The sequence below is a fragment of the Sapajus apella genome, unplaced genomic scaffold, assembly GCF_009761245.1.
Source record: "Sapajus apella isolate SASKATOON/1434 unplaced genomic scaffold, GSC_monkey_1.0 scaffold3, whole genome shotgun sequence".
Taxonomy (NCBI): Eukaryota; Metazoa; Chordata; class Mammalia; order Primates; family Cebidae; genus Sapajus; species Sapajus apella.
Window position 1 is genome coordinate 48104558 of NW_022436943.1, and position 72089 is coordinate 48176646.

The following is a 72089-nucleotide window of genomic DNA, read 5'->3' on the forward strand; positions in this document are numbered from 1 at the left end:
CATCTACACATACCCATTCGCACATGCACAAGCGTCTGTATGTCCTTATGTGATGATGGAACAAAACATACATGATACATTCTTAAAAATTCCATAGCCAACCCCTGCCAGAGGGGGAGTTGAATTTTTTAGGAGTAGAATCTGGTTCTGGGTACTTTCAAAGTTCCGTAGGTTGGCGGGGTACAGTGGCTCAGGCCTATAATCCCAGCACTTTGGGAGGCCGAGGCAGGCAGATGACGAGGTCAGGAGATTGAGACCATCCTGGCCAACATGGTGAAAGCCCGTCTCTATTAAAATGAAAAAAAAAAAAAAAAAAAAAATAGCCAGGCGTGGTGGCATGCGCCTGTAGTCTCAGTTTCTTGGTAGGCTGAGGCAAGCGAATCTCTTGAACTCAGGAGGTGGAGGTTGCAGTGACCCAAGATCTCGCCGCTGCACTCCAGCCTGGTGACAGACCAAGACTCCATCTCTAAAAAAGAAAGAAAAAATTCCCTACATCAGGATTCTTAATGTTGCCACACATTTGAATTATCCGGGAAGCTGTGAAACAGTCTGATGGCCAGGGGATAGCCCAGGACAATTAAATCAGACTCACTGGGAATGGGGCCCAGGTATGGGTATTTTAAAATTCCCAAGGGGATTCCAATGTGTAGCCAGGTTGAGGACCATGAAGGGTCCCTGGTGCAGCCAGAGTTGACAATCACTCCTGAGGAACAAGGGAACTCATGTGTATAGCCTAGTCTATGACAGGCATTTGACATCCATTTGCATCTTAGGAACAGCCAGCGAGATAGGAACTCCCGAGGAAATAGAGGCTGGCTCCAGAGATCAAATAGCCTGCCAAACGTCACAGAGTTAGAAGAAGGCAGTGCACACACCAACCCCACTATCCACTGGGCAGTTTGGCAGGAAGGCAAGGAGAGGAGGTTTTTTTTTGTTTGTTTTTTTTTTTTGAGATGGAGTCTTGCTCTGTCATCCAGGCCGAAATGTGGTGGCTCGATCTCAGCTCACTGCAACCTCTGCCTCCCAGGTTCAAGTGATTCTCCTGTCTCAGCCTTCTGAGTAGATGGGACTACAGGCACACCACACCCGGCTAATTTTTGTATTTTTAGTAGAGACAGGGTTTCATCATATTGACCAGGCTGGTCTCGAACTCCTGACCTCGTGATCCGCCCGCCTCTACCTCCCATAGTGCTGGGATTACAGGCATAAACCACCATGCCCAGCCTAGGGAAGTTGTTTTGGGAAGACTTCATTGCCTCTCAATCTCTCTTCTCTAAGACACAGGGGTTGAAATCCCTTTAGTAGAGATTCTTTTGTTTCGGTTCCTACCGGTAGGAGCTATTAAAAACAGTAACAACAAATACTCATGAAGGATTTGCATGTTAACAGGATCATGATGTCTGCCCAGTGAGTGCTTGATGTTTTGAAAGGAGGGGAAAGTCAGAAAGATGCTCAAATGTGGGACAAGAATTAATGTAAGGGGGTAGGTCTGATCTTTTGCCATTTTCCTGCTCAAAATCCCTCCCTTCACCAGCCTCATCCCAGGCCTTATTGAAAGTTTCAGGTGTGGCCGGGCACGATGGCTCACGCCTATGATCGTAGCACTTTGGGAGGCCGAGGTGGTCGGATCACTTGAGGTCAGGAGTTTGAGACCAGCCCGGCCAACATGGTGAAATCTCATCTTACTAAAAATACAAAAATTAGCCAGGTGAGGTGGTGGGCACCTGTAATCCCAGCTACTCGGGAGGCTGAGGCAGGAGAATCACTTGAACTCAGGAGGCAGAGGTTGCCATGGGCCGAGATTGCGCCACTGCACTCCAGCCTAGGCGATAGAGCGAGACTCAGTCTGAAAAAAAAAAAAAAAAAAAAAAAAAAAAAGAATGTATGACAGCTGATGCTTCAACTGCCCCAAGAGGAGTTTCAATAATCCAAGGCCCTGACCTGCATGTTCACCCCCAAGGGGGACCAGAAAAAGAGTCCCCAGTCCCAAGCACGTCAGGGACATGCCACTCAGAGCCACCTACAGAGTCGGGATGCCTGGTAACTGCTGCACTTCAAGGGCGAGTCGATGAGAAGCAATCTGCCCATCAGGACAGGTGGCTGACACAGCAGCCTGGTAGTCTTGGTATCGGATCCGGGTAGGAGTGAAAAGCATTCAGTGAAAATTTGTGACAGAGGCCTGCACCACACCTGCATTTAGGGGTTTCGGTTTGCCATATCTTGAGTGGATCCAGAATACCTATGATTAAAATTAGTGTGAAAAATTGTTACTGGTCTAAAATAATCCTGGATAACCCAGAAGGAGCAAATGAGAAATGGCTCCGAGGGGATCTACCCTTAATCAAGTCCTCACAGGATTTCCACAGAAAGCCCCCTGAAATGAGCTTGTAATTCAAAACTGTACAGAATTGATCAATACAGCTGAGCACAGTGGCTCCCTCCCACCTATAGTCTCATCACTTTGGGAGGCTGAGGCAGGCAGATCACAAGGTCAGGAGTTTGAGAGCAGCCTGGCCAACATGGTGAAACCCCGTCTCTACTAAAAATACAAAAATTAGCTGGGCATGGTGGCGTGCGCCTGTAATCCCAGCTACTCAGGAGGCTGAGGCAGGAGAATCCCTTGAACCTGGGAAGCAGAGGTTGCAGTAAGCCAAGATCGCACCACTGCAGTTCAGCCTGGGCAACAGAGAGAGACTCCGTCTCCAAAAAACAGAAAACCAAAGAATTGATCAATACAAGGCAACAGTGCAGTCATCACGCTCAAGAATCAGCAAACTCCCTACAGGGCTCAACCCACAAGAACTGAAGATAATCGGTCAGTCTGACAGAGGTAAGTAAATTTAAAATAATGCAAATATAAAAGGACACAAAAGCAGATACTATGAAAAGAGAAAAGCATTGTGGAAAAGGAATCAAATAGAAACACTAGAAATGAAAAAATTACAGTCACTGGAATTACCATGTATATTTGAACTATATATGGACGGGTTGGAGAACTAAATAGACATGGAGCTGAGAAGGGAATTTTTTATCAGAAAGTTCAGAAGGAAGCCCAGAAATGAAGAAATATCAATAGAAAATAGACAAAAGAGGTTAAGAGATGCGGACATGAGAATACAGCATATTGCTAGTTCCAGAGAATATGGGAAAGGGGAACAGGTACTCCAAGAGCTATTGCCTGAGAATTTTGTAGAGTTGAAATGCATCAATCCTCAGTTTTAGGGAGGACAGCAAGTTCTGAACAAGATAACCCAAATGAATGGATTTTTTCTTATTGAATTCTCATACCAAAAATTGTGATTTGCAGTATATACTCATTTCCTTCAAAGTGACAAAAAACCCTTATAATAAAAAAGACTAAAATTGTATTTGTTGTAACATCCTTGTTGCTGGGAGGTGTGGTAAAATCATTTATTCACAGGATCTGGTGTAACAGAAATGTACAAAACCAGGAGAGTCGGTGCAATGGTTCTTTGGAAGACTTCTAGCAGGATGGCTGTGCTGACCACGCCCTTCCTTTCAAATTTATCTTTCATGCTGCTTATCTGGAGTTTTGTGTCTGTAGGGTATAGGCAGGAAACAGATGGCCCACTCGAACTGGATATGAAGGAAGTTTAAGACTGTTTGCAAGGACTTGGGCAGGGGGTAGAGAAAACCGATGGTGCAGCTTCGGGGTCCAGCAATAGTGAGAAGCCATCACCACTGCCAGGAGAGGGCCAGAAGAGGGGTGAGGTGGCACCCAGAGAGCCACCTGCACAGAGAGGGCTGAGTGTGCGGCAGGAGCTGTGGTCCTCTGAAGGGCCCTGCAGCCAATCTGCACAGCAAGAACCGAACCCCAACAGACGTTTGTCCAGCAGAGTCCTGGTTTGCTCCCATCGTTCTTTCTCAAAAATACCACAGTTTGGACAATAAATGGGTTGATCACTAGTACAAAGGTGCCTGTTGGTACAGTCCATACAGAACAGCTTTCTGACAAAGCAAAGCACAGAAGGATGGAGAGTGAATTGGGGGTCAGGAAGCAATGGAAAATATTCAGCATGAACATCTATTGCTCAGTAGTAAATGTCTTTTTGTTTTTTTGAGACAAGATCTGGCTCTGTCATCCAGGCTGGAGTGCAGTAGCACAATCTGGGCTCACTGCAACCTCTGCTTCCCGGGCCCAAGACATTCTCCCACCTCAGCCTCCCAAGTAGCTGGGACTACAGGCGTACGCCACCAGGCCCAGCTTATTTTTGTATTTTTTGTAGACATGTGGTTTCAGCATTTGCCCAGGCTGGTCTTGAACCCCTGAGCTCAACTTAACTGAGCCCGCAGCAGTTACTCAATACCCAAGAGAACAGTGGTGGGAGGCGAGAGGAGGGTGGGAAGTGGGGGGTGGGGGATGGAGAGAGCAGGGAAGTGGGGGGGTGGGGGATGGAGAGAGCAGGGGGATTTTTCTTGAAACGGTTAGGCTCCCTCTTTAGATTTTCACTAAGGGAGGCTTGGTTTGTGGTAAAGGGGTGAATTTAGGCTGCTGAGCCAGGAGACATTTAATCTGTCTGCCTCAGCTGTCTGCCTCTCAAAGTGCTAGGATTACAGGCATGAGTGCTAGGATTAAAAAGACTGGCTATATCTTTTTAATTAAACCGGCTTTATTGAGACATAATTCACATACCATAAAATGCACCCTTTTAAAGTGCAAATTTCAGTGATTTGAAATATATTCACAGTTGCCCAACTATCACCACGGATCAGTTTCAGAACACTTTTATCACCCCTCAAACCAACCCCCTACCTATTAGCAGTCACTTGCCATGTCTCCACAAGCTCCCTTGTCCCTAGCCCTAGATAAGCATGAATCTACTCTGTCTCTATGGATTTGCCTATTCTGGACATTTCATGTAAATGAATCATATAATATATGGCCTTTTTATATCTGGTTTCACTTAGCATAAGGTTCTCAAGGTTTATCCATGCAGTAGCATGGGTCGATACTTTTTTTTTTTATGGCTGAATAATATTTCATTGTATGATTATATCACATTTTGTTTATTCATCAGTTGATGGATATTTGAGTTGTTTCTACTTCTTGGCTATTACGAATAAAGGTGCTATGAACACTTGCATGAGTTTCTTTGTGGTCATGTTTTCAGTTCTCTTGGATATATACCTATACTGGAATTGCTGGGTCATATGGAAAATCTATATGTAACCTTTTGAGGAACTTCCAGAGTGTTTTCCCGGAAATATATATTTTTTTATTTCTTATAATTCATAAGGTTTTTTCCAGCATGAAATGGTAGAGACATTGTCCATCTATTTGTAACAGTTGACACTATCCATCCACGTGAAAAGATCTGGCTGCTGTGAGGTCCCGAAACAGTCATTGTGGTGTGGTAAATCTCTCTATTCCCTAGCCATGTACTCATAGCAGATTGTTTATTGAGTCTTCAAATAGCGTGATTTTAAAGATTTTAAAATTCATTCTGGAATAAACCATTATTTGGATGTTTCCAGCATTAAGACACTCAGGCAAACAAAATCGTATTAATTAATTGTCAATTAATGGTCTATGTCAGTCTCTTGAAAGTTTGGCTAGTAGGAGTCTGTCACTGAGAGCTTAACTCTGGATTTAAGGGCAGGGCCAAGATTCCGTTCCTTTGTGTGTATTCTGGTTTGTTTGGCCAACAGAGTATATTAAACGGAGCTGGAATTAGGCAGACATTGGAGAAAGATGTTGAACACCAGCAGTTTGGCATCTATCATTTTTGCTCGGCCGACTTTATATATGTAAGTAAACAGGGTGGCTCAGGGCTTCCCCCCATGGCAATTCTACCACAATGCCTGCAGTTTCAAGAAGTTTTACTTGAGCAGAGAGCAGACTTTCTTCTCTAGACCTTGAGCTTTTCTTTGAAATAAACAACAGAAACATTGACATGGGAGCCTTATTTTTAACAGGGGCAGTGTGTCAGATGGAATGGGCAAGGGATTTGAAGTCATAGAGACTCAAATTCTGGTGTTCCAGTGTTTCAGCTGTGTGCCTGAGAAAACTACTTGACTGGCCCATGCCATTTCATAAAAGACAAAATGTAATGCTCATTTCAAAATCTTGAGAATTGGAGATAATATGATTACTGGGCTTAGTCTGTAGCAGTTACTGAATACCCAAGAGAACCATGGTGGGTGAGGGTAGGGGGCAGGGGGATTCTTAACAAGAAACTGTTAGGTTCCCTCTTTAGATTTTCAATAAGGAAGGCTTGGTTTGGGCAAACGGGTGAATTTAGGCTTCTGAGCCAGGAGACATTTAATCAATTGTTTCAAAGCAGTTCAGCCTTGTTTACTTTTAATAATGGTTGTGTTTGCTTTTAATAATAAGAACCACAACCAGCCCTTCTATTTTCTGAAGGTGGTGAGCAGACAGATGCTTGTGACCTGGAGTTCAGCAGTAATCTTTACAGCCACAAGTGGCCAGTAGCCACGGGCAACAAGTGAAAACAGGTTGTGTACAGGGAACCGTTTCACTTGCAGGGTGGGTAATGCTATTTACCTAGGATCCTATCCAGCAGCTTCAAAGGTGGTGGCAGCCCTTACCCAACTAATAAGCACAACATCCCCTGGCTCCCTGTCTTCAAGGCAGGAAGATGCTGTGATGCGCATCAGGAGATGGAGGGAAAAGAAATGACTTGCCTACCTGACAGGTGAGTCACAGCCTCTCTGGGATCTTTCCTCATTTGTAAAATAAGAGGGTTGGTGCCTTCTGGGTGATGTCTTCCATCTGAGTCTGACTGACCTGCAGTCCTGATTTTAAGCTCTGTGAGTTCTTTTTCTGTTTTAGGTATCTAGACATATACGTCTGTCTCTGTGTGTAGGTGTGTGTTTATGTGTTGCAGAAACAGTTGGGGAAAGAGATTAAGGAAGAGATGATGCTGTTGGCTCCAGGCAGTGACTCAAGAAGGCATTCTTGGTGAAAGAAGAAAGACCTTTCTCGGGTGATGCTTCATTTTCCCCCATGTGCCCTGACACCCCACACCCCCTTGATGTGTCTATAAATACAAACAGCAGGAGGTCTGCATTACTAGACAAAGCAGGCGGTCACAACCCATTCTTCTTCCCAATGGCCACTGGGGCAGTTCCTTTCCCCTAAAACTTGTTGTTTATATTTATTTTACCCTAAACCTATTTTAACATAAACCTATTGAAATAGGAGAGGGCTTACCATCTCATACCTCCACATACATGTATTTTCTAGAACAAATTTAAGACTAATTGTAAAACGAAAATAGGCTGGGCACGGTGGTTCATGCCTGTAATCCCGGCACTTTGGGAGGCCAAGGCAGGTGGATCACAAGGTTAGGAGTTTGAGACCAGCCTGACCAACATAGTGAAACCCCATCTCTACTAAAAATACAAAAATTAGCCGGGCATGGTGTCGTGCGTCTGTAGTCCCAGCTACACAGAAGGCTGAGGCAGGAGAATCACTTGAACCTTGGAGGCAGAGGTTGTGGTGAGCCGAGATCCTGCCACTGCACTCCTATCTGGGCAACAGAATGAGTCTCTGTCTCCACCCTCCGCCCCTCAAAAAAAGGAAAACAGATTTCCACAAAGTTGTTCTTTATAATCTAATTTTTTTTTCTGACAGGCAGCTTAATACTTCAAAGGGCAACCCATTCCTTTAATGGTTATAACTAATTGTTTGAGATTTTCTTCAGCCTGAGTTGAAATTTTTCTTCCTTCATCAAAGTGAAGGAAGGATCTTGTATACAAGGAAGGTCTTTGTATAAAGGACCTACCGATCGTGAAGGTACCGTCTCTCTCTAAACTTTATCTCACAAAGGAGAAATATCTATAGCCACACAATTCGTGTACTTTTTAGTCATTGGGTCTCTATGACTATTATCATTATAGATAATATAATAATAATTTGAAATTATATAATAATATTATATATATAATATATAATAATAATTTGAAAACTGGATTTTAAGAATTCAGATTTAGAAATAGCAGTTTTCTCAAGAGACTCATTCATGAATATGGAAAGATCCTTTATCAAGTAATCCCCCCGGGGGTCCTTTAAATAGCAATCTTCTTCATTTTGATTCAATTTGTAGAAATCCCATTTAGATGCATTACTGGACCACCACATTGTGTAAAGGAAGGTAAATCGTGTGTTGGGTAACCATTTGGCTCTCTCTTTCTTCCCAACTTGTGACTAATTGATTTTGCCATTAATTGGGATTCCCCCTAGAGACCATTTGATCTATTTGCAGGATGAGCAGGGACTTAGGGCAGCCCCTCCAGATGGGATGGCTTTCAATAAGCAGACAGTGCAAAGGGACATCAGAGTGATACAGAAACAATTAATTGAATAACTCACTTGAAAATCATGTGCTGCTTTAAAGACCGACAAGCTAAGTAAATACCTAAGTAAAGACTTTACTGATCAAGTAAGGCTCCCTGTTGTAGCCTGGCTGAGAATAACGCCAGGAAAAAAAAAATTTAAGAGCATCCCATGAGTGGATACTATAAAATACTGGAAGCGCGATTCTAGGCAATAACATACGATAATCCTGATAACACTCACATTTGCACTCTACATACTTTATGAAGCATTCTCACAGATACTGTTGCAGATCTCCCACTGACACAGGGGTGGGTTGGCTGTGAAAGGGCTCAACTGGACTTACATTCCAGGAGTAGAAACAGGCTTGGAGCTGTGGACCTCTCAAAGGCACGGAACTAGTAAGTGGCAGAAATAGTGCTAGAACCCAAAACTTCTGATTCTAAATTTCTTAACAACACACAGCACCATCTTCCCAGTGCATCACAGCTAAAACCACCTTATTGAACTCTTGTTTTACTCTGGAGAAGAATGCATACTGACTGAGGACTCTGCTCCATGCCTGGTAAAATATCTGACATTTGAGGACACAGAGGTCAAGCAAGATTGCTACCTGCCCAAAGCATCTAAGTCCCGGGATACATGCCTGCATTATTTTCTGATATTTCTAAAGCAGCGGATTCCTTTCTATGGGCTGCGAAGAGAGGGTCCTCCATGGAATGTGCTGAAGGGATTCATTCATGCATCCCTTGAACCACCAAGTCTTGCCTATGAAGGGACTGAATATACAAATGGGCAATGGGCAATGGCCAGACCATATATAAAAGTAGAACTTGAACCCCAAACTTGCAGCAGCCTGCCGAGGAAACCAACCCTCTTATCCACAATAACCAGCCCAGAAAGCCAGCTTACTATAAGTCAGACTTGCGGGAAGTCAGAATTGCTATCCCTAGTAACGAACTGGGAAGCTAAACAATAACTTCTGTAACAATTGACCCAAAATGGCAGGATTTGATTAATAGCAGACAGCCTTCCTGATTTTTGTCCCTGCTTCCAATTCAGGATCAACCAGAGAAAGCAAGAGATGAACCCTAATCAATCACGCAAGATGCCCCACTTCTCGTTAGCTGGCTCCAGCTTCTCCAGGACAACAGCACCCAATCAGGGCACACTGAAACCTTCCCTTTTTCCCACTTGATAGGTTTTTCCACTCCTCTTCCTGCTTTTGAGTCTCTTGCAGAATGAGGAGTTGGTGTTTGACTCCCTTGCTATAGCAAGCTTAGAATAAATAGCTTTTGCTTTTCTCATTTGGTTTGTCTTTGTTTATGTCCACAGTATAAATCTGAGAAATTGTATGTCTCATTCATACATATACCCTTCTCTTCAAATATTTGTAGCTACTGTTGTGATGTACAAAACACAAATTCAGTTAGAATGCACAATGCCTAGCCTGTGGAATCACTAATATTTTACTTTGTGGTACAATGCATTAACCCCTTGCATTAATAAAGAATAAAATGCATTTATAAGTACTAGTTTTTAAAAAGACTAAGTGTAAAAGCACATTGCAAACCCGCGTTTATATTATCATCCCAAATTGTAGACACAGTAACAAATATCATGGTGGCAAAGAAAGCAAGTTCCAGAGCGCAGTTGCTGAGATTTGAACCCTGCTCTACCACTTGCTTGATTGGACCATGTGCAAGTTGATTTGCTGTTCTGTGAGCTTCAGTTTTCTCTTTTGTCAAATGGAATCTAATAATCCTATATCAGAAACGTGATGTGAGGATTAAATTAACATAGGCAAAATATAAGGCACGTGGCAAGAACTTTGCTCATTGCGATATTACCTACTAACACTGCTGTGATTATACAATATGCAGAAAATGATCCGGAAAAGACACAAGAGCAGTTGTCGGTGACAGTTATCTCAATGGATGGCATAACAAGGGACTCCAACATTCTACATGAAACGTTTCTGTATTATTTGTAGTATTTTTACAAGTATGTGTTAGTTTTATACAGATAAATACAATTTTAAATGGTTAAAAATGTTCTCATATTTAAAAAGCACATTGGGAGCCATTGTGTTAAATTATGCAGTGCAGACACAGAGAACCAAAAGGCTATGTGTGGTGGGAATAGTGAGGTAGGATAAGAACTTTCCAGAAAAGGAGAGAAAGGAGAGATCCTGTGGAGCCAAGCTGGGAACCAGGCTGGAGAGGAGAGGCAATAGCTGTTCAGGAGCAGCTATGTCTGTAAACTAGACACGAGACTCTATTTTATCTAGAGTTTTCCTTCTCTTGCCTCAACAAGCCCTCTCCCACTACCCTCTAGCAGTCAGCTTTATCACCTGAGAGGATTTAGGGAAATGGAAGGAGAAGAGGTACTGACTTTGTCTACCTCATAAGAAGGGGACAAAGGGAAACTATTATCCTGACCTTTCTATCTCTCCAGGAAATGGGTATCTACCTCTTTGCATTGTTTACTAAGAAGTGCTATTCAAGTGATTCTTCCTAGAATAGTGAAAGATGTTTCTAGAAGGTTTGCTTTCTCCCTGACACAGAGAAGCAGCCAGGAATTCTTAAATATCAAGCTTTTAAAGAAAACTCCATTTCACCAGGCAATCTACCATGCACGTGAGAACAGCACTTGCTTCATATACTGGTTGTAAGATGTGATCCAGACCGTGTACTGAAGCTGTTCACACAGGGGCAGGCACAAGGTAGGCACAACATGAATATTTGTGTCTTAGTCTGTTTTCTGCTGCTGTAATAGAATACCTGTGATGAATTAACTTATAAACAATAGAAGTTTATTTGGCTCACAGTTCCAGAGGCTGGAAAGTGTAAGAGCGTGGTGCCTGCGTCTGGTGAGGGCCTTCATGTTGTGTCATCTCATGGCAGAAGGTGGAAGGCAAGAAAGGGCAACAGTGAGCAAGTAAGAGGAGACCAGACTCACTTTTATAACAAAGCTACTCTTGAGATAAAGAACCCACTCCTGTGATAACAACATTAATCCATTCTTGAGGTCAGAGCCCTCTGACCTAACCACCTTTTATTAGGCCCCACTTCCCAAAAACTGTTGCGTGGGATTAAGTTTCCAACACATGAATTTTGGGGAACGCATGCAAACAATAGCAATTTACAAATAATGGCCAAAATTTGTTGAGGATTTAACTGGTGAACCCAAGAGCTAAAATGGGGCTCCAGGCAGAGTCTTTGCCTTCAAGGGGTATATTAGTCTATTTTTACGCTACTAATAAAGACATACCCAAGACTGAGTAATTTATAAAGAAAAAGAGATTTAATGGACTGGAAAGCTGGTCTTGTGTTTTTTTTTTTGGTTTTTTTTTTTTGAGACGGAGTTTCACTCATGTTACCCAGGCTGGAGTGCAATGGCGCGATCTCGGCTCACTGCAACCTCCGCCTCCCGGGTTCAGGCAATTCTCCTGCCTCAGCCTCCTGAGTAGCTGGGATTACAGGCACGCACCACCACGTCCAGCTAATTTTTTGTATTTTTAGTAGAGAGGGGGTTTCACCATGTTGACCAGGATGGTCTCGATCTCTTGACCTCGTGATCCACCCGCCTCTGCCTCCTAAAGTGCTGGGATTACAGGCTTGAGCCACCGCGCCCGGCATCTGGTCTTGTTTTCTATTCAAATCTTCAACTCATTGGATGAGGCCCGCCCATATCATGAAGAGCAATCTCCTTTACTCCAAGTTCACCAACTTAAATGTTAATCCCATCCAGAAACACCCTCTAAGTTGACACATCAAGTTAATCATCACAATCCTGAATGGATTCCAGGGTCCTGCATTGGTTTCCTGTGTTGTTGTACCTGGACAAATTACCTAAGGGTCTGACCCACTTATGAACCCTGCCTTCTAAGCTTCATTGCTTAAACAAAGGCAACATAGAATAAAGAGAGGAGTAAAAGTGGCTGCAAAATGAAGAACATTAGTGCACACTGACTATCTAATGGTTTAGTCCATTACACTGCATCCAATAAGTGAACTATTAGGCAGCCACTACAATAATAATTATGAAGGCTGTGTGGAAACATAGGATTGTTTAAGTTTAATATGAGATGAAAGAAAGCAGAAAAAATTGCAAATATAGTTATAACTGTGTGACGTGTATTGTGTAGGCAGATTAGACAGGAATAAAACAAAATGGAAATAGTCACATTGAGATGACAAAATTACTTATTTATTTAACGACTACATGTTAGGTGTTGTCTGCTACATGCCAAGCACAGTTCTAAGCCTTCAGCTTTCTGTCTCTACGGATTTGCCTACTCCTGACATTGCATAGAAATAGAATAATAGAAGCCAGGAGCAGTGGCTCCCGCCACTTTGGGAGGCCAAGTGAAGACATGTGAAGAAACAACTGTGAGATTTTTTTTCTCTTTAAAAATTTGCCTAATACCCACTAGAATAGTCATAATTTTAAAAATGAACAATAATAAGTGCTAATGAGGATGTAGAGAAATTAGAACTCTCAGACATTACTGGTAGGCATAAAAATGGTACAGTCTCTTTGGAAAATAGCAGCTCCTCAAAGGGTTAAGCATGGAGTTACTATATAATTCAGCAATTCCAATCCCAGGTATATACCAAGAAAATTAAAAACATGCCGGGCGCGGTGGCTCAAGCCTGTAATCCCAGCATTTTGGGAGGCCGAGGCAGGTGGATCACGAGGTCAAGAGATCGAGACCATCCTGGTCAACATGGTGAAACCCCGTCTCTACTAAAAATACAAAAAATTAGCTGGACATGGTGGTGCGTGCCTGTAATCCCAGCTACTCAGGAGGCTGAGGCAGGAGAATTGCCTGAACCCAGGAGGCGGAGGTTGCGGTGAGCCGAGATCACGCCATTGCACTCTAACCTGGGTAACAAGAGTGAAACTGCGTCTCAAAAAAAAAAAAAAAAAAAGAAAATTAAAAACATATGTCCACACAAAAACTTGTTCATGAATGGTTATAGCAGTAGTATTCATAATGGCCAAGCATATTCATCAACTGATGAATGAATAAACAAAGTGTTATACCACGCAATGGAATATTATTCAACCATAAAAAGGAATAAAATACTAATTAATGATACAACATGGATAAACCTTGAAAACATTATGCTAAACGAAAGGAAAAGGCCACATATTCTATTATTCCCTCCCAGCCTCTCTTCCCTCCCTTCCTTCTCTCTTTCTCTTTCTTTCTTTTCTTTTGACAGGTTCTCACTCTGTCCCTAATGCTGGAATGCAGTGGTGTGGTCTCAGCACACTGCAGCCTTCACCTCCCAGGCTCAAGTGATCCTCCTACCTCTGCCTCCAAGTAGCTGGGATCACAGGTGTGCACCATCACACCCGGCCAATTTTTGTATTTTTTGTAGAGCTGGGGTTTTGCCACGTTGCCCAGGCTGGTCTTGAACGCCTAAGCTCAGGCAATCCACCTGCCTTAGATTTCCAAAGTGCTGGGAACTGCTGCACCCGGCCTCTATTATTCTATTTCTATGCAATGTCTAGAGCAGGCAAATAAATCCCTAGAGACAGAAAGTGGATTTGCAGTTGTCAGGAGCTGGGGGAGTGGGGAGGAGAGACTAGGGAGTGCCTGCTAAAGGGCATGGGGTTCTTCTTGGAGGTGATGAAAATATTCTGGAATTAGTGGTGATAATTGTACAACTCTGTGGCTAATTATGCACTGTGAAAGGGTGAATTTTATGGTAGTGAATCATATAACAATAAAGCTGTTATTAACAGTGGCCTAATGGTGTTGTTATGTTGCTTTTACAAATAAAATGTGTAATTAATGTTTTTTTAAAAAATAGTCTGCCTGTTTGTTAAGAAGTGTATGTCTGGTTCTTCAATAACAGTGACATGGCCTCAACTTACTTCAGCCAAATTCTAAGGAAACTATCCAGGCAGATTCCTGCTATGGGCCAGGAACAGTCAAGAGAAGGGAAACAACAGCTTTATTAGCTTGTTCTTGCGCTGTTAAAAACACCTGAGGCTGGGTAATTTATAAGGAAAAGAGGTTTAATTTGTTCACGGTTCTGCAGGCTGTACAGGAAGTAGGGCAGCATCTACTTCTGAGGAGGCCTCAGGGAGATTCCAATCATGGCAGAAGGGAAAGGGGAAGCCAGCATCTCACAGGCCCAGAGCAGGTAGAAGGCGGCAGGGAGGCCCCACACACTTTTAAACAACCACACCTCATGAGCACTCACTATCATGAGAACAGCCCCAAGGGGGAGACCCGCCCCCATGGTCCAATCACCTCCTACCAGGCCCCACCTCCAACATTGGGGATTTCAATTTAAAATGAATTCTGGGGAGAAACACAGATCCAACTATAGGACCAGCTATCACTCCCAAGCCAGGATTTCAGAACCCTGAACAGCTTCACACAGAGTTTGGGAAATGAATGATTAATATACTCTCACAGTAAACTGGGCCCAAGATTAAACAATAAAAATAATAATAATGAAGGCTGCTAGTTTTAGAATATTCAGTCATCACAGTAACCCTGTAAGACAGGTTCTATCATTAGCCTCATTTAATAGGGAGAGGAACTGAGGCCAGGAAAAGCCAAGTAATTTGCTCAAGATAGCAAAACTAGCAAGGGGTGGAGTTAGGTGTGCTCCAGTCCATTCCACTAGAGCTTGACTTTTTTTTTTTTTTTTTTTTTTGAGATAGAGTCTTGTTCTGTCACCCAGGCTGGAGTGCAGTGGCACAATCTCAGCTCTCTGCAACCTCCGCCTACCAGGTTCAAGTGATTCGCCTGCCTCAGCCTCAGGCACACGCCACCACGCTCAGCTAAATTTTTGTATTTTGGTAGAGACGGGGTTTCACCATGTTGGCCAGGACTGTCTTGATCTCCTGACCTCGTGATCCGCCCTCTTCGGCCTCCCAAAGTGCTGGGATTACAGACATGAGCCAACACACCGGGCCTAGAGCTTGACTTTTAATCCTGCTTACCATCTGCCTCTGTAAACCCTTGTTCTGCTTGGCCATGATACAGGTGATATAATGCTTGTGTTACTGCTTTTCTATTTTAGTCTGGGGGCCATAGTCCCATGCAGTTGTGTTTTGAGTAGGTCTCCAGCAGCCTGAGGAAAGAGGCTAGGTCATAACCCAGGAGGCTGGGTCCCAGTCCAGATTCTGCCACCAAATGCACATCTAGCTCTCGGATGAGCTCCTCTTGTGTTGCCATAATAGACAGCTCTGCTCATTCTCAGCGCATTTGTCATGACTTGCTCCAGACTGGCCTTCTCAGTCCCTTTGGCCTACACTGATAATGATAATAGCAGCCACCACAACTAGAACTCACAGAACGTTGCTCTGTTCTGAGTGTTTCATGTGCATTATCTCATGCAAGCCTCACTCTGACCCCACAAGGGGGCTGCTATGAGTATTTGCTTTTTACAGGTGGGGAAACTGAGGTATGGCAGGGCTAAGTAACTTGGCCAACATCATCATGCAGATGGTATGATGGAACCAGGAATCTACAGAGGCAATTTGAGGCCAGTTCCAGAATGTGGAGGCTCATGGCTATCACTCTACCTCCTGCAATGTCAACTGTATATGGGCAGAGGTTTGGCTGCCTGGTCGCCACTGAATCCCCTGCAATACCTGCCTCAAGGCCTGCTACATGGCACAGGCCTAACAGGTATTAAAGAAAGACTGACTGAGTGAATGAATGAACGAATGGCTTCTATCTAAGCTGCACAAGGCCTAACCTAACCTCCCATACACACTGGAAGTTAATACCGTTAGTCTCCCTGATTCATTTATTCCGTTTTCTCCCTAGGCCATGGTTATTGTCAACAACCCAAGAGAAAGGCTTCACTATACACAGTCATCCATATGCTCCCCCCTTTCAAGTTTTTGTTCATATATTCCTGATGCCTAGTTGTTTCTCTTGTGAGGTGTGGATGCCCTGTTGAATGAAAAGAAACATTTACACAGCGTACAGTGGTTCATACCTGTAATCCCCATACTTTGGGAGACTGAGGTGGGAAGATTGCTTGAGCCCTGGTGTTTGAGATCAGCCTGGGCAACATGATGAAAACCCCATCTCTAGAAAATATAGAAAAAAGTAGCTGGACATGGTGGTGCTTGCCTGGAGTCCCAGCTGCCTAGGAAGCTGAGGTGGGAGGATCACTTGAGCCCCTGAAGTCCAGGCTGCAGTGACTCATAATTGTGCCACCACATTCCAGCCTGATGACAAAACAAGCCCTTGTCTCAAAAAAAAAAAAAAAGAAAAAAAGAAAGAAACATTTACTTCACCAGACGCTAGGGAAAAAGAGGGATCATTTGCTCCTTGCCCACCCAGATCTATGCCACAATCTGCTCTTCTTTCCCTTTGGGTGGGTGGGTTGTTTTTATTGATTTACACTATCAGTGGCCCTGCCACAAATGCTTCCCAAGAGCCATCACCTGCGGGTCCCCTTCACTTACCCTCTCTCTGGAGCTTGCCCGCTTCTTCTCCTTGACACCCTTTACAGGAAGCGGTGCTGCGTTCACAGCTGTGTGGACTGCTGCTCTGCAGAACCCAGCTCCCACACTGGGTGCCGTGGGGTCCTATTGGTTGCTGGCAGCTTTTTTTGGGTTGTTCATTTCCACAGGATAGCACTAATAGCTTTTTCAGAGCTCTCCTGGGATGTGGACTATTTTGTATTTGTAAGGCACCTTTATGGAAATGGCCTCCAGGTTTTAAAGTGTCGTGTGATCACGTGTTCAATTGGAGATGACCGTGCCAAGGCCTCATTCATCGGAAAGTGAAAGTGTGTGGTCCGTAAGTGCGACCTTGAGGATGTCCTTGTGGCACTGGATGTCTCTGCAGGATTCGAGTGAGGCTGGTTGTATGAAATAACGTTAGGTAAAAAAATCGTTTTTTTTTTTTTTTGTTTTGTTTTTTTTTTTCTGATTCTAATGATTGTTTCACTAGCACTTTAAAGTCCGTGAGAGAATACAAAGGAAGTTCAATTGTGTGGGGACAGGCTAAGAAAAGAGGAAAGGAAGGAAGCCTTCTTGAAAGCTGGGAGGTTTTGCCCTTCCAAAGAGTGACATGGGATCCACCCAAATGCCAAGTTCTCATCCTCATCTTCAGGGTGGCAGGCAGAAAGAGGTTTCCAAAACCATCATTGGAACCCCTATTCTGTGCTGGCCACCCTTTCACTGTTTCTTTTTTTTTTCTTTTTCGGAAATACTGTGTTTCGCTGGTTTCAGCCTGGTTACCCAGGCTGGAATGCAATGGCCCGATCTTGGCTCACCGCAACCTCCGCCTCCTGGGTTCAGGCAATTCTCCTGCCTCAGCCTCCTGAGTAGCTGGGACTACAGGCACGCGCCACCATGCCCAGCTAATTTTTGTATTTTTAGTAGAGACAGGGTTTTACCATGTTGACCAGGATGGTCTCGATCTCTTGACCTCGTGATCCACCCGCCTCGGCCTCCCAAAGTGCTGGGATTACGGGCGTGAGCCACTGCGCTCGGCCTCTTTCACTGTTTCTTATAACACTGGTATGAGAAAGGGGTGATTGACTTATTTTGTAGTTTGAGAAACTGACCCTTAAGAAAACGACATGACTTGGCCAGTGCCACACTGCCCAGAGACAGAGTCATTACTTAAGCTCAGGGTTGTCTGATGCCAGAGCCAGGCTTTCCCCTCTCTGCCACCTGCATGCTGGCAGCAGAAGGCAGCCACATCAGTGACCACAGCAAGAAGGACCTGTTCCATGTCCTCAGTCTGGTAGGCACTGCTCTTTGTCACTTAGGGGATTCTCCCAGCTGCTCTTCCTTGGTGTCCAGTAGGTAAAACACCTTTCAAATGACAAAAAACAGAAAAATCTCTTATAGGAAACTGAATTCTCTATGACACACGAACTTGCAGAAGGATGCCTCCAAAGATAGAGTAGCTGTTGGCAGACACTATAAAAAGAAAGTCCCCTGTAGGGAGGAAGAAAGGGGCCGAAAGGAACTGGTCAGAGACGTGAATCACCCTGGGTGCTTCGCCACAAAAAGCCTGAAGAGACCCCTGTGTTTGTTTCCATGGCTCCCGCCCACCCCGGCAGAACTCCTTTCCTCTGTGGCACCCCATGGTGCTTTGAGCGGTCCTCTCACTGCTCAGATATTTGTTGAGTGTTTCTATGCGCTGGTATATAGTTAAGACTAGGTTTTCCTGCCAACAATAACACAAACATATGCAGTGGCTTAAACAAGACAGGGTTTCTTTTTCTCTCATGCAAAGTCTACAGGTTGGCCATGTAGGAAAAACATGGCGGCTCGTTGGTATTGTCAGGGGCTCTGGCTCCTACTTTCTGTTCTCCTTCCCTTGCCTGAAGCTTCTTTCTTCAAAGTCACCTCACGCCCTGAGATGTCTCCTGGAGCCCTTCATAGGTTGGAAGAAGAAGGAAAAACAGAAATCAGGGAAGGAACCTTTCCCAAATAAATCACCTGCTTTTAAACAGCCTTCCAAAGAATCCCAAATAATGCTTCTCCCTGCTCCTCATTGGCTAGAATTTATTCACATGCCTATATTTGGCTGGAGAGTATAACTGTATTTTGGAGGTTGCTGGGCAGCAATGTGCACATCTAAAATTTTATGGTGACATACTGATGGAAGAATGATTGTTTTAATAGACGAAGTTCAGCAAACAGTGGTCCACAAGCCAAATCTGGCCCACCACATGCTTCTGTAAATAAAGTTTTATTGGTACACAGCCAAGCTCATTCATTCTCATATTTCTTATGGATATTTTTGTGTTACAACAACAGGTAAGTATTTGTGATCATATGTGGCCTGCAAAGCCTAAAATATTTATTATCTAACATGTCACAGCAAAAGTTTGCTGACTCCTAAAATAGACAAACAGCAAATAGTGATTTGTGGCAAATACCCCACCACCCGGCACTGGGCTTGGCACAAAGGTTCATGGCTGTGGGTTCCATTCTTAGTTGACTGACAGTCCAGGGGATAAGGCAGCCAAGTCAAATTCTAACTGCAATATTGTGTGATGAGTGGAACTGTTCCATTCTGTGTGTTACAGGACCACAGAGGACCCCTCAAACAGACTGTAGAGAGGGAGGGTAGGCAAGCTTTCTATATGAGCTTAAAGGATGAGAAGTTAGAAAAGAGAAGAGCAGGCCTGGTACAGTGCCTCACGCCTGTGGGAGGCCAAGATGGGCAGATCATCTGAGGTCGGGAGTTCGAGACCAGCCTGACCAACATGGAGAAACCCTGTCTCTACTAAAATACAAAATTAGCCAGATGTGGTGGCACATGCCTGTAATCCCAGCTACTGGGGAGGCTGAGGCAGGAGAATTGCTTGAACCCAGGTGGCAGAGGGTGCAGTGAGCCAAGATTGTGTTCTGCCATTGCACTCCAGCCTGGGCAACAAGAGTCAAACTCTGTCTCAAAAAAAGAAAGAAAGAAAGAAAAGAAAACAGAAGAGCAGCTGGATGCCATGGCTCATGCCTGTAATCCCAGCACTTTGGGAGGCAGAGGCGGGAAGATCACAAGATCAGGAGTTTGAGACCAGGCTGGCCAACATAGTGAAACCCCCGTCTCTACTAAAAATACAAAAAATTAGCCGAGCATGGTGGTGCACACCTGTAACCCCAGCTACTCAGGAGGCTGAGGCAGGAGAATCACTTGAACCGGGGAGGCAGAGGTTGCAGTGAGCTGAGATCGTGCCACTGCACTCCAGCCTGGGCGAGAGAGCGAGGAGAAAGCATTTGCAGAGATGGGAGACGTGAGGTGGCGGTCATTACGCGTTCATCCCACTGTGCGTCACGGCAGTTCATGAGCCTGTCTCCTCCACAGACTGCACATCTTTGCCTCCCCCCAGCCTTGCACCAATGTATGCAGGGCCTCTGCCTTGCAGGGCTCTCCAAATACTTGTCAGCTGCTTACATTCACATTACCTACAATCCTGTTACAGTAATGCCTGAGGGTCCCAATCCACTGACCCGGAACAGAGTGGAGGGACACTGAGTTCCAATCCCAAGCTTAAGTGTCAACAGATAAAAGCAGGGCCTTTGGATTGAAAATTCCAACCACTTCTGCTTTGTACCTTCCACAAGCCTGGACAAGTTGCTTAACATTTGTGTGTGTGTTCGTGTGTGTGTGTGTGTGTGTCTGTGAGCTGGAGTTTCACTCTGTCACTTGGGCTGGAGTGCAGTGGTGGGATTTCGGTTCACTGCAACCTCTGCCTCCAGTGTTCAAGCAATTCTTCAGCCTCAGCCTCCCGAGTAGCTGGGACTAAAGGCATGCAACACCACGCCTGGCTAATTTTTTTTTTTTTTTTTTTAATTTTTAGTAAAGACGGGGTTTCACCACATTGGCCAGGATGGTCTCAAACTGCTGACCTTGTGATCCACCCGCCTTGGCCTCCCAAAGTGCTGGGATTATAGGCGTGAGCCCCCGAGCCCAGCCCAGACTGCTTAACTTTTCTAAGCTTCATTTTTCTTCATCTGTAAAAGTGAAGATAGCATAATGAGCATGTACAGGGTTTCTCAGTCTCCATGGTATCATCGTTGGGGGCTGGATAATTCTTTGCTGTGGAGGGCTGTCGTGTGTATTGCAGGATGTTTAGCAACATTCGAGGCCTCTACTCACTAGATGCCAGTAGCAGGCCCAGAGCTATGACCAGCAAAACTGTCTCCAGACATTGCCAAATGTCCTCAGGGGAGCAAGATCACCCCTGCTTGAGAGTCGATCAGCTAGTAGTAGAATTAAATGAGATAATGTGTTATAATTCATGTTTAGTAAGTGTGAAAACTATTTTTATTATCTTCATTAGTACTCAGAACATATTTGAAAGAACCAATGAACTCGTGGAAGAAGAATGAAAACTCACAGAAACGATTTCTGGTTTAGGCTGGCAAACACAGGAAAGGAATTCTTAGCTGTGATAAACAAATTTGCAGTTAAACCCACCTGTTGCAAATCCACATTGTTAGGAATGCTGGCTAAAGTACTTTCAAGTGAGCTGCATCTGTTATTTTGTTGCCTTTTTCTACCTTGCTTGATTTCCTTTGGGGAAAACACCTACCCCCACTTTGAGCCACGTGCTTTGCATGAAGCCGACCTCTAGCTTGGTTCCAGTGGTGAATCACTGGAGTGAGGTCGAAGTCACCGGGGAAGTCCATTCTCCGGGCCACAGTGGTTAGTCCGAGAGAGAGAACAGGCTTGAGCCAAGGCCTAATCAGAAAACTCGAGGGGGTTTTCTTGGTTAACATGAAAATGGAGCTACTCTTTCCCATTGGACTTCGACGTGAGAGGTCTTAAGATCTAGACTGCCCCTGGAATGTGAGGTCATGTCTGAGAAGAAGCCCACACGTGAAGGAGGACAGAATTGAGCAGAGACATGGAAAAAAACTGAATGCTGGTGATTTTGTCTGAATTCTTATCGTCAGCTGTGCCTGAAGCCCAGCTTGTTCCCTAACTGTTCATGTTCTTCAGCTGATACGTTTTCGTATCACCTAAGTTAGCTTGAGCTGGTTTTTCTGTCTCTTGAAACCAGAAGACCCCTGACTGATACTCAATCCTGATGACATCAAGAGTAAAACACTTAATGGCTATCTTCACACATTTCTAAAAATAGACTTTGGCTCAGTCCAGATGCTTTGGGTGACAAAGAATAGAAAACCCAACTCCAAATGGCTAAAGCAATAAATGAATTCATTAGGTCATTCTTGAAAGTGTCCAAAGCAGTGTAGTCTTCGGGCCTGGGTTCCAGATCTATTTCTCTGCAGCCCTTTTGGCCAAGCTGTTCTTGCTGTTTTGGCTTTGCCTTTAGCCTGGCTTCCCTGGTAGCACAATGTGGCAGTGGCTTCAGGCCTCGTGGATATGTGCCACCCAGGAAAGAGGGAGGAAGGAGAGCCTTCTCAACTGAAAAAGCAGAAGTCCCGGCCTTCACTTCTTTAGAACAGCCTAGATCGCATGCTCATCCTTACCCCAAGGCAAGCAGGAGGGGATCTTCCTGGTTTGCAGCCAGGAAGCGGGACCTGGGGTTGGATCTGTGCCATCAGAGCTGGGAGCTGCAATACGGTGGAGAAGGGCATGGGCACAGGAGGCAGCTCACTGCCCATTTAAAATAAGAAAATAAGAGTAAATGTCAACTAACATGTCACCTTAGTGACACCTTTCAGTTTCTTCCGTTGCATATCAGCCCTCCTTCTTCTGGGCTCCTTCGGGATTTGCTTGTTTATATAATAGAAATTATAGCACAGCTGCTAGAGTTATATTTTTGTTTAACATCTATTCTCCTTACTAGACAATTAGGCAGAGTCCAAGTACAAGGTCTTTTCTTTCCTTTAGTAGAGGCTTGTACTCAGTAGGGGCTCACTCTTTCTCTCCATTTGTTTTTTTAATCCTGTAAACTTTATTCCCCAACAAAGCAAGGACAGAGTTTCAAGCCCAGCTTACCGAAAGAGTCTAGAGTGTTTGAATTGTATTTTCATGACCAAAGTTTGACTCGCTTCTCCAAACTTCCTGGCTGGGTGACCCAGGACAAGTTGCTCACCTCGCTAAACCCCAGTTTCCTCAATTACAGAATGGGGATAACAGTACTCTCCGCCTTACAGAGTTGTTGAGAAAAGTAAGTGAAATAACGTTTATACAAGTGCTTAGCACAGGACTCACTCATGGGAAGCGCCTATCAATGTTAGCAATGGCTTTTCTTTTTGTCATTGGGTATGTGTTCGAGCATGTTGGACAAATCTGCCAAGGCTGCAATTTCTTTATTTGTGAATGGCGGAAAACAACCTCTACTTGATGAGGCTGTTGTGAAGAACAAAAAGGAAGTCTTGGCATGCAGTTGGTGTCAACTACACGTTAACTGCACGTCACTTCCCCTCATGCCCATCCCAGCACGGAATAAGAGGGAGTCATGCCTTTCATTCCTGTCCCTCCCACAGATGGAAGAGGAGTTTGAGAACCTAAAGGTTTGTTTTACAAATAAGGGTGAAGGATCCCTTATTCAAAATGCTTGGGACCAAAAGCGTTTCGGATTTTGGATTTTAGAATATTTGCATATACATAACGAGATATCTTGGGGATGGGACCCAAGTCTAAACATAAAATTCATTTCTATTTCATATACACCGTATACACAGAGCCTGAAGGTTTTTTTGTTGTTGTTTCTTTTTTTGAGACAGAGCTCTGTCACCCAGGCTGGAGTACAGTGGCGTAATCTTGGCTCACTGCCACTTCCATCTCGCAGGTTCAAGAGATTCTTCTGCCTCCACCTCCTGAGCTCCCTGTAGTTGGGATTACAGGTGTGCGCCACCATGCCTGGCTAATTTTTGTACTTTTAGTAGAAATGGGGGTTTCGCCGTGTTGGCCAGGCTGGTCTTGAACTCCTGACATCAGGTGAGCTGCCCGCCTTGGCTTTCCAAAGTGCTGGGATTACAGGCGTGAGCTACCATGCCTGGCCCCGAAGGTAGTTTTATACAATACTTTGATAATTCTGTGCATGAAACAAAGTTTGTGTACACAAAACCATCAGAAAGCAAATATGTCACTATCTCAGCCACCCACGTGGACAATCTGTGGTTGTTTAGCCTCACCATCGTTCGTGACTCTGAATTTATATGCTACCGAGAAGCAATCATTTTCTCATACTTACTCGAACATGAGGACCTGGCAATACAAAATGGACACACCATTAATCCAGTAAAAAATCATGTGTTTGGGGTAACCAAGCAGCACAGTGTATCACCAAAATACCTGGATCAGCTGCTAAATAAACAACAGCAGCAACAAACAGCAGCGGGCTTTTAGTCTCCACCTCCGATGCTGTGTTTTGACTAAAAGGTCACTGTACGCTTTTTATTTTATTTTATTTTTTGCAGTGAGAAAAAACATCAGAAGCACTTAAAGGACCAGAAAGTGGGTCCCCCAGGGAGAAGGAGGCATTCAGTTGGATGTTTTAAAAAATCTTTTCGGACAGGTGTGGTAGCTCATGCTTGTAATCCCAGCACTTTGGGAGGCCAAGGCAGGTGGATCACGAGGTCAGGAGTTTGAGACTAGCCTGGCCAACATAGTGCAACCTTGTCTCTACTAAAAATACAAAAATTGGCTGGGTGTGGTGGTGGGTGCCTGTAATCCCAGCTACTCAGGAGGCTGAGGCAGGAGAATCACTTGAACCGGGAGGCAGAGGTTGCAGTGAGCTGAGATCACACCACTGCACTCCAGCCTGGGCTACAGAGCTAGACTCCATCTAAAATAAAAAATAAAATAAAAATAAAAAGTTAAAAAATTTTTTCCTCCAGCGTCATCTGCGTCATCAACAACAGTATTGTCTTAGAAGTCTTCTTTGCATCGTGGGGAACCTGCCACTGGCGGGTGGAGCCTGCACGTGTAGCATTTATTATCCTTTGTGGGTAAGCTCAGAAAAGATACATCACAGCTAAAGGGAGCTGGGAGGGTTTCTTTTCCCTTGGGAATGCTGAATAAACTGTGACTAGACATGAGGTCAGGTATAAAAGTGTCCTCTGTGGCATCACGTCAAAAAGGAGACTCAAACAGTTTCAGATTTGGGAACACTTCAGATTTCGGATTTTGCATTAGGGATGTTCAAACTGTACTTAGAAATCAGGCGCAAAGAAACCCCTGCCTAGGCTTAGAGTGACATTGTGGTTGAGATCTGATAGTTGCAGACCGAGCCATCCAGTTCTGTGGTTCTTGTTCCGACCCCTGTCAAACACACTGGGCTTTCAGACAAGCCTGTAGACAGTAAGCGTGAAACTTCGGTTGGAACAGAGGAGTGATGTGTACGTGAGCAGCTGCAAAATGTTCTCACTTACGTCTGTGAAACACAATGCTGGCCACGGTAGGGGAACCCTTGTATTTTTGTTAAGTTATTGACTTTTTTCCCCGGTTTGGATGTTTCCAGTTACCTTAGTGGGCTTGTTTGCCCTGAGTCCCAGGCCATCGTTTAAAATGCCAATTGGCTCAGGTGGAAGCTACTAGACTAAAACAGCTTTACAGACTGAAAAACCTCTTGGATTTCAGACAGTGGATTATGCATGAGTGGCTGTGGCTGGGCGGCAGGAAGGGTGCAGCTCTCCCTATTCCATTCATTTCTGTATCGCATTACCTGATGTAGTGTCCGTGCTTAGCAGTTCGTTAGAAGTGAGTGAAGCAAGGAGGAATCACTACTAAATAGGCCATTGCACAGATCCAACCAATGATGTTTATAGCTTATTGATGACAGAATTTCCAGGCTGGCCAGAGGCTTCTTTTGACATTTACTGACTTGTACTGTCAGAAAGATCAAGAGGGGCCAGGTGTAGTGGCTCACACCTGTAATCCCAGCACTTTGGGAGGCTGAGGTAGGTGGATCACCTTAGATCAGGAGTTCCAGCCCAGCCTGGTCAACATGTTGAAACCCCATTCCTACTAAAAATACAAAAATTAGCTGGGCATGGTGGCAGGTGTCTGTAATCCCAGCTGCTTGGGTGGCGGAGGCAGGAGAATGGCTTGAACCAAAGAAGCATTTGTTGGCAGACAGCGCCACTGCACTGCAGCCTGGGTGACAGAGCAAGACTCCACCTCAAATTAAAAAAAAAAAAAAAAAAAAAAAACACAGACAAACAAACAAAAACAAAGAAAGACCAAGGGAGAATCTGTTAGAGGCAGTTGACCCTGATTTTCAGTGAGGATAATGAGTGGTGTGAGCCTTAGGCAAAGTGACCATATCTGTGAGTGTGTAATTGGTGAGTGTTCAGGGCCTGCCAGTTCAGTTTGGGTGTGGGAACACTAAGTTCCTGCTGCTAAGCCCCACTGGAAGGTCATTATGTTCAGGTTAGGGATCACGTTATTCTCTATTTTTCTGTCACCTCACGCGATGTATCAAGACTTCTGTGTGCATAACACAGGGGAACACAGGCTCAGAGAAGTTGGATCTGGAAGGGGCCCATGTTTATCCGTTGGGCCTAATGACTGTAGGCATCAGAATTATCCGAGATCCTGGCTCAAAACACAGATTCTTGATTCCAACCCTTGACCTACCCAATTGGCTTCTCTGAACCAAGTTATTGCTCAAGTTATTCTTACATACGCTAAAATTCTATATCCACTCCTTTCATCCAGCTTACTTATTTTATTTTATTTTTATTTATTTATTTTTTTGAGACAGAGTCTGGCTGTGTCACCCAGGCTGGTGTGCAGTGGTGCGATTTTGGCTCACTCCAACCTCCGCCTCCTGGGTTCAAGCGATCCTTCTGCCTGAACCTCTTAAATTGCTGGGATGTTAGGGGCGCACCATCGCGCCCAGCTAATTTTTGTATTTTTAGTAGAGATGGTGTTTCACCATGTTAACCAAGATGGTCTCAATCTCCTGACCTCGTGATCTGCCCACCTTGGCCTCCCAAAGTGCTGGGATCACAGGCGTGAGCCACCATGCCCAGCTAATTTACTTATTTTATAGAGAAAGAAAATGAAACGCAGAGAAGTAAAGTGACTTCCCCAACGTCACACAGCTAGTTTGCAAGAGGAGATGATTCTACTGTGCCGTCGGTAGTGCTGAATTCTCTTTTGCGTGTTGTTGTAAGGTGTTTTCATCTGTATTCCTGCATTCGGTTTTCTCAGCCACTTTCCACATGAGAAAATATAATTATTTGTTTCCATGTCATGAAGAAAAGCGGTTTTTACTTCTATTTCTATTTCTGTGTTAGCAGCCAGATACGACCTTCTTAAGAAAGTTACCACTGGCCCATATAGCACCTTTGTGCAAATTAGAAGAAGGCACATTTTCTTCCAGGAAAATAAAGGTCTGTTCCATGTGACCAGCATGGAGGCTGGATGTCAGCCCCGCCTCTCATTCTTGGTTGAATGGCCTGGGCAGTTTCCAACCTGTACAACTATGCATGACAACCTTGCTCTTAAGGATGAAGACTGTGCCTTGTACTTTGGTTTTTATTTCTCAGTGCCTACCCCAGAGCTAGATTTATAAATGTTCAAGAAAGGTGGTTGAAATAAATTGTTCAAGGTTACCTGATTTATCAGTAGCAGGACTGGAACCTCTGATTCGAAGGCGTGGCTCCCAAATGCCTTGCACAGGAGATAGCAAACTGAAGTTTGGAATGGTGTCTATACTCCATCTATTGGGAAATTAACCAGTATAATTTTTTTTAATTTTTATTTATTTTTTTTGACACAGGGTCTCACTCTGTCACCCAGGCTGGAGTACAGTGGCATGATCTTGACTCACTGCAATCTCTGCCTCCTGGTTTCAAGTCATTCTCCTGCCTCAGCCTCCGGAGTAGCTGGGATTACAGGCACCTGCCATCATGCCTGGCTAATTTTTGTCTTTTTAGTAAAGATGGGGTTTTGCCGTGTTGGCCAGGCTGATCTTGAACCCCTGACCTCAGGTGATCCACCCACCTTGGCCTCCCAAAGTGCTGGGATTACAGATGTGAGCCATCACGTCCGGCCAAGACCAGTATAATTTAGTTCTCCAGAAATAAATAACTCTGGAATGACCCCTGAAAACCAGTCTTCAAAGTCAAGGTTGGATTTGTGGAAATTCCCAACCCTGATGTCAGCACCAAGAAGTGTAGCTGAGAATAGCCTGATTCCCCCAACCCCCTTCAACAATTCAAATTTTATCCTCTGTGTTTGGCAGGAGTTAAGTAACAGTTTTCAGATGCAGAGCAAGAAGTTCACTCTCAATCCGTCTCCGCAACCCCTTGAAAGGTATAAATACCTGAACACCAGCAGTCCCACTTGGCCCGTCATCATGGTAGTGGCACTGTGGCCTAGTAATAAACATCCAACTCTTAGCCTTTTTATTACACTGCTCTGTCAAAAGAAGCATTTAGCTGATGTTATCAGAGAGAGGGGTCTGTTTCCCCTCAGAATGCCTCTGAGGAGAACCTTTTCATTGCCTCAGCCTCCTGAGTGGAACATTCTCAGCTTCAGCAGTAAATAATGGAGTTGTCAACTTTTATTGAGCTCTTTGCAGGGGCCAGGTCATGGGCTCGGGGCTCAAGGCTTTCCTGACTCTCTCATTTAATCCCTACAGTCACCCTGTGAAGTAGATGTTATTATCCTTGTTTTACAGATAAGGAAACTGAGTCAGAGCAGTTAAATAACTTCTCAAGGTTACACAACGAGTAAGTAGCTAAGCCAGGACTCAAACTCACACCGCAGGGCATCTGACTACTAACCTGTTGTATTAGTCCACTTTCATGCTACTAATGAAGGCATACCCAAGACTGGGTAACGTATAAAGGAAAGAGGTTTAATTGATTCACAGTTTCACATGGCTGGGGAGGCGTCACAATCATGGCGGAAGACGAAATGAACGTCTTACATGGCGGCAGGCAAGAGGGCATGTGTAGGGGAACTCCCCTTTATAAAACCATCAGCTCTCTTGCGACTTATTCACTATCATGTGAACAGCATGGGAAGACCCCCCCACCCCCCCACCTCCATGATTCTGTTACATCCTGCTGGGTCCCTCCCACCACACGTGGGGATTATATAATTCAAAGTAAGATTGGGGGGGGACACAGAGCCAAACCGTTTCATCTGTGTTGCCAGCTCTCACACCACACTCCCTTAGCCTTGTGTGATGAGCTCTGGGCTAGGTGCTGGGCACAAAGTGGGGACAGAGCCTTGTCTTTTTTGTGGGCATTTATACTTTGCTATAAATCTGAGTGCTTTTCTGTGTTCCCTGAATGCTTACTGTGTACTCAACACCATGCCCAATAGTTTTCATGGATTTATATGCATTTTATGACTGAATCCTTAAAGCAAACCTATGAAGAAGTACTATTGCCCCCCGTGTCCTTGTGAGAAGGTAAAGACACTCACTCAAAGAGAAGGTAGCATTCCAAGTCTAGGTTTGCATGACTCTGAAGCTTGTTCTCACCCAATGATCCACCCTCAGTGGAATATAACAGTGCAGATAGAAAAACAGATTCCTGGGCCAAATGCTGGACCTACTAAGTCACAATCTCTGGCAGTAGGGCCAGAAATCTGCTTTTCTGCCAAATATCCCAGGTGGGGGTATGTACCTTATGTTTAGAACTCACTTCTCTGTCTTGGTGCTGGCAATGTGGACATGTTCGCATTTTGAAAATTCATGGATTGTACATTTCTGATTTATGGACTTTCCTTTATCAATCTCACACCTTTAAAAGTTTGCTTAAAAAGTCCCCTCCCATGTAGGACACAGCTTCTTCACTATGAACACTGTGCTTTCTTTGCTAGTCTATCTCACACGTCATCACACTGTTAAATTTCCAACTGTAATTCGCATGGGACCCCACGGCACACCGGGCCTGAAAAACCAGGCTATGAGAATGTCCTGGAATCAACTCCTTCCTGCCTTAACGCAATCACACAAAGGTTACTGGCAGTTCTCATTTTCTTTTCTCCAGATAATTCCTCCAAAATAGATCACCCAAGTGCCTCACTCTGAAAACTTCCATCATGTTCTCTCAACCCTGAAACCCAAATCAGTACAAAACGGTCCCTTGGGGCCATCCCTCTTGACTAATCCTCAAAGTTTCCGCCACCAAGTTGTGGGGTGGTACCGAGAACTTCTCCTTTTGGGTTTCTTCGGTCCATGAATCACTCTTTGACTAATACTGTCAGCTGCTGTTTTCCCTCAACGCTTGTGAGGGTTTTTCCTCCTCTTTCACCTTCCTTGTTTTCTTTTGGAACCTCTGTAGAACCTCATGACAGAAATATCTCTTACTCTTCAACCTCTATTGATTCCTCCATTTATTTATTCTTTCACTTACTTATTTATGGACATTTATTAAGCATCCACATGTACCAGGAACTCTGCTAGGGACAATAATTTAGAAAATAAATAAGAATGTGGGCCCTTTCTTCACGAAGTGTTTCCAAGTCACTTTTGACAAATACTTCTGGAGCTGACTCTTTTCATAGTAATGATCTTGCTGTTGATAGTTTGGAGTCTGTTCTTCATGGCAGAACCTCTAATAGTTATTTTAGATGTATTGCTTAATATCCTCAACAACCTCATGACGTAGATACCACTATTTTCTCCAGATAATACAGATGAGGGAATGGAGGCCCAAAGAAGTGGAATCATTTTCTCAAGATCACACAGTTCATAAGGGCTGAATTCTAGAGCTAATCTGGAGTCTGACCCCAGAGACAGGCCTCTTTAATTACATGGTCTCTCTGAGCCCAACAAACTGTCCAATGAGAAGTGTCAGAAGTACAAGGAAAATAGACAAAGAGAGAGGAAGAAAGATGTTAAACAAGACACTGGTGAGAACATAATTTTACCCTGGTTGACTCCGGACGTAAGGGAATCTGAAAAGTACATTGGTTATAAAAGTGTGTTTCTAGCTGTCCTGGAGCCGTCCTGTCTAAAAGATAACAGGTTCCCAAACCATAGAACTATAAAATCTCAGAGTTGGGCAGGATGTTGATGTGGTACAATCCAAATCTCACTAGATGCTGAATCTCTTTACAATCTCATCATCAAATCTGAAACCCGTCAGCCCATGGCTTCCATTCATCTGTGTAAGCTCTGAGTTGTGGGAAAGTAATGGCAAAAACTGCAATTACTTTTGCACCAGCCTACTAGCTTCATAGTGGTAATCATTTTCCAATGTATACATGTTTCAAAACATCACATTCTACAACTTGAATATATACAATTTTTGCCATTTACATGTCAGTAAAGCTAGGAACAAATATTATGCTCTTTGGAAGTTCTCATGTTCTTTGATTCAGATGTCCCTACTTCAGTCAAATTCACGTTTATCAGTTAAATTACAAAATACTATGTTATGGATCTTCTAGGTCCCTCAGAAATACAAGTGGCAAGTGCTTCAATTCACACAGACCAACAGTGTCTCTTTCAGGGATCTCAGGCGCAAATGTCTTTGGGGTCAGTCAAGTTACATGAATGAGTGAAGTAGGCATGGAGTAAGAACCGTGGTGAACTGAACAGCATTCATGCCCTCTGGACAACGGCTGCCATGTGGCCGTGGGCTCCATTTTGCCAGATCTTCAATTTGTCAGGAGAAGCCAGAAATCTAATTTATTTTAAATGTAAACTTTTCTAATTTTTAAATGTTTAAAGCCAATTCCATTTTTTTTTTTTTTTTTTTTTTTTGAGATGGAGTCTTGTTCTGTTGCCCAGGCTGGAGTGCAGTGGCATGATCTCAGCTCACTGAAATCTCTGCCTCCCGCGTTCAAGCAATTTTCCTGTCTCAGCCTCCCAAGTAGCTGGGATTACAGGTACCCAACACCACGCCCAGCTAATTATTCAATTCCAAATTTTAAAATCTGGTGTAGGCCAAACACCATGCTGTGGGCCACACTGGATCCTCAGTTGGCCAGCGTGTGACCTCTGGTTCATGGTACTTGGCTGATGCAAAGCCTTGAGAAAGGACATTTGGAGAAAAACATGCAGAAGTGAGAAATGACGCTGAGGTGGCAAGCAAGAAGCAGAGTCAGGATTGACAATTAGGGGAAGTATCCTGGAAGGAGGAAAGCCAGAGGGAAGACGCGAGTTTCCGGGATCCTTGAGTTATATGGAATCATTACACAGAATTGCTCAGAGACACTCTGAATTATGTTCCAAGTTTGCAGAAGTCCCAGGGATAGAAGGAGACCACCATCCGGAAAGAATTTAGATTTCTCCTTTTTAACTTCTTTGATAAACATGACAATATTGCTCATTTGTGCCATATATAATGTAGTGTGTATATATAAATATATATGCACACACACAGTAGTGAATATATGTATATAAATTCAAGTTTGTAGCTATTCAATAAACTTTAGAGAAATATGAAATAAATTTCATGAAAAAATGGCTCTTATGTAGCAGTTATTTTCTTTGCGTACCCTATTGATAATTGTGTTTTCTTTTTTCGAGGCAGAGTCTCACTGTGTCACCCTGGCTGGGGTGCAGTGGCACAATCATAGCTCACCACAACCTCAAGCTCCTGGGCTCAAGCCACCCTCCCACCTGGGCCTCCCTGGAATTACAGGCATGAGCAAGCACATAGGGGCCCCTATTTGTAATTTTATTCTCAGCTGTAGTCTAATTGCGCATACAATGGTAAGTGCACCCTTAAGGTTGTTGTGGAAAGGCTGGGCCTGTTTTCAGTAGGCATGGGTTTTATACTCAGCTCTGTCACATTTAAGCTATGTGATCTTGAGAAGTTACTTACCCTTTGTGGGCCTCACTTAGTATTTCTCATTTGTAAAATGAGAGCATCTGGAAGATTCTGTCAGGAATGTGCAGAGAATATCTCTTTAAGCCCAAGGCTTCATTACTCTCAGGGCTACAGTTAAGAATGGGCTGTTGCCCAAGGGAGTCATGCAATAGTTAATGTTCTGGATTGGATAATGGCTTCAACATGTCCTGAGAAAAGAGAACAAAACATAAAAGTATTTTTTTCCTTAAAAACTTGCTTTTTTTTAAGATGGGATTTAGAGCCATGACCTGTCAAAACTTCTTCAGAAACATTCCTCAAATACTCTTCACCTCCATCCCCAAAGCTCAGCCTAAGCCTTCTCTCTGGCCTTCCTGCCTTTAGTCTCTCCTTTCTTGGCAGAACTGTCTTCCTAAATGAAATTCAACATCCCATTTCCCTAATGCAAAACCAGTATACGACCTGGGCCTGCGGGATCAGGTCAAACTCCTCAGCCTGGCGTTCATCCGGTGTGCCTCCACCTTACCCTCAGCTTCTGTCTTCCCTCAGCCTCCCAGTCCCTTTGGTGCCTGTGTTCCCATCAAAGTGAACTTCTCACCATTGTGCGGGCAAATCATACCCTTTCACAACACCATGCTTTTTTTTTTTTTTTTTTTTGAGACAGAGTCTTGCTCTGTCAACTAGGCCGGAGTGCAATGGTGCGATCTCAGCTCATTGCAACCTCTGCCTCCCGGGTTCAAGTGATTCTTCTGCCGCAGCCTCCTGAGTAGCTGGGACTACAGGCACATGCCACCACGCCTGGCTAATTTTTGTATTTTTAGTAGAAATGGGGTTTCACTATGTTAGCCAAGATGGTCTCGAACTCCTGACCTCGTGATCCGCCTGCCTCGGCCTCCCAAAGTACTGGGATTACAGGCATGAGCCACTGCACCCGGCCGACACCATGCATTGTTAAATCCTGCTCCCTCTGCATGGATTATTTACATCTTGGCAAACCTCTAATTCTCTTTCTAGGTGTTGGGGACTCTGTAGGATATATGTGGTGATATTATTCCTTTCCACATACAGCTGCACTGTACTGACACAGAGAAGGTACTCAATGAATGCTATTTTGATGAGTTAATGAATGAATAGAGGGATGAATCCTTGAATAAGTGAGTGAACCAGTGAGCAAATGAATGGTGAATGGATCAGTAAATGGAGAGTTGGAAGGATGAATGAAAGAGTGAATGGACAAATGAAGAAGTGAATGGAGGAATAAATAAAGAGACACATGAATGCAGGCAATTAATTCATAGTTTTTAAAAAGCCAGATTATGTGGCCAGAAAGGAAAACAGAAATGGCAGAAGAGAGACAAATGAAAGCCCCCTTTTATTTCTCTGCAGCTACCAGCAGAATGGCTAGTGCTGCTCTCTCTTCTTTCCAGCTCCAGCCTCGACCGTTCTTTTGCCCTGGGTTACCTTGTCCTTGGCATTTCCAAGAAGTTGACGCCTTGCCTGGAGCCTCAGTCTGTTCTCTCTTCCCCTGTGTTTTCAGCACAGGCCACCCACTCTTTGAACGGTTACAGAGCATGCACCCAAGAGACTCGCAAGCTGTGACCATTGGGGAGAGAGCAAGGAGGAGGATGCTGAGAAGGTGGGTTCTGGGGTCTCACCCTGATAAAAAAAAGAAAGACAAATGGTTTTCCTTTCCGTTATTATTTTGAAAGTCTTGCAACAGTTCCAAGGAAGCCAGGGAAGCTTTGGGACATCATCCTGCTGGGCCCCTGAAAGAGTTTTCTTCACTGACCGCCTAGCCTAGCTACAGGTGTTTTCACACCTCCCTGCTTCTGTAGCTTAACTTGTCCCCATTCCCCACTCGGCAGTCAGGATACCCGTGAGAGCTGCCATTTACTGAGTCCTCAGCATTTCCCATATATGATCTGATTTAATCTTTATAACACTTATGCAATAGGTATTCTTATCCTCATTATATAAATGTGGAAAGTGTGTCTCAGTGAGGTTAGGTAAGTACCCCAAGTCCATACAGGCATCCGTATATAGTGAAACTGGGATTCAAATACAGAGTTGTTTGACTCCAATGTCCATATTCGTCAGCAGTACATGGTATAGCTATTATGATTTCTCTAAGAGTGTGTCCAAGAATCCCCATGGGAGACAGACAGCGTTCCAAAGGCGTTATTGAGGGGAGTTTAATAAGGGATCTGTTCAAATGTGTGGGCGGTGTTCAGGGAAACTGAGGAAGGCTGGTAAAGCCCTGAGGGCTAGCAACAGCAGGGAGCTGCTTCTACCCTTAGGTCTGGACACCAGGGTAAGCAGTGCTTCCCTGAACTGGAGAGAAGGAGCCGCCTTACACAAATTGTGCCCTTGTCAGAGGACTCCAGACAATGGGCACTCAAGGCCTGGCAGCCTGGGAGTTGGGAATGAACACCCCAGCCTCTCTCTCAGCTCACCCTCCTCCCTGTCTGAAGCTGCCTATTGTCCAAATCGAAATCCACTCTTGGCTGGGCGCGGTGGCTCACGCCTGTAATCTCAGCACTTTGGGAGGCTGAGGCAGGCAGGTCACTTGAGGTCAGGAGATCGAGATCAGCCTGGCCAACGTGGTGAAACCCTATGTCTACTAAAAATACAAAAATTAGCCAGGCATGGTGGCACATACTTGTAATCCCAGCTTTTTGGGAGATTGAGGTGGAAGGATCATTTGAACCCAGAAGGTGGAGGTTGCAGTGAGCCAAGATCACACCATTGCACTCCAGCCTGGGCAACAGAGCGAGACTCTGTCTCAAAAAACAAAACAAAAAACAAACAAAAAAAAAACAAATACAGCCTTAATGGGTGGGCACAGGAGCCCAGTGAGACAATCCATAGAGGTCATCCTCCTAGGGTACAGAGCCCCAGGGAGTGGGCTGGAGAACAGCTCTGAAAGGAGAAACAGGTCATATCTAGCAAAATGGTAAGCTCAAATTTGATTTTCTTTGGGAACTCTTTTGGGGTCTTACCCAAGTCAGAATAAAACATTTTGAACTGCTAGAGTAATGTCCCTTATACCTCCATTCATTCCGAACTTCCTGTTTTCTCTTTCAGGGAGATGTTTGTACATGTGTGTGTGTATCATCTATCTCCCTACCAGAACACAGCACTTTGAAAGTGTGTTCAGTTTCACATCATCTTTAGGCTGCTTTTCTCTCCCCAGGTGTTAACATAGAGCTTGGCGCTTTGTGGGTCTTCAGAATGATTGGTTAAATTTGCTGAGTGCTAGCATCGCACAGGTGATTTTCTCTGGACAAGAGAGATTTGTTCAAGCGTTGTTTACTGTGCCAAGTTAATAGGTTTGCATTGCATGCTTCCTGCTTTTGTAAAATTTTAAAGCATGCAAGCCAGAGCTAATAGTTCTAATTACTTAACTAGACGCCTCAATTCTTTTTAGAATTCTATGGGGCCTCTATCTCTGAGTTTCCATACTGCTTGTTTACTTATTAATGTCAGTTTGGGCTACCTTTATACTTGTTAGGTACTTTGATTCTTCCCCAACAAGAGTAGAAACATGAAGGAATAGATTGTGCACAAGGTGATATGAGAGCTGGAGCATCAGAGGAGGTGTCAGACACTCTCCCACTGCCTGCTGTTTGGCAAGTGGCCAAACCTTTTGAACCTCAGTTTTCTCATCTGCAAATTAGGAATGACAAGTAAGAACATGCATATGAGCTAATACACACAAAAGTGATTATGTTTTTTTTTGTTTTTTGTTTTTGTTTGAGATGGAGTTTTATTCTTCTTGCCCAGGCTGGAGTGCAATGGCGCCATCTCGACTCACAGCAGCCTCCATCTCCCGGGTTCAGGCGATTCTCCTGTCTCAGCCTCCTGAGTAGCTGGGATTACAGGCATGCGCCACCACGCCCGGCTAATTTTGTATTTTTAGTAGTGACAAGGTTTCTCCATGTTGCTCAGGCTGGTCTTGAACTCCCAACCTCAGGTGATCCACTCACCTCGGCCTCCCAAAGTGCTGGGATTACAGGCCTGAGCCACTGCACCCAGCTGATTATGATTTTTAACAGTGGAGCAAGATAGCGGATCTTAGTGACTCTCAGACAATTCTTCTACTGTGATTTTTAGAGCTATCACAGTAAAAGGCTATAAAGAAAGGCGGAGGGCCTTGGGACAGAATATCAGAGAGCAAGTGAAGATTGCAATTGTCTCCTAGTGAATATCTTAATAATCCTGAGTATTGGGGGGTTATAAATAATCTAATGTGAAACAAATGAAATTAAAAGTATTAATGCAAAAAGTTGGCATAAAAAGTTTCAAAAACAGACACTAGGCTGTAATTTTGGAAGTAAAATTGCATCATGTTCTAGAACATGGTGGGCAAACATTTTTCTATGAAGAGCCAGATAGTGGATATTTTAGGCTTTATGGACTGGTCTCTGCCCTGTCATACACAAAAGTGGCCATACACAAACCACAAATGGATGGGTGTAGCTGTGTTCCCATAAAGCTTAATTGCAAAAACTGGTGGCAGTCTAGATTTTTTCTGTCACTGTAAGTTACCAACTCCCCTTTTAAATGAGCTAAGCTTTTCTACGCTAATACAGCTAGAGAAATTGCCCACTATCTCCTTTATTGTTATGTTAGATTATAAGAAAGGGGATTGATATTTATTGAGTGCTTACTAGATACCAGGAACTATATGAAGCATATTACACAGATAATCTCATTTAATCCCATGAACGAAGTGCTAGTGTTACGTGTATCTCCGCTGTACATTTGTAAGTGATTGAACTGGGATCCAAATATAGTCTTGTCTTACTCTAAAGCCCAAACTCAGTCCACTTCACATTACTTACAGGTATGTCAAGGCTTTTAGCATTATGTTTAGTCCTCCACTAATATTTGATGTAATTATCTATACCTTTGAAATTAGGCCTACTATTTTGATATTTGTTGGAGATGTTGATCACTATCTGTGGGGGTCTGTCCTGCAATCTCTGACTCCTCAATGGATGAATAGAATACACTCACACACTGAATATGGTGAATGAGTGAGTTAGGGAGGTTGTCAGCTGCTCTCAGAGGGCGATTGCAGCTACCTGAGCCCTTACTAGCTGTTTCTCCTCGCATTTATTAAGTAAAGATTTAATAACAGAGATTCCAAGTCAACAGGCTTATGGATAATAACATGGTTAAAAGAGTGGTTTTATGTATGATAAAAGCTTTGGTTTTGGGGCCCAGAGCAAACACCATTAACAGGTAATCCCCCTTCGACCTCCCCTTGAGAGGACCTTCCAGCACAAAGTTTACATGAGTAAACAAGTAGAGACAAAGGAATGTGGAGTAAACAGAGTTAACCAGGGAAGCTTCTATTATCCCTAATCTTCACCCTATGGCCTAATGCTGTAAGGTAAGAACTGGCTGCCTTCAGCCTGTTCCATTATTATAAGTTAATGAAAACCTTTTGGCCTTCCAAAAGGTTTGAGACTGTATTTTGTAACTTTCCCTAATATTTCCCTTAATATTTTGCTGACCACCCTGAGTGAATCTCAACATTTGTTTTCTGCTTTTCTTATCTGTTTTTAACTTTTATGTTAAAACATAAAAGTTATGTTTTATGTTTTAAAAACATAACTACCTTCCTTTCTTAATCTTTTTTCTTTATCACCTCTTAAGGAGCCATTTAGACACTTTTTTCCTAATTACACCCTCCTGAATTTTTAATACCACAAATACACTGTATATCTGTTTATATACTTTATGCATGTCTGTGTTTTACATGTTAGAAATAGGTAAGATTATTTAATTTCCAAGAACCAGTTTCCAACCCCTTTGGTGTAATATTGCCCTGTTTGAAAATGCATGGCTTAGTTGAATAATTCACAAAACTTCATTTCAACTTATACGTTGTCTTCTTAGCTGTACTTATTTGTATTTTTTTAAGGGGTTGCTCTAAAGATTAAAATATACATCTTTAACTTTTACCAGTGTATTTAGAGTTAATGTTGTACCACTTCATGTAAAATGTAACAACTTTATAATTATACAGGTCCATTTTACCCACCCACTTCCATTCTTTGTGCCAAGTTGTCATAGGTGTTACATCTATTTAAGTTATAAACCTCTAAGAGAATGCTGTAATTTTTGTTTGAACAGGCATGCTGATTTTAAATAAATAAAACTATTTTTCATATTTATCCACAAACTTACTTTTTCTAATACACTTTTTTTGTTTCCTAAAGCTATGTTTCCATTTTGTATAATTTCCCTTTGGCTCTAATAACCTTCTTTACTGTTTCTTTTCTTTTTCTTTTTTCTTTTTTTTGAGACAGAGTCTTGCTCTGTTGCCCAGGCTGGAGTGCAGTGGTGTGATCTCAGCTCACTGTGACCTCCGCCTCCCAGATTCCAGTGATTCTTGTGCCTCAGCCTCCTGAGTGGCTGAGACTACAGGCGCAGGCCACCAGGCCCTGCTAATTTTTATATTTTTAGTAAAGATGGGATTTCGCCAGGTTGGCCAGGCTGGTCTTAAACTCCTGACCTCAGGTGATCTGCCCATCTCAGGCTCCTACAGTACTGGGATTTGTGGCCACTGTTTCTTTACAATGCTGATCTTCTGATAGCAAATTCACTCAGTTGCATTAAAGGATATTTTCACTCAATATAGAATTCTGGATTAATAGGTTTTTTCTTTCAGCAGTTTCAAGATTATATTCTGCTGTGTCCTCCATAATTTCGAATGGAAAGTTAGGAATCATTCAAATTATTGTTACTCAGTTATTAGTTTTCTCTGTGTTCAAGATTTTTCTCTGTCTTTGGTTTTTAGCAGTTTGATTTCACTAGATGTAGTTTTCTTCAGTGGTATTCACTGAGTTTCTTGAATCTGTAACTTTACATCTTCCACCAAATTTGGGAACAGTTGGCCATTATTTCTTCAAATATTTTTTCTACCCCACTTTCTCTCCCTCTGGGACTTCAATTACACACATATTAGCCAGTTTGGTATTTCCCACAGGTCTTTAAAAACTCTATTCAGGTTTTTTTTGAGATTTTCTCTTTCTCTTCTTCAAATTGGATAATTTTATTGATCTATCTTCAAATTTACTGGCTCTTTCTCCATGAATTTTCATTCCACTATTAAGCCCATTCAGTGACTTTAAAATTTCAGATATTGTACTTTTTTCAGTTTTAGGACTTCCATTTGGGTTTTTTTCTTTTCTTCTTTGGGGTGTGAGGGTTGCTGTTTTTATTTTTCTTCTGAGATTTCCTATCATTTTATTCATTACAAGTATATTTCCTTTATATCTTTGAACATAGTTATGATAGTTTCCTTAAAATTCTTGTCTATTAATTTGAACATATGGGCTATCTCTGCCATTTTTCTCTTTAAACAATTTTTATGCATGGTAGCCTTTTCCTGTTGATTTGCATATAAATTGATTTTGGATAGTATACTGAACATTGTGAGTGATCTGTTGTAGAAACTGTGTATTTTGTTGTGTCACTTCAGGCAATATTAATTTCTTAAAGTAGGCAATTAACTTGGCTGAATTTGAAGTGCGAACTGTCTTCCCTGTAGTTTGCAGCAGCTTAAATATCTTTTAATGTTAGCTGTGTTGTTTGTCATCCTTGTTTTACATTGACTATGATTACCCTGAACTCTATTCTCTGATTATTCAAGTCAAAAACACTGCAGGTTATCTCTTGGAGATTTAGCTGCCATGTATGGCACAGACTAGGACCTAGCCTCAGACAAAAAGCCATACAATATGAAATTTATCCTGTACTGTTTCTTTCTTCCAAATATTATGTCTCTTCCAGTAATTACTTGTTTTTTTCCACTCTGTGCAGTGTCTCCAGGTAGCGTGTGTAGTTATATACGCTTTTTCTTTCAGTGGTTACACTTGAGATTTCTATGTGCACCCTTGACATATTGTTGTTAATATAAAATGCACTTTCATAGAGAGTACTTTTAATGCTTCCCAGAGAATGCAAGGACTTACTAGAGTACTTGAATCCCATTAATGTCTCCTGCTTTTTTTGTTCATGACACATTACATGTATGTGTGTGTGTGTGTGTGTGTGTGTGTGTGTGTGTGTGTATTTTAGAGGGAGTATATACCATAATATTAAGGTTATTACTTCTGGATGGTGGGTATGGGGATGATATACTTTTATCTGTACATTTTGCTTTTTCAAAAATAAGCATGTGCTTTGCCAAAAAAGTTTTTAAAGAAGACAAAAGGGAAAAGAATGTTTGCCATGCAGACCCTTTAACCTAGAGCACGTCTTCCCCACTCAGCTGCTCTGCACAGACAGGCTCTTGTCTCCCCACTGGACAACAAGGGTGAATCAGAATGTGGGCTGAGCTGTGAGTGAGCGGGAAACCCTTCAGGCCAGTGAGGGATTCCGAGTCACAGTTCAAGCAGAATAAGGACACATGCAACCCGGTTGCTGCTTGCTTACCAGCTCATCTGTCCCAAGAGCCAAAGGCCATGCTTTTTAGGATCATCAGCAATATCTGGTTGTGGACGTGTTTGGGCCCCGAACAGCTCAGAATAGGGTGTTGTGCAATGCCTGGGTAAATCCAGAGCCTTCCTTTCTCAGAGCCAGTGGATGCTGCCAGCAGGCCTAAGACCATATGAAAGATAATTAGGCACAAATTCACAGTAGCCTTTTATTCCTCACATTGCCTTCTCAGTCATGGCTTTTGTCCAAATTATGGGGCAGGTCAAGCTCAAAGCTTCAGCCCCTCTCTGCTTGCCTCTGACTTCCTGATTCCAGGCCCATCAAAACCCACAGTCCTGGGGTCTCATTTACACTGAACTCTACTCTGCTAGGTGGTAAGGAGGTGATTAAGCGAAAATATTGCTCTGTATTTCTCTAATGCCTTTAAAGTATTTCAACCTAGATTTTTTTTCTGAGTCCTACAACAAGAAAATACAGAAACCACCAAAATGAAGTTTTCTACCATCAAACTTATAAAAGGACCTATATATGTGTCAATTCTCTTCTTTTTTTCTTTTTTTACAGTTTTAGTACAAAAAGGAGTAATGTGGTAGGAATCCTTTTTATTTATTGCCCTTGTACTTTGAGAGCACCAAACATGACCTCTAGATCACCAGGGATGCCCCTTGACTTTGAGTATATTTTGTCAAGTGCTTGGCACATGGTAGACATTCAATAAATGAATTATGACGACAATAAAATTACAGCATTGTCTCACCATCCTAGTGGCTAGATACAGACTTTTTTACAGAACTTAAGATAATGGTGTGATGGCATTCTTAGCAATTCCAGACAACTCATATTAATGAAAACATTTCTTTCCATGTTTATAAAATATTTCTCTTTGTAAAAACATCAAATAAATGTTATAATTAAAGAGCATACTTAGGGACTTCAAACAAGTTTAGTAAGAGATATATTTCAATGTCTCTTCAATAACTTTAATTCTCATGATACTTCATCTTTGCCTTCTTTTATCCCCATAGAAATGACACTAGTTTTGATTTGATTGAGTGCTACCTATGTACCTAGTCCTGTCCAGTCAATATATGATCTCATTTACTTTTCCCTGGGAACTCTATGAGGTAAGCTCTATTAATATCTCCCTTCAAAGACACAGGAACTAAGGCTTTTTCATAAAGTAAATGGCTTTTCCGGCGTCTCACAGCCAGAGAATATAAAATCCAGTCTTGGAGCCCGAGGTCATGCTCCATCATTTCTCTCTGCCTCCTAGGTTAGTTTATTACAGAAACTCTGTACATTTCTTTCAGTTATTAAATTTTAGTCATAAGTAAATTCTTACTGATTTTTCTTACTCTTACCCAAATCCAACACATACTTGTTGCATATTTACTGTGTGCAAGGCATTGTGCTAGCTGTAGTGTGGAGGACATTTACATGTGCAAGAACTGGGGAATTTCCTGCCGGGTTGGTCTGCTCTAGAAATGAGCTGGGGATGGTAGAAACATTATTTACCTCACTGTAATACAAGGCAGGACCAACTAAGGTGAAAACGAACATTTGTTGACATTCTATTATGTGTCAGGAACCGTGGATACTTTATGTACATTATCTCAATTGATTTTCTGGTTTTAGGGAGAAAGCATCAGAGGCTCAGGTTTCTTAATAATTTGCTCAAGGTCCACATGTAGGAAATGGGAGAAGCCTACTGTGTTAGTCAGGGTTCTCCAGAGAATTAGAACCAATAGAAGATACAGAGATAGATAGAAAGAGATTTACTTTGAGAGATTGACTCACATGATTATGGAGTCTGAGAAGTCCCATAATCTGCCATTTTAAAGCTGAAGGCACAGAAAAATTGATGATACAGTTCCAGTGTAAGCCTGAAGGCCTAAGCATGGCAGGAACCAATAGTCTAACTCCCAGTCTGAGTCCAGACATCTGAGAACTAGAAGGACTGATGTCTGAGTGCAGAAAATGGGTATTCCAGCTCAAGCAGAAAAAATATGTATCCTTCCTCCACCTTTTGGCCCCATTCAGGTGCTCAATGAATTGGCTGATGCCTGCACACACTGGTGAAAGTGAATATTCATTTTTTTTTTTTTTTTTTTTTTTGAGATGGAGTTTCACTCATGTTAACCCAGGCTGGAGTGCAATGGCGCGATCTTGGCTCACCGCAACCTCCGCCTCCTGGGTTCAGGCAATTCTCCTGCCTCAGCCTCCTGAGTAGCTGGGATTACAGGCACGCGCCACCATGCCCAGCTAATTTTTTGTATTTTTAGTAGAGACGGGGTTTCACCATGCTGACCAGGATGGTCTCGATCTCTTGACCTCGTGATCCACCCGCCTCGGCCTCCCAAAAGTGCTGGGATTACAGGCTTGAGCCACCGCGCCCGGCGAAAGTGAATATTCTTCACCCAGTCTACTGATTCATATGCTAATCTCTTCCAGAAATACCCTTATGAACATGCCCCAAAATAATGTATTGCCAGCTATCTGAGCATCCCTTAGCCCAGTCAAAATGACACATACAATTAACTACCATACCAACACACCAGGATTTGAACCTTGGCCCTTAACACCTACCTCAGAGACAAATACAAGTTCAAAGGGATGAAAAATCACTTGAATTTTAGGGGATGAGCAAAAGCATGATTGAAGGAGAGGTGGCATTTGGAATCATTGAAAGAAGGAAAGATTGAGTCAGGGATCAAGAAGAGAGGGTGTTCCAGTGGAGGGACAACAACGTGAACAAAGGGTTCTTGAGCTGTGTGTTGGAAGAAGGGTAAACAGGGTATTGAACGGAGGATAGGATGGGTGCAAAATATGCACGAAACATGCTTGGGGGGGCGGCACTTAGGCTTCCACCAGGGAGGACTTTCTCTTGACAAGTGATAGGAAGATATTAAAGGTGGGGGGCAGGCCAGTGATGTAACTAGTGCTGCTTCTTAGGAAATTTAGTTTTATGAGCTTCAGGCTGACTCATAATGGATGTCACTCCTGCTTTCCTGTACCCCAAGCTGCCTTTTTTTTTTTTTTTGAGACAGAGTCTCACCTGTCGCCCAGGCTGGAGTGCAGTGGCACGATCTCAGCTCACTGCAGCCTCCTCCTCCCAGGTTCAAGCAATTTTTCTTTCTTATCCTCCCAAGTAGCTGGGATTACAGACACTCGCCACCATGCCCAGCTAATTTTTGTCTTTTTAGTAGGGATGGAATTTCGCCATGATAGCCAGGCTGGTCTCGAACTCCTGACCTCAGATGATCTGTCTGCCTCAGCCTCCCAAAGTGCTGGGATTACAGGTGTGAACCACTACTACTGGTCCCCAAGCTGCCTGTTCTTGGCTTCGGCTTCCAAGTAGTGAAGAAACCTCCAAGGACAAAAACAATCAACCAAGCAAGTAAAAGCACAGCTCAGTGAGCATCTTCGCTCCTCCCACCTTTAATAGTTTCTGTCTTGCTTCTTCTCTTAAAGTCTGTGAGGAACATCCTTCCTCAGGGAAAGCTGTATTAAAAAGCTTTAGATTCACTAGTAATAGAGAAGTACCAATTAAAATTAAATGAATCAGCACCAAATTAGTAATGATATTTAATAATGATAGTACTCAGTGCTTGTGAGGATGTGTTGACAGAGACACTAATGTGCCCTGCTCAGAGGAGTGAAAGTTGATGAACACCATCCAGGAATCCATTCAAAGGAAATAATCTAAGATTAAGACAGAAATTGATACCCACAGGAGCTCACCATAAAATTACCTGAAACAGTTCTGTTGTCTGACCTTAGAATGAAGGTCAAGTAAAATAGGATGCAGTCATATGATAAAATGTCAAACCATATGATGATAAGTATGATCAAATTTAATTCTTAAAAGGAATCTTGATTACATGCGTAATACTTAAAAACCTGAATTTCCTTCTCTGCTTTCAAATCGAGCATTGTGGGTAAAGCTAATAATATTCTGATTTTTTTTACATCAGTCTCTTTTTGAAGATCTCTGTTTTCCAGGAGATATTTCACTATGTTGGATTTGAAATGTGTCCATTCAGAGATTCACAAAAATACTCTCCATGTGTGCATATGAAATATACATTATTATTTTGAGTTGTATTTTTTTAAATTATGTGAGAAAACATTTATGGCGTGCCAAGTAAGGAAAGCAAGAGACAGTATGATACAAACAGCATCATCTCAAATATATACAACCAAACTCATGCTTAGAAAAGAAACTAGGCTGGGCATGGTGGCTCATGCCTGTAATCCCTGCACTTTGGGAGGCCGTGGAGGGTGGATCACCTGAGGTCAGGAGTTCAAGACCAGCGTGGCCAACATGATAAAACCCAGTCTCTACTAAAAATACAAAAAATTAGCTGGGCATGGTGGCATGTGACTATAATCCCAGCTACTCAGGGGGCTGAGGCAGGAGAATTCTTGAACCGGGGAGGTGAAAATTGTGGTGAGCCGAGATTGTGCCACTGTACTCCAGCATGGGCAAGAAGAGCAAAACTTCATCATCTCAAAAAAAAAAAAAAAAAAAAAAAAGAAAGAAAAGAAACTAAAAGTGACTATCTCCCAAATATTAATGGTTTATTATCTTACGTGTGGAGGATTTAGAGAAATTGCCCGTTTCTTCTGCATATTTTTATTTTTTTCTAGCTATAACACATTAATTTTATAATCAGAATAAAATTATGAAAAAATACATATAATGAACCAAAATCTCCTGTTTCTGTGATATCCCTCTCCTCCACCCCCAGAGAAGTCTTTTTCCACTCTCTTCTCAAGAGAAGAAGAGATCTTGCCTCCATCTCTTTCCATGTTCTCACAGCTGGGGATAGGGAGGTGTCAGCCTTTTACCTGGAACAGCTTAAGCATCTCACTCCAAGAATTTCAAATAACCGTGTTCTCCAAATAGAACCTCCCGAACTAGAAATCATTACACCTAATGCTACCATATAAATACTGTGGGCTGGGTGCAGTGGCTCATATCTGTAATCCCAGCACTTTGGGAGGCTGAAGTGGGCAAATCACTTGAGGTCAGGAGTTCGAGACCAGCATGGCCAACATGGTGAAACCCTGTCTCTACTAAAAGTACAAAAAACAAAGTAGCTGGGCATGGTGGCGGGCACCCGTAGTCCCAGCTTGAGAGGCTGAGGCAGGAGACTCGCTCAAACCTGGGAGGTGGAGGCTTCGGTGAGCCTAGATCATACCACTGCACTCCAGCCTGGGCAACAGAGCAAGACTTTGTCTGGAAAAAAAAATAAACAAATATTGCTTAGTATTTAATCAACCTCCTAAATAGTTTCATAAAACATGCAGCCACCTGGTCCCAATTAAAGGCAGATGAGATTTATCATGAGGAGGCCCGTTTGCCCATGGTCACCTGTCTCTCGCCTTCTTTCTAATGTTCCTCTGTGAGCAGCCTCTTGGGACCCCATACCCGAGCCGTGTTTGGATCCGTAGTGTCCAGAACAGTGTGCAGCCCCTAGTAGACACTCAGTGAATGTTTGCGCAGACACACAAAAAGGAAGACAACAAAAGAAGCTGGCAGAAAAGAAAGTGAGAAAGATCTAGAAGTTGCTATCATCCCCAAAAGGCCCCTAGGAAGGGATGCATCTTGAGTTTAATATGCCAGTTCTAAGACAGGCAAAAGCAAGACCTTGAGGGCAGAATGTTGGCGTTTGAAAGGAGCAAGAATGAATCCATTCATTCATTCATTCATTCACTCACTCATCACTCTAGCTCTATAGTAAGTAGCTATAGATGGCCTATGATGTGTGTCAGGTTGTACCAGGGTTGTGAGCAGAGAGGGAGGTTCTCTGTGCTATTATGGAGCAGGTGCAGGACGAGGGGAAAGTTTTTTTTCTGTGACAGAGTCTCACTCTGTTGCTCAGGTTGGAGTGCAGTGGCGTGATTTCGGCTCACTGCAACCTCTGCCTCCTGGGTTCAAACAATTCTCCTGCCTCAGCCTCCCAAGTAGCTGGGACTAACACACACTACTGTGCTCAGCTAATTTTTTTGTCTATACTTTTTAGAGATGAGGTTTCACCGTGTTGGTCAGGCTGGTCTCAAACTCCTCACTTTGTGATCAGCCTGCCTCAGCTTCCCAAAGTGCTGAGATTACAAGCATGAGCCACCGTGCCCAGCCCCTATTTTGTTTTTATTTATTCATTTGGAAACAGGGCCTCATTCTGTTACCTAAGTTGGAGTGCAGCAGTCGCATGATAAGAGCTCACTGCAGCCTTCACTTCCCTAGGCTTAGGTGATCCTCCCACCTCACACTCTCAAAGTAGCTAGAGTCTCGAACTCATGTGCCACCATACTCGGTTAAATCTTTTTTTTTTTAATTTATATTTTTATATTAGCCTACAGCGCCCGGTATTCCCAGGCAGTCTCCCATCTAAGTACTAACCTGGTCCGACCCTGCTTAGCTTCCAAGATCAGACGTGATCCGACGCGTTCAGGGTGGTATGGTCGTAGATAATTTAAGGAGTGTGATCTTACCATGTTTTCCAAACTGATCTCAAACTCCTGCACTCAAGTGATCCTCCCACCTCAGCCTCCCAAAGTGCTGGGATTACAGGCGTGAGCCACTGCACCCCGCTAGCTCAGGGTGGTTTGGACTAGGAGGTCAGACACTCAGCTTCGTCTCAGAGCAAATCACTGAATCGCAATATCCTGTCCTGGCTCTGCTGGCCCCGGTCAGCCTCAGTTGTACTGCCCCAGCTTATCTCATCTAGTCATTCATTCCAGGGTTTATTGAACTCCACGTGCTGTGAGACATTGTGCTTGGTGCTGAGACTACAGGAATGATATGCCACAGCCTCTCTCCTCCTGCGCTCACAGAGGAGCAGGGTGACGCTTGATGGCAAAGTGATGAGATCAGTGCTGTGAAGAGCCCAGCAAAGTGCTGTGGGGTGAGAGGCCCCGGGAAGTCTGGAGGGAAGGCTTTCATGACAGAAAACATGGGCCTTAGCGTAAGAGTTGTTTTCCATAAGAATAAAAAAAAGGGAGTGTCCAGAATTTACAACCTTTCTGCAGTGGCCCAGAGAGGAAGCAGCCTCCCCTTTGCCACTCTCCGCAAGGTGAGGATAGCCGCTGTGGCAGCCTTGATTCTAGCAGGATGCCAGCTAAGGACAGTACCAACGATCTCAAAGTATCTTCCCTCAAATTATCTATGAGGTACATAAGGAGAAATAAAAGGCATACTATGCAAAAGCACAAATGATAGCTAGATGAAAAGAGTTAATATCACCCCTAAGGGACCAAAAGACATCATCACGTGTCTCTAGATGTGATACTTTCAGAAGGATACAACATCATTTATGTAACATTTCAGACAAAAATGCATAATGTGATTGAAATTATGAGAAAGAGTCAGACAATCTATATTGTCCATGAAATAATAGGCCTGTATTCTTAAAATCTGTCGTCATAAATGACTAAGAAAAATCAAGACTCTTGCAGTTTGAGAAGACAAAAAGAGGTGACAACTAAATGGGATGCGCTGTCCTGAACTGGATTCTGGACAAGGAAAAAATAAATTCCTATAGAGGGCAAATGGGGACAATTGATTAAGTTGGAATATAGACTGTGTCTTAGATAAAAGCATTGTATCAATATTATTGTTTATTATTATTATTTTTGGATATGGGCAAATCTCCTTTTAATTGCAAAAGACTTCATATTGGAATCACGAGAAGAGAAATCGCAGTGGCAATGCACATGTTGGCATCATCCATGAACTCAAAGTCACCACCCAGTTCAGAACTTAAAAATTGATACTGATTCAGATCTGCCAGGGCACTCAGTAAAATCAACAGTACCACGGCATTGATGATCAGGTACCAGACGCCGAGCAGGATGGTGCCAGTGTGGACATGGCAGCACAGGCAGCAGCTGTTGGAGTAGAACCGTGTTCAGGGCACAACCATCTTCATCGCTCCCCGCGCAGCGGCGCGAGCGCCTGTTTTCAGGAGCGTGGACCGCCTCGTCCCGGGCCGCCCCGCCCCGCCCCGCCGCTGCTGCCGGCTCCTGACCGCTCCGGCTCCGGCCTGCAGGCCTCGCTCCTCGATCCCCCGAGAGATGTGAGCGGCTTTGTATCAATATTATATTTCTGGAATTTGCTAATGGTTCTGTAGTTATGTAAGGGAGTATTTTTGTTCTTAGGAAACGTATGTTGAAATATTAAGGGATAGAAGGCATGATATTTTGTAACCTACTCTCAAACGATTCATAAAAAATGAATTAGGCAGCTGGGCGTAATGACTCACTCCAGTAATCTCAGCACTTTGGGAGGCCCAGGCGGCCAGATCACCAGGTCAGGAGTTCGACACCAGTCTGGCCAACGTGGTGATGCCCTGTCTCTACTAAAAAACACAAAAATTAGCTGGGTGTGGTGGTGGGCACCTGTAATCCCAGCTACTCAGGAAGCTGAGGCAGGAGAATCATTTGAACCCAGGAGGCGGAGTTTGGAGTGAGCCAACATCGGGCCATTGCACTCTAGCCTGGATGACAAAGGGGGACTCCGTCTCAAAAAAAAAAAAAAAAAAAGAATTATGCAAGCATAAATGTAGAACATAGAGCCCGTACTAGACAGAAATAACAAATAAAACAGTGTGTTAACAACTGGTGGGTCTAGGGGAAGAGGATACAGAGTTTTTGCCGTATTGTACTATTCTTGAAACTTTTCAGTAGGTTAGAAATTATTTCAAAATAAAACATTCTAGGCCGGGCGCGGTGGCTCAAGCCTGTAATCCCAGCACTTTGGGAGGCAGAGGCGGGTGGATCACGAGGTCAAGAGATCGAGACCATCCTGGTCAACATGGTGAAACCCCGTCTCTACTAAAACTACAAAAAATTAGCTGGGCATGGTGGCACGTGCCTGTAATCCCAGCTACTCAGGAGGCTGAGGCAGGAGAATTGCCTGAACCCAGGAGGCGGAGGTTGCAGTGAGCCGAGATCGTACCATTGCACTCCAGCCTGGGTAACAAGAGCGAAACTCCATCAAAATAAAAATAAATAAATAAATGAAACATTCTATAAAACAAAAACAAAATTAGAGTTACCTATTTTTTTTTTTTTTCCGAGACGAAGTCTTGCTCTGTTGTCTAGGCTAGAGTGCAGTGGTACGATCTCGGTTCACTGCAACCTCTGCCTCCCAGGTTCAAACGATTCTCCTGCCTCAGCCTCCCAAGTAGCTAGGGTTACAGGTGCATGCCACCACACCTGGCTAATTTTTTTTTAATTATTTTGTATTTTTAGTAGAAACAGGGTTTCACCATGTTGGCCAGGCTGGTCTCAAGCTCCTGACCTCAGGTGATTTGCCTGCCTCAGCCTCCCAAAGTGTTGGGATTACAGGAGTGAGCCATCGTGCCCTGTCTGGAGTTACCTATTTTTTAAAAAACTGAGATATGACAAAAAGAACATCTGTAATTGTATTAACCTCAGGTGATCCTTGTTTACACCATGGTGGTACTCAATCCAGAAATGCTTTTCAAACAAAACTGGAATTAGAACGATGCCAAAGTTTTGTTAGTAAAGCAAAGTATTGCCCATGGCTTTTCTCTGTACACACACACACATACACATGGTTTATAATTCTCCATAATTATTAATGGTAATTCTGGGCGCGGTGGCTCATGCTTGCAATCCTAGCACCTTGGGAGGCCGAGGTGGGCGGATCACTTTGAGCTCAGGAATTGGAGACAAGCCTGGGCAACATGGTGAAACCCAGCCTCTACTAAAAATACAAAATGAGCCATGCCTGTGGTTCCAGCTACTCAGGAGGCTGAGGCAAGAGAATTGCTTGAGCTGGGAAGTGGAGGTTGCTGTGAGCTGAGATTGTACCACTGTACTCCAGCCTGGGCAACAGAGCAATACCGTGTCACACACACAAAAAAATTAATACTACCTATCATTATTTGTATTATTCAATTTTATAGAATTGACCTTATTTATCTAATCAATAGTTGCTAGATATAGGTTTTTTCCACCCGTTTTCTCACTTTTTTTTTTTTTTTTTGAGACAGGGTCTTGCTCTGTCACCCAGGCTGGAGAGCAGTAGAGATCGCAGCCCACAGCAGCCTTGATCTCCTGGGCTCAGGTGACCCTCTCACCTCAGCCTCCCAATAGCTGGGACCACAGACATATACCACCGTGCCCAGCTAATATTTTAAAAAATTATTTTTGTAGAGACAAGGTCTCCCTATGTTGCCCAGGTTGGTCTCAAACTCCTGGGTTCAAGTGAACCTCCTGCCTCAGCCTCCCATGGTGCTGAGATTACAGGTATGAGCCACTACACCTGGGCTTTTCTCACTATTAACAAGGCTTCTGAGGTTATGCTTGAAGATAAATCTCTGAGTACGGTTATGAGCATGTCCTTAGGATAAATTCCTAGAATATGGAATACCTAGGTCAAAGGGCTAACATATTTTTAAGGCTTTTGACATGAGTAAAAAATTTTCAAATTTCCATTCCAAAAGTTCATCCCCATGCATTGCCTCACCAGTTTTTTATGAGATTATCTATTTTCTATTCCCTTACCTCCAATTGTATTGATTTATCATCTTTCATCTTTGCCAAATGCAATGAAGGGCATGGTCTCCCCTTTGTGGTTCTAATCCGTAGTTTGATTATTCCTTAGAGTGAACTTGAGCACTTGTGTTTCTTCTTTTTCCAATGATGGCTAATCATGTATTTCATCAAATCAAAGGACACATTGGTTATAAGACATATCACCATTATTTTATGTGCCATTAAAGAAAGAACAGTGCATCTCAATTTCTGAGATGTTGAAACATGTGCACTTAGAATTTGTGAAATCGGTACTTTAAAAACTACCTCCGAGATCCGTGGTCTGACAGCTCAGATTCAGGTCAAGAAATGAGGCTGCCTCGGGCCCTGTGTGGTTGGGCAAGCTTAACCTTCAGAATGATTTGCAAAGTCTTCTGGGGTTTTTCAGAACCTAAGAGCCATTATTAAAGCAAAGCTAATAATACCTTCCCTGACCAACTTGTTTTTCACTTTCCCTACTGTTTACTAAACACTGATGTTCTGTGTCATCCCCAGTGTCTGCACATGAGGAGTTTGCAATTTAATGGGGAGACAAACAGATAATTGTTCTGCTGGGGAAGTCATGTAAGGCTAAGAGAAGGAGGTAAAGAGGCAGAAGGAGAGCTTGATCTAGTGAGATTTATTCATTCAGCAAATATTTTCTCATCCTCACCATGTGCCCGGGATTATGCTAGGTGCTGAGGTTGAGTGAGTATTTTTTTTTTCTTGAGACCAAGCCTCACTGCATCACCCAGGCTGGAGTGCTGTGACACAGTCTTGGCTCACTGCAACCTCCACCTGCCAGGTTCAAGTGATTCTCCTGTCTCAGCCTCCTAAGTAGCTGGGACTACAGGTATGTTCCACCATGCCCAGCTAATTTTTCTATTTTTAGTAGAAACAGGGTTTCACCATGTTGGCCAGGCTGGTCTTGAACTCCTGACGTCAGACAATCCACCAGCCTCAGCCTCCCAAAGTGCTGTGATTATAGGCATTAGCCACTGTGCTAATGGTGGGTATTTTTGAGATGTGCATAAGGGATGGGCATTTGGGGCAGAGGAAACAGTAGGGACAGTGAGGTAAAGGAATAGGAGCTGAAGTCTTTCCTGGGAAACAGGGAGTGGTTCCCAGGAGGGAAAGCTACAGAAGATGGAGCAAAAGATGGGATATTATCAACCCCATTTGGTTGATGCAGATATTGAGGCTCAGAAAGACAAGTTATGCAATGTTCGAGGGCCCCATAGCAAAGGACTACTGCATGGTATTGGATTTATCTGTTCATGCATCTGGCTCTCCACCCCTGCTCCAACTATGAGCTCTTTAAAAGAAGAAGGCACCATCTTTCATTCTAAGTACCTAGCACAGTGAGGTCCCATTATGGATGTTGCCATACCTACTTGTTAAATGAATGAACGAATGAATGAATGAATGAGTGAGTGAACTATTACGGAAGTGATGACTCAAGTCCCCTTCCTGCAGCCCACAGGTCTGAATGAGTTCAGTCTCAAAGAACTGGTTATATCATTTCTGTCCGGGTGTTTCCTAGAGGCCCACACTGCCCAGTCCCTGGTCCCACCTTGCCTGGATTGTGCAAGGAAGTGGCTTCACTGGTCTAACCACTCTAAATTAAAACCCTGCTCGGCCTCTGCGAAGGCAACCTGAGGTGGAAGGACAGGCAGTACCTCCTAGAGCCTCAGGGTGAGCACGGGGAGGCCTGTTACGGGAACCACCCCTTCCTGCTGAGACTTCCCTAGAACAGTAACTCAAGGGAGCTGCTCTAGCCATTTAGGCAAATCCTGTTTCCAAGGTAATTTGCCTAATGAGAAGGATGAGTAAGGGCTGCATGAACTGTAAAAGGCTGTGCGAACAGGAGGGATTGCTATTTGGTATTGCCACGAATCTTGTGGAAAGAGAGTTCTAACAGGGCCTTTAGTCATCACTTTGTTCGCTGTCTCCATTTCGCAGGTGAGGACAGTGAAGCCAAAGAGGGACGGGGCTTGGTCAAAGTTATCCAATAGGCAAGGAGGCATAGAAAGATAGCACACTGGTAAAAAGCTGGTTCGCCTGCATAGACAAATGGGTCCAACCTCAGCTTCACTCATTATTAGCGGGGGGGAGCCTGGGCAGGTAAATCAGTTCTCTAAGCATCAGATTCTTCATCTATAAAATGGAATAATGATAATTCGTTTAAGGGTTGTTGTAAGGATTGAATAAGTAACAAATGAATGTAAAGACCTTTATATATACCTGGAATGTAGAAGGTGATGAATAAATGTTAGGCGTTATTACTTTGCTACTATCATTATTTAGTATTATATACTGGCAGAGCTGGGCTAGGAAACACAACCTCCTGACTCCCATTCTGCCTTCTGCAGTCACCAGACTCCTTGAGTTCAGCATATCAGACTGCCTAAGTTTACTAGAGCTTCATTCATTCATCACATATTCAATGAGCGCCTTTTATGTATTGAGGAAATGCTAGTTACTGTATGCATAAGGGGTGGTAACGGGGAGTGAGCACACGATAAGCAAGAGGTATAAAAATGAAACAAACATAGTCCATGCTGTCAAGGTGAGTATAGCCTGGAGAAATTAGACACGGGAGGGAAAGGAGGAGCTATCCCTATGTATAAAAGGCAAACCATCTTACAAAGTGAAATTGATTCTGGAAGCCATTTTGGGAGATCACGGAGCCATTCAGAAACCTGGGTAAGTCCAAGCCTGTCCAACATCTTCTGGGATCAACATAAAACCCCATATACCAGGACAAAACCTCCACACACACCACTCCTGGTTCTGATGGCAGATGCCTCGTCCCCCAACCCAGGGGCTAGAGAAGCTAAATGGCCCTGTCTGGGGACTTGAGGGAACCCAGGACTCTCCCCTTCAGGGAACTCAGCTCCATACTGTCACCAGTTCTCCTTTTTGAAACAGAAATGTGCTGCTCTGTGCAGAGCAGCAGGCATCCATGGAAGAATCAGATCAGGACAACATCTGTCTCTGCCCTTGGGAGAGGTGAGATCATGTTTGTACAAGGACTGGAGATAAGGCTTTAAACAAGAGGCCTGGGGCGGCTGTCCATCGGCTGCCATGTCAAGGTCAGGCAGCATCAAAGTCAGAGAGGCCTTCAGAAATGAACATGCAGCAGCTTCTCTAAAAGCAGCAATGAAAACGACTCAAAATGAAGAGAGGAAAGGGGGAAAAAAACGACAGGCTGTGAGCCAAGCACTTTCATAGACGCCATCTAATTTATTCTTTACCACAGTCACATTTTACAGAGGAAGGCACCAAAGCTTACAAAGGGTAAGAAACCTGCCCCAGATAATTGATGGTGAAACCAAAACTTAAATCAATACCCCAGAATTAACACATGATAAAAGAGCAAGGGATGTCTGGATTGGTTCTTAAGCCCCACCAAACCAGAGTAATGAGAAGCAAAAAGCATACTGTCCATTGGAACACGATTTCTTTTTTTAAATCCAGCTTAAATCACACCCCTGCCTGCTGGATCACTTTCATCAGAACATCCACTCCCTATTCCAAATTCCTTTAATTAAGTTTTTTTGTTAAATATGTTTACTATGTTTTAATTTTTAGCTCCGACAAACAAGTGAGAACATGTGAAGTTTGTCTTTCTGTGCTTGGCTTACCTCACTTAATAACTTCCAGTTCCATCCACGTTGTTGCAAATGATAGGATCTTGTTAGTTTCTTTATCTTGAAGTGGAACTATGAATGTCCTCTTTACAGGTTGTTCTGAAGTATTTTAGAGATACAACACTTAACACACCTAGTACAGTACCTCTTATGTGGAACCTCCTTTCCCCTTGCTGTGTGTTTCCATGTGGAGGGACATCAATGGATGCAACACTCCTGGCTTCTTTCTGGTCCTGTGTTCAGCATTCCGCAAGAAGGAATTACCTCCTTGGCAAATTTGGGAGTAGGAAATGGGCATATGTACACCCACCCGCATCTACTTCTCCTTTGGAATTCAGCCACCACCAGAAGCACACATTCTGCCCTATTCTTCCATACACTATATATTTCTGCGAAGGCCCAGTACAGGGGGAGGCCAGCATTTTTCCACCACTGCCCTGGACCAGGTATGAGTCAGGCTGATTCTGGTCAGCAGAAGCCTGTAAACCTAAGCTCAGCTCTCCAATACTGTCTCTGACATTTTGTTCTCCACCTGCCCGCCTCCTCTATTATTTTAAATGGTTTGGAACTGAGTGGGAACCACAAGAAGGTGGTGGTCAGTATCCTTTAGAAACCTGCTCTAATCTCAGTATGTTCTGCATCAGGCTTTAAATAAATAGGAATTGTCATTTGTACCAAAAGTAAACTTCTTGTATTTATGGTGCTGACTCTGCCCCTTCTATGTCCTCTCTAAGGCAACTCCCTCAGTGCTGCCCACCCTAAGCTGATGTTCTTTCCCACCACTCCCAGGACACTTCCTAGCAGTGTTGACCTGAGCTCAACCATCAGTAAGTACCTTGCTGGGACACTTCCTTAAGCCCTGCCCCAGAAAAGTAAACTTCCTTTTCCAAGAAGCAAGATACATATTCCTTTTGCTGGAAGTTTTTTATGGTAGGTTCTCAGCTCTTTGTTTTTTGATGTAGACTCTTTGGTGCATCTATGAGGCTCTCTGCTTGCTTTCCTGTTAATATGAGAACATGGAGGTGATAGAAGAGTTAATTTTCAGAACTCAAAGGAGCTTCCCTGCTAATCTCCACTGTTTGTAAAAATGTGAGCTCTAGCCAAAGCAGTAGTGCTAACAGTTAATTAACTAGCAGGGGAACCATGGAGTAGTGGGATTTAAATACCCATATGCACACCTGCAATCCCCTTTTAAATTCCCCAAGACCCTGCATTTGGAAAATGGCAACGAGGAAATCCATAGCAACCTTTATGTTGGGTTGAGGGATTATAAGTGATTTTGACCTTCTTCAGACGTCTCAATGTTTTAAAATAAATTTTCTACAATGAGTGTGTTTTAATTTTAAAATCAAAAGAAAAAGTGATTAAATATAAAACTCACCTGAAAAAAAATATGATTTGGAGAGATGCAAAATAATTCCCAGAGCCTTCAGTAATACTTATTGGGTACCTAGTATTGACAAGGCACTGCGCCATTTGCTGTGGAGAATGCAAAATGTGTAACCCACGGTCCTTGCCTGAAAGGGATGAGGCCACAGGAACAACTACCTCCTGAATTTGTAAGTTGCAGAGGTTGGGCTAGGGTGATCCTCAAGGACGTGGAAGTGACTTATAGGCAGTGTCTGTTTAGCGCAACAAATTTTTACTGAGGATCTATGTGCCAGGTCCTGTCTTAGATGCTGAGATACGTTAATCCATAGAAACGGAAAGAAAATTGGTGGTTGCCAGGAACTGGGAAGGGGAAGATGGAGACTGACTGCTTAATGGGTGTGGAGGTTACCTGGGTGGGGGGTGATGGAAAGCGGTGGTGTTTGCATAACCCTGTGAAGGCACTAAATGCTACTGAATTGAACACTTTAAAATGGTTGATTTGATGTGTTTTGTATCAATAAAGAAAGGGGGGAAACTTTATCCTATGTGAACTCCCCTAGTTATCTTCTATCTCTCCTGAGTAACCCATGTGTCCCGAATGTTAGTCCATATTTGCTGTGTGTGCTCCTTTGCTTCTGTTCACTCTGAACCTACTGTAATCTGGCTTCTTTGCCCCCACCAATTCCCTGAAGCCACTAATAACTGCATAATTATCAAATCCAATGATCATTTTAAAATTCTTTTCATAGTCCTTATCAGACTAATACACCCAACTACACTTTGGGCATCTTTACTTAGATGCCCAATTCCAGAGGCCTCACTTTTTCATCTGTAAAATAATAAAGCACCCGTCTCATAGGGCTGTTGTGAGGATTGAGCACAGTGATGGTCTGGTCAATGTTTAGCAACCAGCTCTGGGGACGGAGGACTCCTGATTCATAGCATTTGCTGATTTCTGTGGTGTAAATACTCCCACTAAGGCTGATTTCAAGAAACCAATGTAACATTATTGCACGTGGAATTAAGAGTTGTGAACCATTCTGTCTTCCTTGCATCATGCAGATATGGTAGATATTACCTGAGCCTGGACGATAGTGAAGGGTAATAAAATAATTAGGAACTGATGAGTTTCTATTATATTTGTTTATACTGTAATGTATTTAATTGTGAATTTATATAACTTGATTTTTAATAACTGCTGTGTTTAGTGACTGGCTTGCAAAGTTCTTCGAAATTTAATAATCAGCTCTTGCAAGCCAATCCAAGCTGGCTCTAGGTTCTGTTGAATGAACTACAGCTTGTACCTGGCTTAGGAGAGAACTCAGCATATGTGAAGTACTCTCTAAATGGTGGCCAATGTGATTCTTGTCACTTATTTTATTACGCAATTTATGATTGGAGTAGAAAAGTTAGGACAGACACATTTTAAATGAATCTTTTTTATGATTTTTGAGGTCGCATTATTTAACCGAGGAACATGAACTTGAGGTATGCCAGTGCAACATGGTTTACTCATAAACTTACTGTATTTGGCATAAATTCAGAACTGAGACCTGAAGAAGAACTAAAAACCTTAGTTAAAAAGGATAAAAATTGCCAGGTGCAGTGGCTCACGTCTGTAATCCCAGCACTTTGGGAGGCTGAGGTGGGCGGATTACCTGAGATCAGGAGTTTGAGACCATCCTGACCAACATGGAGAAACCCTGTCTCTACTAAAAATTAGCCAGGCGTGGCGGCGCATGCCTGTAATCCCAGCTACTTGGGAGGCTGAGGCAGGAGAATCGCTTGAACCCGGGAGGCAGACATTGTGGTGAGCTGAGATCTCGCCATTGTACTCCAGCCTGGGCAACAAGAGTGAAACTCCATCCCTCCCCCCCAAAAGGTATAAAAATTTCGACTTACTGTGTTATTGCAGGTGACAGCAGGATGTTGGAGGCAGTTTTTCACCAGGGGCTGGAGAAGCAGCAGGAAAGGTCACAGTGTGCAGTGCTGTGCCGCAGTCAGAAGCAGCAACCTGGAGGTACTGTCGCGCTCTGAAAAACGTCGTCCTGGGTCAGCAACGGACCCATGGGCCACAGTGGTCCCACGAAATTACGACGGAGCTGAGAAAGTCGACCTAGTGATGTTGGAGCCACAGTATACAGTGCAAGACATTACTTGTGCGTGGTGATGCTGTATAAACAATGGTACAAAATAGAGCAATACAATCATGTACCGTACAGAGTATTTGATAATGATAGTAAACAATTATGTTACCGGTTCATGTATTTACTATACTTATTATTGTTATTTTAGAGAGCACTCTTTCTACTTATACAAAAAAGGTAGTGGTAAAACATCTTCAGGCAGGTCCTTCAGGAGGCATCCAGAAGGTGTTGTTATTATAGGAGATGACAGCTCCATGCATATTATTGCCCATGAAGCCCTTCCAGTGGGACAAGTTGTGGGGGTGGAAGACAGCGAAAAAGATGGTTCTGATCCCCTATAGGTCTAGGCTAACATGTGTTTGTCTTTTAGTTTTTTGTTTTAAAAAGTAAAACCATTTTTAGAAGTAGGGAAAAGCTTATAAAACAAAAATATAAAGAAAGGAAATATTTTTGTACAGCTGTTCAATATGTTTGTGTTTTAAGCTAAGTGTTAATACAAGAGTCAAAAAGTCTACAGTAGCGGACAGTAATGACCTTCACATTCACTCACCACTCACTTGCTGAATCACCCAGAGCAGCTTCCAGTCCTGCAGGCTCCATTCACCTTAAGTGCCCAATGTAGGTGTGCCATTTTTTAAAATTGTCTATGATATTCAGTACAGTGAAGTGCTGTACAGATTTGTAGCCTGGGACCAATAGGCTAGAGTATATAGCCTAGGTTTAGAGTGGGCTAGACTATCTAGGTTCGTGTAAGTACACACTATGATGTTCATACAAGGATGAAATTGCCTAATGATGCATTTGTTAAAACAGATCCCAATTGTTAAGCAACACATGACTATATGTATGTTTCCAAATTAGTCTGTTCTCACACCACAAATAAAGATATATCTGACACGGGGTAATTTATAAAGGAAAGAGGTTTAATGGACTCACAGTTCCACATGACTGGGGGGCCTCACAATCATGGCGGAAGGCAAAGGGAAAGCAAGACATGCTTTACATGGTGGCAGGCAAGAGGGTGTGTGCAGGGAAATGTCCCTTTATAAAACCACCAGGTCTCCTGAGACTTACTATCCCGAGAACAGCATGGGAAAGAACACCCCCATGATTCAATTACCTCCCACCAGGTCCCTCCCACAACACATAGATATCATGGGAGCTACAATTCAAGATGAAATTTGGGTGTAGACATAGCCAAACCATGTCAGTACCCTTGTAAGATATAGAATATTTTGTCGTGTGTGTGTGTGTGTGTGTGTATGCATGCATTTAAAGAATAGAATATTACTGTCCTCCAGTTTCCTGTTTCCTTTTCATTTCCCGTAGCGCTGTTTCTGTGGTCTGCATTACTGCACATAGGTATTTGTATCTGTCATGGTTCAGGCAGGAAAAAGATGGACATACACATTGCATAGTTGGAGAATTAGCGAAAGGACTATTAACAGAGGTGTGCACAGGGTTAGGAAAAGTACCGGATGAGAGTGAGGTGCCCTGGAGCTAGGAACAGGAACAGCCATGGGACCTAACCATGTCCTAGACTGGAAAGGCCAACTTCATTGAGAGAGCCACCTGGAAAGGTCACTGGAGCTGTGGGGATGCAGCCATCAGCTGCCCCCAGGGAAGGACCTTGCTCCCCAGCAGGGAGGGAGGGAGGGGTATAAAGACTCCAGCTTCCCTTTCCTGCCACCTTCTGGATCTCTTATCAGTGCTTCCCATTGTCCAAACCCAGTTAGAAGGCAAAGAGCTAACAAGCCCATTGATGCACGCCCTGCAGATGAGCCTCCAAGGACCAGACCTGGGCTGAGATAAACAGACAGCCCATCTAGAGGTGCAAATGGAAGGCATCCAGCACAATATTGCAGGACGTAAGTCAACCATATTAGGATAAACGTTAATGGTGGGGAGTGGAGAGGGAGTGAGAACTTGGAATGTAAAAAGAGCATATGAAAACAAGAAGTTGTTTGCACGAATGTTGAGGATAATCATGTCTTAAATGGAGGAGTCTAATTAACTCAACTCTCAACTCTGAGGCAGAAAAGAGAAAGCAAATCTGACGTTTGTTAGAAAGGCAGCAACCCTACTAAAGAAGTCTTTGGAAAACATCCTTTTCCCCCATACTGTTTGTGTTGCAATCCAGACCTTCCCATCTGAGCTCCGGGCTGGAGAGAGAATTGAGTCCTTGTGTAAAAGAATAGGTTGACCACAGGAAGAGGCCCAGGGCGAGGTCTGTTAGATGAAAAACAAAAGCAGAAATTGTGTGGGCAGGAGAATGGGTCTCAGGAGCGTACTTAAAAATCTGTATTTATTAAGAAAGAGGAAGAGATAGACATGTAGGCAATTAGGAAGGGATGATGCTTTTCTTGTAAAAAAAGGTGTGTGTGTGTGTGTGTGTGTGTGTGTGTGTGTGTGTGTGTGCGCGCGCGCGCGCGCACAAAGAAAAACGCCAAAATATGAATATGAATGGTGGTTGTCTTTGGATGTGGATTATGAGTTGTTTTTATTTATTTTATCTGCTTTCTTGCATTTTCTAATTTTTACAAAGTAAACCTGAGTTATTTATGCAGTAAGAAAGGATTTAAGCAAGAAAGGAGTAATATCTATGCAAAACACTAATAGACCGATGGCATCTGAAGGTTGTGCCACATTTCTTCCCTCTGCTCACCTTTTCTTCCTCCTCATCTCCCCTCCCTTTTCTGCCTCCAGGTTCTGTACATGACTTATTAGCTCAGAGCAAGCTGACTGACTGAGTCATTTGCAGTGGAAAGTCACAGACATGACTTGGGCTTGGCTGAAAACAAGCGGATCATCAAAATGATTAAATTATAAGTGCCACTTGGGAACATTCTCTACCTTCCACCAAGAGGCTGAATTGAATGGGGCTTAAAAAGTAATCCTTCCTTGAATTTGATACTTACATCAGTTTCTCAGGGCTGCCATAACAAATTACCACAAACTGAGTGGCTTGAAACAACAAATATTTATTGTCTCAGAGTTCAGGAGTCAGAAATCAAGGTGTTGTCAGAATTCGCTTCTTCTGGAGGTGCTGAGGAATGATCTGTTTCACGCCATTCTCCCAGCTTCTGGTGGCTGTGGCCAATTCTCGGCATCCTTGGCTTGTAGCTGCATCTCTCTAACCCAGGGGTCCCCAACCTCTAGGCCACAGAGGGTCCACGGCCTGCTAGGAACCAGGTCACACAGCAGGAGGTGAGTGACTGGTGAGTGAGCATTATCAGCTGAGCTCTGCCTCCTGTCAGATCAGCAGCAGTAGCAGATTCTCATAGGAGTTTGAATCCTCTTGTGAACTATACATGTGAGGAATCTAGGTTGTGTGCTGTGTGCTTATTATGAGAATCAAATGCCTGATGATCTGTCACTGCCTCCCATTGTCCCCAGATGGGACCATCTAGTTGCAGGAAAGAAACAAGCTCAGGGCTCCCACTGCTTCTACATTTGGTGAGTTGCATAATTATTTTAATATACATTATTTCTGGCCCATCGGAAAACCGTCTGCTATTTCTCTTCTTTCCTTTCCTTTCTTTTCCTTTCTTTTCTTTTCTTTCTTCTTTCTTTCTTTCTTTCTTTCTTTCTTTCTTTCTTTCTTTCTTTCTTTCTTTCTTTCTTTCTCTCTCTCTTTCTTTCCTTCCTTCTCTCTCTCTTTCTTTTCTTTCTCTCTCTCTCTCTCTTTCTTTCTTCTTTCCTTCTTTCTTTCTTTTTGACACAGTCTCACTCTATAGCCCAGTCCAGAGTACAGTGGCACAATCTTGGCTCACTGCAACCTCCACCTCCCAGATTCAAGTGATTCTGCTGCCTCAGCCTGTTGATTAGCTGGGATTGCAGGCGTCCACTACCACAACCAACTAATTTTTCTATTTTTTTAGTAGAGACGAGGTTTCACCATGATGATCAGACTGGTCTCAAACTCCTGACCTCAAGTGATTGGCCCACCTTGGCCTCCCAAAGTGCTGAGATTTTCTATTTCTTCATGGTTCGATCTTGGTAGGTTGTATGCATGTCCAGGAATTTATCCATTTTTTCTAGGTTTTCAAATTTGTTGGTATACAGTTGTTTTTTTTTAATTTTTAATATTTTTTTTATTTATTTCTGGCCCATGGGAAAATTGTCTGCCGTGAAACTGGTCCTTGGTGCCAAAAAGGTTGGGCACTGCTGCCCTAACCCCTCTCCCTCTGTGCCCTATGGCCTTCTTCCCTGTTTGTCTCCAAACCTAACTCTCTGCATAAGGACACCAGTCATTGGATTTAGGGCCCATTCCAATGCCATATGACCTTATTTAACTTGATTACATTTTCAAAGGTCATGTTCCCAAATAAGGTCATATTTGCAGATAATGGGGAGTAGCGCTTTGACATCTCTTGTTGGGAGGGACATAAGTCAACCCACGACAGTGCTATTTGCTAAAAACTTAGAATTTTTTAACAGAGAAAATACATACTTAGGAGTATTTATGAAATAGTCATGAATATTTTAAAACTTCTTATTGAAGTTTAACATAACACAAAGAAGTACAAACTCGTAAGTGTTCAGCTCCATGAACTGTGACACAGCCATGGAGCCGTCACAAAGTGACACAGCCATGTCATCAGCACCTGGACCAAGACTCCAAACATTACCTTTCCTGCAGAAGCCTTCCTCTGTCCCTCCGCTGGTCCTCACCTTTAGCATCATAGGTGTGGTTTATCTACTATTGAGCTTTATGCATACGGAGTAATACAGAATCCACTTTTTTTGTGGCTGGTTATTTTGCTCAACGTTATGTTTTTGAGACTCATCCATGTTGGGTGGAGCCACAGTTTGTTTACTTTAAATTGCCATGCAGATTTCATTCTATGGCTGTTCCACCATTATTCTACTGTTGATGGATATTTGGGTTGTTTCTGTTTTGTTTTTTGTAACTACAAACAGTGCAGCTGTTAATATTTTTGTACATGTCTTTTGATGGACATATTTACGTACCTCTGTTGAGTATATACCCAGGAGTAGAACTGTTGAATCACAGAGTAGGTGTATGCTCAGCTGTGGTAGATACTGCCAAGGAGTTTTTCAGAGTAGTTGTATTAATGTGTACATTCATCACCAGCGCACAGGTGTTCCAGTTGCTCTATATCATCAGCAATCCTTTGTAATGTCTTTTTTAGTATAACCATTCTAGTGGATGTGGATATCTTTGCAAACAAGGTGTTCAATTCATTGTTGTTTATAGATGACAAACAAACTTGGAAATGTTTAATGACATGAAAAGACGCTTATGATATATTAAGTTAAAACATTTATAAAACCCTATAAACCCATTTTAAAAAAGCAACAGAAATCCATATATCTCTCTCTTCTTTACCTCCTATCTATATACATCCTTAGCATTCCTCTCTTGAAATGCTTCTCCCCAATTATTTTCATAGATGTGCTTTCCTATATTTCAGGTCTGGTATTTCATATACCTGTTGGCCATTTGTATGTCTTCTTTTGAGAAATGTCTTTTCAGATGTTTTACCCATTTTTAGATATGATTTTTGGGGTTTTTGCCATTGAGTTGTTTGAACTCATTATATATTCTGATTGTTGATCCTTTGTCAGATGGGTGGTGTGCAAATATTTTCTCCCATTCTGTAGGTCGTCTCCTCACTTTATTTTGCTGTGCAGAAGCTTTTAGCTTGATGCAATTCCGCTTGTCTGTTTTTGCTTTGGTTGCCTGTGCTTTTGAGGTCTTGCACAAAAAATCCCAGACCAGGCCAGACACAGTGGCTCGTGCCTGTAATCCCAGCACTTTGGGAGGCCGAGGTGGGTCAATCACTTGAGATCAGGAGTTCAAGATCAGCCTGGCCAACATGGTAAAACCCTGTCTCTACTAAAAATACAAAGCTTAGCCAGGTGTGGTAGTGGGTGCCTGTAATCCTAGCTACTTGAGTGGTTGAGGCAGGAAAATTGCTAGAATTCGAGAGATGGCAGTTGCAGTGAGCCAAGATGGTGTCATCGCACTGCAGCCTTCGGGAGACAGGAGACAGTAAAACTCTGTAACAAAAAAAAAAAAAAAAAAGAAAAGAAAAAAATCCTAGACCAATGTCCTGGAGCACTTCTTCCCTGTCTTCTTGTAGTAGTTTTATAGTTTCAGGTATTAGACTGAAGTCTTTAATCCATTTTAATCTGATTTTTGTATATGATGAAAGATAGGGGTCTAGTGTCATTCTTCTGCATATGGATATTCAGTTTTCTCAGCACCATTTATTGAGAGACTGTCCTTTCCCCATTATATCTCTTTGACACCTTTGTTGAAGATGAATTAGCTATAAATGTATGGATTTATATCTGGGTTCTCTATTCTGTTTCATTGATCTATACGTCTGTTTTTATGACAGTACCATGCTGATTTGGTTACTAAAGCTTTGTAGTATACTTTGAAGTCAGGTAGTGTGATGCCCACACTTTGTTCATTTTGCTCAGGATTGCTTTGGCGATTCAGAGTCTTTTGTGGGTCTATATAAATTTTAGGATCTTTTTTCTATTACTGTGATGAATGTCATTGGTATTTTGATATGGATTGCATTGAATCTGTAAATTGTTTTGGGTAGTATTGTCATTTTAACAATATTAATTCTTCCAATACATGAGCATGGAATAGCTTTCCATTTTTTTATCCTCTTCAATTTCTTTAATCAGTGTCTTATAGCTTTCTTTGTACAGATCTTTCACTTTTTCGGTTACATTGATTCCTAGATATTTTATATTCTTTGTAGCTATTGTAAATGGAATTGATTTCTTTTTCAGATTGTTCTCTATTTATATAAGTACTACTGTTTTTGTATGTTGATTTTTTATCCTACGACTTTACTGAATTCGTTTATCAGTTCTAACGGTTTTTTGGTGGAGTCTTTAGATATTTCTAAGGATGAGATCACGTCATCTATAAACAAGGCTAATTTGACTTCTTTCTTTCCAATTTGGATGCCCTCTATTTCTTTCTTTTGCATAATTGCTTTGGCCAGGACTTCTAGGACTATGTTGAATAAAAGTGGTGAAAGTGCACATCCATGTCTTGTTCCAGATCTTAGAGGACAAGTCTTCAATTTCCCCCTACTCAGTGTGAGCTGTGGATTTGTTGTATATGGCCTTTATTATTTTGAGATACATTTCTTCTATACTCAGTTTGATGAAGGCTTTTACCATAAAGGGATGTTGAATTTTATCAGATGCTTTTTTGGCATCTATTGAAATAATCATATGTTTTTTTTTCTTGGTTCTGTTAATGTGTTTTATCACATTTATTGATTTATGTATGTTGAATCATGCTTGCATCACTGGGATAAATCTCACTTGATCATGGTGAATGATCTTTTTAATATGTTGTTGAATTTGGTCTGCTAGTATTTCATTGAGAATTTTTGCATCTATGTTCATCAATGATAATGGCCTGTATTTTTCTTTTTTTGTTGTGCCTTTATTTGGTTTTGATATCAGGGAGATGCTGGCCTTATAGAATGAGTTTAGAAGTATTCCTTCCTTTTCAATTTGTCCGAAGCACTTGAATAGAATTGGTATTAGTTTTTCTTTAAATGTTTGGTTGAATTCAGTAGTGAAGCCATAATTTCTACTTCTATTCTTTTCCTTCTTTCTTTCCCCTCCCTTCTTTCCTTTCCTTTCCTTTCCTTTCTTTTTCTTTCTTTCTTTCTTTCTTCCTTTCCTTTCTCCTTTTTTTTTTTTTTTGAGACACGATCTCACTCTATAGCCCAGTCTAGAGTGCAGTGGCACAATCTTGGCTCGCTGCAACTTCCACCTCCCAGGTTCAAGCTATTCTCCTGCCTCAGCCTCTTGATTAGCTGGGATTGCAGGCACCTACTATGACAACCACCTAATTTTTGTATTTATTTTTTTTTTTTTAGTCGGGACAAGGTTTCACCATGCTGGCCAGGACAGTCTCAAACTCCTGACCTCAAGTGACGGTCTACCTTGGCCTCTCATCTGGGAATTTCTATTTTTTCATGGTTCAATCTTGGTAGGTTGTATGCATGTTCAGGAATTTATTCATTTCTTCTAGGTTTTCCAATTTGTTTGTTTGTAGTTGTTTGTTTATTTATTTATTTAGATGGAGTTTTGCTCTCATTGCCCAGACTGGAGTGCAGTGGCACAATATTGGCTCACTGCAACCTCCACCTCCCGGGTTCAAGCAATTCTCCTGCCTCAGTTTCCTGAGTAGCTGAGATTACAGGCACCCACCACTATGCCTGGCTAATTTTTTGTCTTTTTTTTAGTAGAGACGGGGTTTCATCACATTGGCCAGGCTGTTCTTGAACTCCTGACCTCAAGTGATCCACCCACCTCGGCCTCCTAGTTGTTTATATTAGTCTCTAATAATTCTTTGTATTTCTATGGTCTCAGTTGTAAAATGATACATAGAGCTTTAGGCATACCCCTTAAGCTCTTATTGTTTCTCTCATCTGTCAAATGGGAAAACTGCAAAATAGGGAGAACAATATCAGCCTCACAATGTTACTGTGAAGACAGAATGAAATACCGAATGTGAAATTACAGTGCTTTGAAAACTGGCTCACCATACAAACGTGAGCTAGGGTTCTTGTGAGCAGATGACAGAGAATCCACCAGACTCCAGCTCTCTGGACACCTGGCACATTGTCCCCTGAAATTTTACTTGCAAAATCAATTCAAATTGGCTTCAATACAGACTCTTCCTCATGAACTGAAAGTCAGCCAAAAGACACTGAACAAAGAGCTGCAGTGATTATTACCATCTCAAACAACAAGCCGTGTTTACCGGAGATGCTGGCTTTAGGATCAACCTTCTTGAAGGAGGTCTTTATGTATTGATTGCAAAGTTTTACCAGGCAGAATTTTAATAACATTTCCCAGGGAAAAGAAATTTGAGGGGCTTTGCCAACATCCATTACAACCAGAAATTTACAAATGGACTTAAAGGGCTGAAGTCTGTTAATCTGATTTCCCCTTCCAGTCCTAGCTGTGGGGAGGCTGCACAGGCAGAGTTGGGCAGTGGGGGTCTGCACAGACATTTGGCGGCTTTTAGTCTCTGAGCGGGCATCACCTTCATGCTCATCATCACCATTATCAGAGCAGCATCAATTTACTAAAATCTAGGTACTTCCTTTGGGCTAGATGCCTTACAGATATTGTCTTATTTACTCTTCATCACTACTCCAATGACATAGGGTCAAGGATCATTCTCATTTTACAAAAAAAATAGAAACGAAGTCTCAGAGCAGTTATGTCTTGCCCATGCACCTACAGTCAGGAAATGGCAGAGCAGGGATTTATGCTCAGAACTTCGTGTTCCAAAGCCTGGATGCCTAACCCCTCGTCAATACCACTTCCCAGGGGGAGGTTGGTTGAGCTCCTTAAGACTGCAAGGGGCAGGTATCTGCAGGCAATGTTCAGTTACAGGAGTTGTTGCAACACTGCCTCTCGGCTGACTCTTCTCAGTGGGAGATAGTGATTCTGAGTCCTCTGGCTTCACACACAAACACACACACACACACACCTCGTTGTTCAAGACCTGGCTTGGCCTTGTTGTGGCTACAGCTTGAGCTTGAGCATCCTTTTTTCTCCACAAGCACCCAAAAATCCTGCTTCCCAAAGAATTATCCCAACTGGGGGCTGGTGGCCGTCCAGGGTGGACCATTTGATTGGGCAGACAGTATTCCCTATCCTTGCATGACACTCTTGGGGCCATTTGGTGAGAGGAAGTCTCTGAATGAAGCTGGCACTTAGAACTTTATGGACCTCTCTCCAGTACAGAATCGTGGAACCAAAACCTTCAGACAGACCCGTATTCAAATGGTGCCACTGTCACTTACAACCACGTGATCTTGGGCAATGGTGACAAGACTAAGGTAATTAGGTTTTTACCGAGTGCCACACCCTGTTCTAAGGACTTTTCTGGGAATGTACTTATGGAATGACCAACTCTTAGAGATAGATTTTATTATTATCACCCTCATTCTAAAGATGAGGCAACCAGGGCCCAGGGAAGTTCAATGCCTTGTGTAAGGTCATCTGGCCAGTTATGAAGTAGAGGACCCAGGATGTGGACACAGGCTGACTGTGAGGCCAGTGGCTACACTCTCAGCCACCACACAACCCTGCCCACCTCGCTCATGCCTCTTTGAGCCCTAGCTTTTGCATCTAGCAAATGCAGGTGATGATACATTTTTTTGTAAGGATGAGTCACAGAGCTGTACCTAGGCCTCCATTTATGAGAATTCCCCGTCCTGCTTCCACTTCATTACCTTTAATGGAAGTTATCCTTTAAAATTCAAATACCGAAGCTATGGGCCCTAGATCCTAACATATTTGTGTGAATTCGTGTGTCTTAGGATTCTATTCTTCCTCTACCAAGGCAGGGATGGAGGAGAGCACCAGACAAGAGGGCGCAGGTTTCCCGTGGCTATTGTAACAAAGCACCACCAACTGAAGGGCTTAAAACGACAGAAAGGTATTCTCTCACCGTTCTGGAGGTCGGGGTCTGGAATCGAGGTTTCAGGAGAGCCATGCTCTCTTCAAAGTCTCTAGAGAAGAATTTTTCCTTGTCTCTTCTTAACTTTCAATGGTTGCTGTCAACCTTTGGCGTTCCTTGGTTTGTGGCATCTAACTCTAATCTCCGCCTCTGCCTTCACGTGACCACCTTTCTGCTGTGTGTTTGTGTCTAAATTTCTCTCTTCTTATAAAAATGCCAGTAATTGGATTATGGTTCATCTTAATCCAGGATGACCTCACCTGAACTGAGTTATATCTACAGATATCCTATTTCCAGATAAGGTCAAATGCTGAGGTTCCAGGTGAACATGAATTTTCGGGGATTGTTCAATCCAGTACAGAGGGGAAAGGTGATAACAGAGGGAGGAGCAGGGGAGGAGGGTGCTGGGAAGGGGAGGGGAGGGGAGGGCAGGGAAGGGGAGGGGAGGGGAAGCTGTCCTCTCCATGGTTATGTTCAAACAGCTGCCTCTGGGCCCGGGTAGTGTTCTCGTTTTGTAGGCATTTCACCTCTCTGTATATCCATCATTTTAGCCGTAAAATGACAGTGTTGATCTTTAAGGCCATGTCCACTGTGAAGGTCTCTCATTCCTAGGGGAGGAAGCAACCAGAATTGGGCAGCATAAAGCAAAACTCTTCACAGCAGTCTGGAAGACAACCTGCCAACAAAATCCCATCACAGCAGGCCTCCCATTCTAGACACTCTGCAATCAGGAAACAGCTCCTCCAACACCATGCCAGGACTTTCAGTGGCTCACTGATGGGCATGAGTGGGAGCTGTAGTTTTGGGTCCAGGTGAGATCACAGCTGATAGCCTTCCAGAAGCCAGCCATGCAGAGCTCCAGAAGGAACAGTTAGAATCACAAAGAGATTGAGTCTTGGCCTGAGCAGGAAGGGTAAGAATGAACAGCATCAGTCAGCTTGGGTAAGGAGGGCATGTGGACACATCTGCAAGATTCCAAGCAGGTTAAGTGTTGGATCTCCCAACAAGCGGCTTTAGGCGTTCAAAGGAATAGATTGGCATTAGAAGGTTAGTTTGCTGAAAAAGTGCCAGCCTTTGTACCAAGATCTTATGTTATCTCACTTAATCCTCAAAACACATAATTATAGAGTAAATATTGGCTGGGTGCGGTGGCTCACGCCTGTAATCCCAGCACTTTGGGAGGCCGAGGTGGGCGGATCATGAAGTCAGGAGTTCAAGACCAGCCTGACTAACATTGTGAAACCCCGTCTCTACTAAAAATACAAGAATTAGCTGGGCGTAGTAGTGACATACACCTTAATCCCAGCTACTCAGGAGGCTGAGGCAGAAGAATCACTTGAACCTGGGAGGTGGAGGTTGCAGTGAGCTGAGATCGTACTACTGTACTCCATCCTGCACGACAGAGCAAAACTTTATCTCAAAAAAAAAAGTATACATATATATATGTACACACACACATATATATATACACACATACACACACACACACACACACACACACATATATATATGTATATAGAGAGAGAGAGTAAATACTATTCTCCCTGTTTGAAAGTTGTGAAAACTGAGGTTCAGGGAATGCGTAACATGGGGGTGCACTGCTAGTAAGCAGCAGAGCCAGGAATTCACACTCAAGTCAGTTTGATTCTCAGCCCTGATCAGAGTCGAGCTGGGTGTGAAGATTCGTTTGAGGCTCAGAGCTTTGCATTTTGTTTTTGGCATTGGGCTCCTTCCTCGCAGCCCCCAGCACACACGCATCTACAGGCCTCCCTGCGTCTGCTCTAGGGGTCATGGGGCATCTCATCTTCCTTCCCTCCTCTGTGTGAGGACAGCCGGTTATTTGTCCAGGAGCCAAAGGCAGAGATCAAGGGCTCCGAGTGATTTTACTTCCTGAATAGGGAGATGGCCTTGCTCTGTGGAATCCATCCTTTTGAGGGGGATGAATTTAGCTGTCCTCCCTAGTTGGTGGCTGGGGGAGGCGGGTGGGGGAGTCAGACAGAGGATGCAGGCTTAGCTCCAAAGGGCTTTTGTCTGAGGCCGGGCCTCAGGCCAGAGTGACATTCTTTGGTAGAGGCTGCCAGGCCACTGCTGAGAGAGGCACCTGCGGGACAAGGAGGGAAAGAGAGTGAGAGGTCCATCTTTCTTCCAGAGAAGAGGCAGCCTGGAGGGTGGAATCTGCTATTTGGGGGCCTCCAGGGTGCTGAGGCCAAGCCAGCAGGCGCTTCAGGCTTGAGAAGACCCGCCAAGGCCCAGGCTGCTCAGGGATGCAGGCGATGAACTTTCTAGCTTCTATGACATCTAATAAAAATCCCACAGGATGAAAGAAATCCACTCCTTCCCAGACTTGTTTCCCGTAGACATCCTAAGATCACAGAACTTTCCAATGAAAGGGGCATTGGCGGCATCTGGTTATGACTCCCGAACACCAAGCGTATCTCTATTTGTCATGGGTGCTGTTGGTTCTCCACCCAGATCTCCTGGGCAGGTGGGTGCACCCATGCCTGAATGCTGTGAGTGATGCCCATGGCTGCCCCTTTCTCTGGAGAATTGCCCTCAGCCATCAGGAGACATCCTCCTGGGAGGTTACACACTCCTGTCCGTCCCAGCCACTTGCAGACAATGAGTAACAGAGAGACCTCAAGGAGGCAGCCAGCCTATGGAGAATCCCCACCCCAAAACCCCCACCCCCGGGGGTCAGGCTGAGACTGACCTCTGACTGAGACCACATCCTTAGGACTTGCTCTCACTCCCTTTCTTCTGAAAGTCCTTCTTTGATAAGTTTCTTGTGCAAGAATCCCATATAAGGCTCTACTAGAAAACCTGACCTCAGACCTCCTTCTTTCAGTAATTCACTCCAGTGAGCAATTATTAGCAATTATTGGGCATTTCCCATGTTTCAGATATGGTTGTATGTGCAGGGAACACAGCAGTGAACC

At 43.3% G+C, this 72089-nt stretch overlaps 1 long non-coding RNA gene and 1 pseudogene across 1 annotated transcript; one reads left to right on the plus strand and one right to left on the minus strand.

Annotated features, from left to right (window-relative positions):
* Positions 1-6871: 6871 nt before the first annotated feature.
* On the plus strand, positions 6872-9627 carry LOC116529106. Its single transcript, XR_004259384.1, has 2 exons — positions 6872-6968; positions 9383-9627. It is a non-coding gene; the product is annotated as an uncharacterized LOC116529106 (long non-coding RNA).
* A 37669-nt stretch (positions 9628-47296) lies between these two features.
* On the minus strand, positions 47297-47415 carry LOC116536298 (annotated as a pseudogene).
* Positions 47416-72089: the final 24674 nt, after the last annotated feature.